This window comes from Glycine max, chromosome 14, assembly GCF_000004515.6.
Source record: "Glycine max cultivar Williams 82 chromosome 14, Glycine_max_v4.0, whole genome shotgun sequence".
Taxonomy (NCBI): domain Eukaryota; kingdom Viridiplantae; phylum Streptophyta; class Magnoliopsida; order Fabales; family Fabaceae; genus Glycine; species Glycine max.
In genome coordinates this window covers 41,789,449-41,861,537 of record NC_038250.2, presented here as the reverse complement: position 1 = coordinate 41,861,537, position 72,089 = coordinate 41,789,449, and the positions used below count along the sequence as shown (strand labels likewise).

The following is a 72,089-nucleotide window of genomic DNA, read 5'->3' as shown; positions in this document are numbered from 1 at the left end:
TTTTATCTTCTCCTTCATTCCTTCTCCCTCTTGCCAAAAGAATTCAAAGAACTAACCGTCTCAGAATTTTTTTGATTCCCAAAACAAAGAATTCAAAGAACTAACCGTCTGAAAATTCTGTGTAAGAAGCAGGTAGCTTCTTGGTTGTAAATAGTGAACACAAGGGAGGATACATCCTTTGTGGTTCGCTTCAAGTAGAGGATACATCTACTTGGTTGTTCAAAGAGAACAAGGGAGGTTACATCCTTTGTGGCTCTTTGCTTGTAAAGGAATTTTACAAGGAAAGGAAAATCTCAAGAGGTTGCTTGAGGACTGGATGTAGACACGGGTCGTTGCCGAACCAATATAAAACTTGTGTTTGCCTTCTTCTTCCTTACACTCTTTACTTTTTTGCTGTGCACTTTTTATTTCCGCTTTACTTTTGTCTAAGTTATTGTTTCTGTTCTTTACTTTCTCATAACTTAGTAGTAAAGCCTAATTGAATCTAGTAACATTAAGAAGGATAAATTTTAATTAGTCGAGACACATTCATAATTAATTCAACCCCCCCCCCCCTTTTAATTACTCTAAGGCCACTTGTTCCAAAAAATTTGTATAAAATAAGCAACTAAAGAAAAGATTATTTAGAGTACATTTCTCATTCTTAAATAAAGTGCAATTGATGTGTGTGGTGTCAAATATCAAAAGTGCATTGGTATAGGACATAAAAATTCACGTACGATTTCAGTTTGATTTGAAAGTTTATATTAATATAACATTACAATATCTTATTCAATCTACCACAATATGCAAAACAAACACAATTTTTTTTTCTTTTGACCATTTATTCTTTATCATGGTATGTTGGATTCAAATATAAACTTATAATGCAAATTAACTAGTAAATATATCATACTAATCATTTAGTTTCATCAATTCACATTAATTAGAAGAAAAAAAAACCAATTTTTAGGGTTCACAATCAACATAAGAACACAACAATTTCACAAAATTTTTGCATCGGGACATCAATTGCCTCATCAAACACATACAATTTGCAGTTATAATTGCAAAGATAGAATCAAAATTACAGAAACACCCAAAAATCTATCCCAATTGATCTTCTAAGGATCCCTACACATGTTTTCACTACTCCTTAATTATGAATAACTCATCCCTTACCTCTAAGCGAGTTCATGTGTGTAGTCTGACAGTGATAGTGGCATCTCTAACAGTTCCCTAAGATTCTTCAAGCTTCTCTTATGGTCACTCTGCTAGGATTTCCAAGCGTTAGAGAAAAGGAGAAGAGATTGGAGCCTCAAATTCACTATCTCTATGCGAGGGGAATATCTATCTCTACAAATATTATTTCACAAATCCCAACGATGGGAATGTGTAAAATTGATTTCTGAAAGTGGTGTTCAAATTTTAGGATGATCTAACGGTTAATGACTTCAAGATTGTAGTTTTACTAAGATATGTTTGAGTGTATGTGAGAAAAAGAAAGGATTTTGGAAGAGGAAGAAGAGAGAACGAATTTAGGAGAAAGATAGAGCGTAAAAACACATAAATGTAAAAACTGACCTAATATACTTCTATTTATAGTTAGGGTACTTTAAGCCTATGTTAACTCATTGGGAAGTGTACCAATTTTATCATAAGTAGTAAAGATTAAAATGGAATTCCAAGTGTCGAATCCACAGGGACTTTGGTTGTACTTAAGTGATGCAAGCCCAATTATTCAGCAATGAGAAGAAGTTGAGGAAGAAAAGATAAGGAATTAGAAGTGTGAAATTTGGAGTAAGGCAAAGAAAAAGATAACAAGAAAAATAAATAATAATTTAAATGCAAAAAGATGAAGTCAAAAAATGTTGGGCCTAACATGCCAAAACTACTAATAATGCAATGTAAAAGATTTTCTCTATCTAATGAAATCCTTATTTCCACTCGCATCTACTAAGATACTCTATCTTTGGTTTCCCACACAAAGAGTCTAGTTTATTTTTCATTTCCCCCCAAATTTCTTTGCAGAGATAAAAATAACAAATTGCATTAAGATAAAAGATGCAAAAATTATTGGGCAAAACAAATGTCAATCTATTTCTAGCAATGAATTTATTTAGATACCCTTCCCCAGTTCTTTAGAAAATAACCATTTTTTAATGCATTACACTCTAAACATTATATGGATGATCATGCCATCATAACATAAAAGCACATAGAAGAATAATAGAAATAGAATTACATTAAATTGATAATAGAAAAGAATTACATTACAAGAGTTTGGCCTCCAGGCTTTCAACAAAAGGGTTTTGCCACTGATAGCCATGCAAGACTTTACACTTCAGGGGCTAATATGGATGAAAGAAGGGGTTGGATGACTAAAATTAAGAAAGGGATGAATGGCTAAAGAAAGAGGGTTTTCCCTAAGGGAAAGGCTCATGCTTTGAATTTCTTCACTAGAGAGCTCTAAGACTCGGTGTGTCTTTTCCTTCTGCTTCCTGCTCCTTTTATAGGCCTAAGGTAGCTTACTTTTCATGCTAACTTCGCGCTTAGCACGAGTTTTCACACTAAGCGCGCCTTTGGGCTTCCTCGTGGGCCTTCTTTGTAACGAACCGCCTCGTCGCTACGATATCATCACTCTAAACCGCGAGAATTTCAATTTTTAAATGAAAACTCTGTTAATTTGCTTATGAAAAATGAAAGTAATTTTTTTCTTGATATACATTCACCAAACAACGCACGACTACTTAAGTAAATGAATATATATAGGTATAGTAACTTAGTACACATCATTCACATAATGGAAAATAAATTTGTTCATACATATAATTAAATTTGTGATTTACATCCTCAATTCAATAAAAAGAATTATGGAACCAACTATGGAGGAGCTGATTAACTAAATACAACTCTCTCCCAAAATAATCCCAACGTCATCACGTCGGATTGGTGGCTCCACAAAAGAGTCTCACTTCTCATACTCTACTGCTGTCATTCTGCTCCCACGAACAAAGGTTCACGATCATCACAGGTACCAACCACACAGTACAAAAATTGAGAGGGGTGGGTTTATTATAAAAGAAATTAATACAAAGATCAAATAACCACAATTATTAAGAAAACATTAACAAATATCATAAGCTTACACAAATATTCACTAGTCCAACACACACTCAACAAATAGTCATCATCAGTCCATAGTTCCAATCAATCATGCTCAGTATGATGCATGCACCTGACCTCAACTCTCAAATGCAATGTGGTACCATCCCCAAGTAAATAGCCTAAGCGTGTCCACACGACACTCTCACTTAGGAAAACTAGGCAGTAAGTGTCGAGGTCACCCTGTCGTACACAAGCAACCCCCTCCCCCACCGTGATCAGCCTGAGTCTCAAGGGAGTTCCAAACCGAGTGACATGCCCCCAACTACAAGTATTCCTCCTCATGAGAAACTTCAAGTACTTACTAACAAAGTTTATACTATTTCCATGTCATATGAAGTATGAAACATCGGCACCATCAATGCACTGACCGTGGATAATTAAATATTCTATGCCATCCCCCTCCAGAGATGCTTAAAACTCTTTAACCACTTTATTTCCCCCGCTAGGGATATCCAACAAAATCATTGTAGCCCCTATGTACATACACAACATAACATCATCACCGTGCATTTTCAACATCATCAACATTTCATCTCAATATCACTCTCAACAACAACATCATCTCATCTCAATGACATTATCGACAACGACAACATCATCTCATATTAACATAATCATCAATAACAACATCAACACATATTGACATAATCATCAATAACAACATCATCTCATATCAATATCATCATAAACATCAACATCACCTCGTATCAATTAATGTCATCAATAGAAATATCATCAATAAGTCACACTTCGCATATACATATACAATTCATGCCTGAGATTCACACTCCCCAGGTCTTCAGACAACACAAGTATAATAGATACAATAATGTTATTCATCAATAATAGACATATTATATCCCATTAGTCAAAAACATCATTTTCTTGAAAACCAGCATGCAATAGGGACAATTATACATCCTCATAGTTAGGTTCTCTGACCCCAACTGTGGTATTAAAAACTCTAAACAATAATAAACTCCCATCACCTATTGTGAGCTTTACGTCAATTTCTCTTTGCGTCGCTCAGAGACCTCTCTCGTTCATGTTCGTCAGCCCAAAAGCAAGGTTCTATATACCAAATTGAAGGAAATTTAGTATAGATTTCAGAAATAAAGTTAATGACAACATTCGTAGTCAAATACCCTTGTCAAAACATAGAGGGTTGATGGGTGTTTCGGATTCTACTAAAAAGAGACATCATTTTAAAATTCCAATCACGCCAATGTGACCGGGGCTCAGTGAAGCTCACGAAAATAACATCAATGTTATAAAAAGATAACTTTTACAATGTCTCATTCTCAAGGATTTTTCAAAGGAAGTGTAAAAAACCCTATTACAGTACCCAAAACACAAGAGACGCTAAGAGAAACTCAAACTAACTAAGAGAAAGACTTAGAAGTCAAGATTACCTCAGAGAAGCTTTGAAATAGAGGATTGGGGAATTTTCTCCACCGAATCCTTGAGGAGGATTCTGAGGATTTCGCTCCAATTAAAATGTTCCTCTTGGTGTGGGGGTTCGACAGCAAGCAATGGCAGCTCGTGGCGGCCACCAGTGGTCATGGGTGGTGGAGAAGGAGGTGTTAGGGTTTGGGTGGCATTTGGAGAGGAGGAGAGAGTGAAAATCGTGTTTTTTATGCTGAAGAACGTATTTATAATCTGCAGATCTCGCTTAGCAAGCTCATCTACTAGCTAAGTGAGCTCATCTCGCTAAGCGGAAGTCCACTTTTCACGCTTAGTGCAACTCCTTCTGCACTAAGTCTCACTCAACGCAATTCCCTCTAAGGTTGGAATTGCGCTTAGCGCGTCCTTCGCACTTAGCGAGACATCAAAAGTTATTGCTCTAAAAATCCCAATGGTCAGACTGTGGAAAAATGTCTTAGGAAGCTGCAGACACAATTTAAAGATAATCCAATGGTTAACGAAACCGGGATCGCGATTTCACTGAAATAGGTTTGGGTAAAATTTGAAATCTCATAATTTCAACTTAACTCAACAAAACTCCACATTACTCAACATCCACATCAAGAAATTCACATATGACTAATTCAAGCCATACCTCAACTCATTCAAGTCAAATAACATGATAAATACAATTAAACATTGATTTATAACTAGTAATATTTCATGGCGTTACATTCTTCGCGCTAAGCCTGGGTTACACGATGAATGAGACTGCACGCTAAGCCTGAACTTGACCACTAAGCGAGAGTGCGCGCTAAGCCTGGATTGCACACTGAGCGAGGTGTCCAATTCTTCCAACTCTTCTTCAAGGCTTTTTCTTCAATTTTTGCATCATTTTTCCTTTAAAGCACTTGAATTCTTCTTTTTTTGACTTTTGCTAATAAAAAATTGCAAATATGTTAATTTTTTCGCTATTTCATTAAAAACAATAATAAAATGAAGAAATTACAATTATTATTGGCCAAAATTGACTATGAAATTAACTCCGTAGTTATCAACTCCACCAAATTAAAATATTTGCTTGTCCTCAAGCAAAATACAAGTTCTAAGTGTACCAATACATGAGATAACTGCAAATCCTTTCAAACCTTTCAATGACTGATCCTGAGCTTGCATTTGTTTTGATCTTGTCATGGAAGCATGAAGGAATACACATGGAGATGAAAAAGGTTAGCAAATAAAACTTCATCAAGGAAGAATACAACACTTCATTCCTCACAAGGCTAGTGTTTCCCTCAGCGCACAAGTGTCTTGGCTAAAATTGTTTCTAAGTTTAACAACTAAACTAATGTTCCCAACTTTATACTTCTTCTCAGTTAAAGCAATCATACACACATATTGTGAATGACTAAGGGCTTTTTAAGCTTGTAATGTGTCTGGGCTAACAAAGAACTCATGGTTTTTCTTTGGGAAACAAAATTAAGTTCTACGAGAGCATGTACCTCATGTTTCTAATAACCCATACTTTCACAGCCCCCAACTTTTCCTACCTAACATCACACAAAATTTATTTAACACTTAGTTGCTATCAGCTCTTTATTTGAACACAAGTTTATTTTTTTAGAAACAAGATTGGTGTTGTAGCAACTTATCATACTTTACATTTGAGTGTGTGCTGTTAATGATGTTTTTGAAACACAATTTTTCACCCAAAACCAAAAATCCAACTCCCCCAAATTAAGGCCAAATTTGTCTTGGCCCGTGCTATCCTACAACCTAAGATAAGGTGGTCATTAATTTCATTCGACTCAGGTTTCAAAAACCAATTATGTTAGGCTCAACAGGGTGCAAGGGATTCATTTTAGTAACAGGTTGGCTATTTGGCTAAGTGGCTAAGAAAATCAACAAGACCTTGATCATTTCCACCTTATGTATGTACTCACAGTCTCATAATCATGCAAAATCAAGAAATTAAGAACAATCGTTCTCTCATAGTTACAAGTCCACACATCTCATTGGACACTTATGTATGTTAAGTTAATCATGGGACTTAGTGACTCAAAGGTCAAGGTGTTTGAAGTAAACCCCTGAACATCACATAATGTTGTGATCAAGGTAGCAAATCCGAGTTGGAAGGTGCTGGATTGGGCAATCTGCCTAATCTGTCCTAAAATCATGTTGCCCAAGTCCATATCCATTTGCGACACCAGCCCATAGATGAGGCGAGCTAGGTCCATGTTCAGATAAAAGGTGTGAGAGGTGGGAACGAGGTTGAAGTAGCTCAGGACGCTCCATGTTTGAGCCAATGTGGTGAGGTCCTTCCGGAGTTGCTTCCACGGGGCCCCGCCGGTGTTCAGAATAAACTGATCACCCGATGTGCATAGCTTGGCCATGATGGCCTCATGGTCTGGATAAGTGTACAGGTACTGGAAATATATGGGGTACTCCTCCCCTTCTGTGATGATGACGAGGGTCTCCAAAAAGTCATTCAATGTCTCTACATCAAATCGAATGACTTTCCCCCAGACTCGACAATACTTTAGTGAGCTGTCCTCTGGGTCATAGGCATTTGCATAGAATTTGCGCACCAGAGCAACATCAATCCTTTTCTTTGGAAGGCGTGTGAGCTGGCGGTGCCATTATCTCCTTTGGAGCTTCATGTAAAACTCGTCATACATGGCAGGGGCGAGCTCCACGTTCCTCTCTGGAAGGATGATCCGAAGGTGAATGTTGTCTTGATATCTGTGCCATATGATCTCTAATGTGAATCAGGAGGAGTCCCATGTAGGCTCCCTCTCCTGAAGCTGAGTGGGCACAACACGTCGTTTCTGTGAAGCCATCTGCAAAATAACAGAAACAAAGATAGAGCTTAGTAAAAATGAGGCTACAAAAAGTAAAGGACACAAAGTAACATGGGCGCTAAGCCACCAGTGGGCGCTTAGCGTCAGGGCATGGAGTCTGTGGGCTTAGCGTGAGGGTCTCGCTAAGCCTAGGTGCACTGGAGTGGAGGCTTAGCGCGAGATGGCACTAAGCCTGTCCACCAACACCTCAGGAGGTGCTGGGGCTTAGCACAAAGTGGTGTGCTAAGCCCAAATTCCTTCCTCTCAATTGTTGAATGTGCTAAGCGTGGCATGCCGGCTTAGCGCGTTCTTCAGCCTATAGCCTAGAAATCATGAACTTGCTAAGGGCGTAGTGGCGGGTTAGCGAGTTCATACCAAATCCTTCCAAAATCTTTTCTTCTCCCAGAATGTAACTTCTCACTAAGCCATAGGCACAGGCTTAGCGAGATTAAACCAACAGAAAACAAAACAATGCATGAGTATGACAAAGAAAACCAAGACAAATTCAAATACCTAATGTATGCTTTGTGTGCAAGCAAAAATGTGAGCTTTATAAGGGAATTGAGGTCTGTGTATGGTGAGAGGGATAGAGGATGTTGTAGAGATGTGTTTCTAACTATATATCAATGAACGAATGCACTGGAAGGTTGCTTTGGGTGAGGAAGAAAGAAAACTTGAGGGAGAGAAGTGCAAAGGTTTGCATAAAAAAATGAGGGAAGGGGAAAAGGTTTTTGTGCAGTTCTCGAACTGCCTGCAGTTATGGTTTTCGTGCTTAGTGAGCTTGGCTCGCTTAGCGTGTAGCCTAACACTTACTGTGCATTAATGATTCACGTGCTTAGCGAGCCAGGCCCACTTAGCGCACCTAGGACGGCGTCCTTTGGTTTTCCCTCCCAAATTTGAAATTTCTATCGTGCTTAGCAGGAGAATGCCCGTTGAGCGCGAGTCCCACAGTGAGCGCACTTAGCGTGTAGGTGCATGCTTAGTGCCTGAGTGACATCATTGTTCATATTTTCAATTATTCGTAGATGTCCTCCACCCCTTGGACTGTGGCAAATTCTCAACTATTTATCCTAAAAATATGTTAGGTTGTCTCCCAGTAAATGCTTCTTTAATGTTACTAGCTTGACGTGAGACCCCCTTCAAGGGTCTTGGAGATGGATGGCGGTGGTTAGCCTCTCGATATCATCACCATTATAGGTCTTCAACCTCTTACCATTGACGATCCACGTATTCTTAGGATCAGATGTGGCAGGATTTATCAGCTCCACTACTCCGAATGACTTCACTTCTTTGACCATGAATGACCCTGACCACTTGGACTTGAGCTTCACAGGAAAGAGCCTCAGCCTTGTATTATACAATAGCACTTGTTGTCCCAGCTAAAAGGTATTCTTTAGCAACTTTCGGTCATGATACATCTTCATCTTCTGCTTATAGAACCTGGAGGATTCATAGGCATTGAGCCTCATTTCCTCTAGCTCCAGTAGCTGCACTCTATGCTTTTCTCTAGATTATGAGTCTTCAAAATTTAAGAATTTGAGTGCCCAGTAAGGTCGTGCTCCAGCTCCACTGGCAAGTGAAACCCCTTCCCATAGACCATCTGGAATGGTGAAAGGCCTGTGAAAGTCTTGAATGTTGTCTTGTAGGCCCATAAAGTGTCATCCAGCTTTGCTACCCAGTCTTTCCTTGAAGATGTAACGGCTTTCTCCAGGATTCTCTTGAATTCTCTATTTGACACCTATGCATGGCCATTAGTTTGGGGATGATAAGATGAAGCCACCTTATGTCTGATATTATAATGCTCCAAAACCTTCTGCAGTTGTGCATTGTAGAGGTGCGCCCCTCCATCACTGATCAATACTCTGGGAACTCCAAAATGGAAGAAGATATTCTTCTTCAAAAATTTAATCACAATCTCAACATAATTCTTTGGGGTGGCTATGGCTTCCACCCACTTAGACACATAATCTACAACTAACATGATGTATGTATTCCCGTATGAGGATGGTAGAGGGCCTACAAAATCAATCCCCCAACAATCAAAAACCTCTACCTCAATGATATTCTACAATGACATCTCATTCCTCCTTGAAATTCCCCCTGTTCTCTAGCATTGGTCATAATGAAGTGTGTGGTCATGGGCATCCTTGAAAAGGAAGGGCCAGAAAAATCCAGCCTGAAGTATTCTAGCAGCTTCCCTATCTCCACAGTAATGACCTCCATAAGGTGAGCTTTGACAGTGCCATAGGATGCTCTGGGCTTCTTCCCTGGTTACACACCTTCTCAACAAGTTATCTGCTGCAATCTTGAATAGATGTGGATCATCCCAGACATAGAAGTGAATATCATGAAGAAATTTCTTCCGTTGATTCTAATTAAGATCATGTGGAATGACCCCAGTAACTTTGTAGTTGGTGATGTCTGTGAACCAGGGTCTTTCAGCTGCAAATAAGAGGAATTCATCTGGAAATTCACCCCTCACTTTTTTCTCTTTATGCGCCACTTCTTCTTTCATTAACATGGAGAGATGATCAAATACTACATTCTCAGACCCCTTCTTGTCCTTGATGACGATATCAAACTCTTGAATCAACGGGACCCATCTTATTAACCTTGGCTTTGAATCTTCCTTGGTGAGAAGATATTTAATTGCTGCATCATCTGTGAAGATGACGACCTTAGACCCCACCAAATAGGACCGAAACTTCTCTAAGGCATAGACGATGGCCAACATTTCCTTTTCAGTAGTTGATAATTCAACTGTGCATCATTCAAGACCTTGTTGGCATAGTATATGGCATGGAATATCTTGTCTTGCCGCTGTCCTAGAACTGCACCCACAACATAATCACTGGCATCACACATCAACTCAAACTCCTTGCTCTAGTCAGGTGCAACCATTATTGGGGATGATAAACGCTTCTCCTTCAAAGTCTGAAGACTTCTAGGCATTCCTCATCAAGCTTGAACACTGCATCCTTGTTCAATAGGTTGCTCAATGGTTTGGTAATTTTGGAGAAATCCTTGATGAACCTCCGATAAAAACCTGCATGTCCAACAAAACTCCTGATACCCTTAGCATTTACTGGTGGTGGTAACTTCTCTATGACATCGATTTTTGCTTTGTCCACCTCAATGCCTTGGGCTGAAATTTTGTGGCCCAACATTATCCCTTCTTGAATCATGAAGTGACACTTCTCCCAATTCAGCACCAGATTCGCTTCAACACATCTTTGCAGCTGTCATACCCTAATTTCGTCCGGGGACTATCGTTTGTTGATCTTTTGATCCTTGCTAGTCGACTTACGATGTTCAAACGCCAGTTACAGTGCAAAACAGATGATCATTCATTGTTTTGATCAAGAATACAAAATATGCCAAAAAGAAGGGCAAAAGGGTCTTTTATTGAGTTTCCTGGACCCTAGCTCGCCCAGGCTAGCCTCTGGCTCGCCTGGGCCCTCAAATGACTTCAGGCTGAAGGAACCAACTCACCTGGGTGAGCCAATTACTTCAGGAGTAAGTCTTAGGTCGCCTGGGCGAGCTGCCATGGTCCCATGTGCCTTTTTTTTCTATGAATAGGCGTGAAGGGGAGGCTGAGAAGGGGTTCCAGCATTGAGGAGTGAAGGAAATTGAGAGAAATAAGAGAGAATAAGAAGAAAAAAGAGGAAACGAAGTCGAGGCACTGCTAAATCACGACTGTTATCAATCCCTACATTATTCTTTGTTCGGTGTTCTTCGTGCAATCGTCGGTTAGTTTTGTTTTTAAGATTTGAATGTGATCTATGTACCTTTAGGGGTCCCCGTTGTTATTATGTGCACATTCATCATCTCCTTCTATCATCGGTAATCTCATTTTTTTTGTAAAGCTCAATCTTAACCGATCACTGGTGTTGTAAAGTTGTCTTTAAAGAGATTGAAAGTTAATAAACAAAACCAAGATAAAATCGACTCATAACTAAACTTCTTCTTTTTATCAAATATCACTTGAGATCGTTTCAAGGTCCAATGCCGTAACGATTCTTTCTGCTTTTCAAAATTTAAAACAGCATTTCAAGGTTCAACGCCTTAAACAACTTTTTGTTCGCAATTAAAATCAATCTTTCAAAAACATAAAATCAATTTAACACACAAAATTTCAGACTTAAAGAACTACATAGGTTTGAATTCCTCATCGCACCTGAGGATACGTAGGAGCAAGAGCAACAGCCTTGTCGACCCCAAGAAAATAAAAAATATATAAAGTGAAAATAAATAAGATTGAACTCACGTTTTTGCACACTCGATTAAAGGCTTTCGTCCCTTGTGACAAGCGCGTGGGGTGCTAATACCTTCCCTATGCGTAATCAACTTCTGAACCCTTCTTTTCAAAATTCCCAGACCTCTCTTTTTCGTTTTTTCTAGCGTTTTCCTCGAATAAACGTTGGTGACGACTCCCACGCATTTTCCTTTTTGGAAGACGCTCCTTTGGCTTTTCACATGCAGTCCCGTCGTAGGGTAGGTTGCGACAGTAGCACAAGCTTTAGATTCATCAAGCAACAATCAAAAGAAGGTCTCAAGACTGAGAAATCGTCCATGAAGACCTCTATGCACTTCTCTACCATGTCAGCAAAGATGGCTAGCGTGTACCTTTGGAAAGTGGCAAGTGCATTTCATAACCCAAATGGCATCCTTCTGTAGGAAAAGACACCAAAAGGACATGTAAAAGTCATCTTCTCCTGGTCCTTGGGATCCACTGCGATCTGATTATACCCTGAGTATCTGTCCAAGAAATAATAGAAGGACTGTCCTGCTAGCCGCTCCAACATTTGATCGATGAACAACAAAGGAAAATGATCTTTCCTTATAGCCTCATTGAGCTTCTGATAATCAATGCACATCCTCCATCTTGTGACAGTTCGAGTAGGAATAGGGTAGATGAGTCCAGTCCAGCCTTAAGTAACTTGAGGACTTGCTTTCTTACTTCTTCCTTCATGGATGGATTGAGTCTTCTCTGCAGTTGTCTCATTGGTTTGTACTCCTCCTCCATCATGATCATGTGCATGCAGTATGCAGGGCTGATTCCCTTGAGCTCTGAGATGTGCCACCCAATATCCTCCTTGTTCTTTTTGAGAACTTCCATTAACCGTGCTTCCTCTTCTAATGATAGGTCACTACTGATCACAACCGGCTTGACTTCATTCTCCTCTAGAAAGACATATTTCAGGTGCATAGGTAGGTTCTTCAACTCCACCTTTGGCTTTTCTGGAGGATTGTCTTTCTTCAGATGCATGAATCTCCTTTAATTGCTCCAAGTCCTCTAGATAGGCTTCCAGATCTTTCTCCTCCTCATTGTTCAGGCAATCAACTGCATTTATCAAAGCCTTTTCCAATGGTGAGTGAGTAGCCAGATGTTGCATAGCGTGGTCTGCCTCTTGCTTTATTACCTCCAACCTAAAGCATGGCTTGTTATTGTTGGGATGCTTAATTTCTTCAAATAGGTTGAAGGTTACCTTCTGATCATCCACGCTCAACTCTAAGTTTCTGAGCATGAATGGCCACCCCAGGATCAAGGGAATCTCTTCATCTTCTTCAATGTCCATGATTACAAAGTCACCAGAAAAGTGAAGTGGCAGACTTTGACCAGGACGTCTTCAACCACTTTGATAGAAACTTTGTGTACAACGATATTTGTTGTAGGGCCTCCCCAAAAGGGATAGTAATCTCCAACTTCTGGAATATATCAAGGAATCACTTGAAGTAGTGCTCCTTGTCCTTCTTTGATGGCACCAAAGGGTACAATGCTTCCTTTGGTGAGACTGGTGGTGTCTCTCTTCTAGCCTCCTGAGCTAATTGAATCTTGGTCTTAGGGATCAAGACCTCATCATTCTTCTCTTTCCCCTCATCATCTTATTCCCTCTTTGTATCATATTCTTCCTCTTTGCTCACATCCTACTATATCCTGTCAGCTTCAACGTCCTCCTTCTTCTGGCTTTGGATGAGGACTTCCGTGCATTCTTCCTTGGGTTTTTTCTCAGTGTTGGCCCTAAAAGTTCTAGTGGGCCTTTCAACCATTTGCTTAGCTAATTGGCCCATCTGTACCTCCAGATTCCTGATCGTTGAATCAGTACTCTTTTGGTGTGACAAGGTAGTTTGCATAAACTGCCCCAACATTTCTTCCAGCTTGGTGGTTTTCTCATATAGATTGGGCTCTTGGCTAGGATGCTGATGAGATGAACCTCCTTGGTTGAAGTTATTCCCTGTATGGGATCTCCAACCTTGGCCTTGAGAAAAATTACTTCTCTAATAGAATCCTGATGGTCCTCCTTGATGGAATCCTTGATGATTTTGACTTCCTATGTAGTTGACCTCGTTGGCCACATCGTCTTAGACCATGCTTGAACCTGACTTGTGAGCACCACCATAGATGTTGAATCCCCCATTATGCATGGTTGAAGAAGGATGAGGTTGCACTGCACGCAGCTGTTGAGGGAGATTACTCAGAGTTGCTGTGAGGGTCTCTAAGGTCTTGACTAGGAGCTTGTTTTGAACAACATAGCAGCTTGAGAAGTGAGCTCAAGAAGGCTTTTCTTTATAGGTGTGTAGGCTCAATGACGGAGGATGGCGTGATCACTGGCTGCCATATTCTCTATCAGCTCCATGGCTTCTTCTGGAGTCTTCAGCTTGATCTTCTCACTGGCGGAGGCATCGAGGAGCTGCTTGGAATGGGGTCGCAAGCCATCAATGAAGATGTTGAGTTGGATTGGCTTGTTGAATCTATCTGTAGGAGTCTTTCGGAGTAACCCATGGAAGCGATCTAGTGCTTCACTCAATGATTCGTCAGGGTGTTGGTGGAAGGATGAGATTTCCACCTTCCCTTCAACAGTCTTAGACTCCAGGAAATACTTCTTCAGTAACTTCTCCACCACCTCTTCCCATGTCCGCAGGTTATTCCCATTGAACGAGTGAAACCATCTTTTTGCTTCAGCGGCCAACGAGAAAGAAAATAGGTTGAGGCGGGTGGCGTCTTTTGGCACTCCTACTATCTTTCACCGTGTTGCATATCTCAATGTATGTGGCAAGGTGTGTGTACAAATCTTCACTCAGCAAGCCATGGAATAAATTCCCTTGGATCAGCTGCATAAAGGAATATGGGTACATGATGTTGGCCACCTAAACATCCGGTCTGGCTATGTTGGTGAAATATTGAGGTGTAGCAGAGCTAGAGTAGTTCTCTAGCGTCATCCTCTTGGACGGTCTCCTGCCATGATGCGATCTTTAGAGAAAGGATATGGACGGGTCACAGGAGAGGGATAGGATGATTCAAATGAGGGTCATCTCTCTTCTTGATTACTCTGCACCTCTTTTTGTTCTCTTATTATTCCTGTAGCATTGTTCCTTCTGCAAGTCGCTTCGATCTCTAGGTTCAAGGGAATAAGATTTTCCCTTGCAGATGTACCTCACATACAAGAAAAAGAAACACTACTGTGCAGATTATCAAGGTAAAAGAAATAAAACAAAAATTAAATAAAGAATAACAAAATAAAGAAAGATTGTCTGCAAATTGGGATTTGTAACAACCAAGTACAAAAACCAAAGTCTCCGGCAATGGCGCCAAAAACTTGTTAACTCGTTAGCAAGTGTACCAATTTTATCACAAGTAGTAAAGATTAAAATGAAAGTCCAAGTGTCGAATCCATAAGAACATTGGTTGTACTTAAGTGATGCAAACCCAATTATTAAGCAATGAGAAGAAGTAGAGGAAGAAAAGACAAGGAATTAGAAGTGTGAAATTTAGAGTAAGGTAAAGAAAAAGATAACAAGAAAAATAAAAAATAATATAAATGCAAAAAGATAAAGTCAAAATGTGATAATGTTGGGGCATAGCATGCCAAAACTATTTATAATGCAATGTAAAAGATTTTCTCTATCCAATGAAATCAATTTTTCCACACACATCTACTAAGGTACTCTATCTTTGGTTTCCCACATGAAGAGCGTAGTTTATTTATCCTTTTCCCCCAAATTTCTTTGTAGAGATAAAAATAACAAACCATATTAAGATAAGAGATGCAAAAATTATTGGCAAAACAAATATCCATCTATTTCTAACAATGAATTTATTTAGATACCCTTCCCCAATTCTTTAGAAAATAACCATTTTTCAATGCATTGCCCTCTAATATGGATGATCATGCCATAATAACAGAAAAACATAGAGAAGAATAATAGAAACAAAATTGCATTAAATAGATAATAGAAAAGAATTACATTACAAGAGTTTGGCATCCAGACTCCCAATAAAAGGGGTTTAGCCTCTCATAGCTATGTGAGACTTTACACTTCAGGGCTAATATGGATGGAAGAAGGGACTGGATGACTAAAAGCAAGAAAGGGAGAAATGACTAAAGAAAGAGGGTTTCCCCTAAGAGAAAGGCTTAGACTTTGAATTTCTTCACTAGAGAACTCTGAGACTCGATGTGTCATTTCCTTCTGCTTTCTACTCCTTTTATAAGCCTAAGACAACTTACTTTTCATGCGGATTATGCACTTAGGGCGAGTTTTCGCGCTGCGCGCTAAGCTTGAACTTATCTGCTAAGCGAGAGTACGCATTAAGCCTGAATTACACGTTGAGCGAGGTGTCCAATTCTTCCAACTCTTCCTCGAGACTTTTTCTTCAGTTTTTGCATCATTTTTCCTTTAAAGCACTTGAATTCTTCTTCTTTTAATTTCTGCTAATAAAAAATTACAGAAATGTTAATTTTTTCGTTATTTCATTAAAAAAAATAGTAAAATAAAGAAATTATAATCATTATTAGCCAAAATTGACTATCAAATTAACTCCGATTTCACAGTTTTCTGTCTATGATTTACTCTATTTTTCTTTATTTTATTATTTTATAAAAATACACTCTATTTTACTCTTTCATTAAATAAATAATCAATTAAAATATTCATTTATTTTCTAAAACATTATTTTACTCTATTAATTTTTTAATACTATAAAATCCTTGTTTTAATTAACATAAACTCTTTTCTCTCATTTATTTAATTTTTAAAAATTCTATATTTTTAAATATTTTTTATTTAAAAAAAACAAGATGTTACGGTCATTAGTACGTATGATGGCAAATGTGATCCATAGTTGGCAACGTCCAAGTCCTTCCAGCTTTGAAGCAATCTCTCAGCATGTGAAGGTCTGTTTATGGATGAAGTACACACCTGTTAAACAAAAACATCAACAGAAAGGTAACGCCAAACTCTAAAAGCATTAGTTGGTAGCTTCCCATGGCTAGTGAGCCATAGGGAAAACTTTATATTTTTTGGAATTTTTAGGAACCAGATCCACTGTGGGTATTAGGGAGGATGACTCAGAAGTAAGCCACTATTACGATGAGTTAGGGAAATAGTTTCATATTTGCTTAAACATAAAAAACAATTTTAAAATAAGCGTTCTTTTTAAAAAAATATGTTTTTTAATAAATAAATAAGATTTACTTTTTAAAATAAACAAAATTATTTTAATTTACAAAACTAAATACTTATTTTAACAAATAAATTGCCTCATTAATCCAAATAATCTCATCTTCCATCTCCTTAAGAAAAACAAGTTTCCAAAGGAACTTGCATAGCTAGGATATTCCAATGCCATGCACTATCAAAATAAATATCCTTCAGTATCATTTGTGTATCTCTGGATGTGAATATAATGGCTTTTTTTTTACACAAATGGGTAAATTTTTTATAAGGGTAAATTTTTAAAATATTATAGGTATATATAAGTCCTATTTTAAAATATGATTTTATTTAAAAAAATCTATTTCAAAATAAAACTTTAAAAAGTCTGATGAAAATGTTATTATTTCAATTATTATTATTTTTTAAATTATGAAGTCATAATTATAATTACAATTTTAGTTTTTCTTTTCTTTTCTTTTTTAAAAAATATTTTAAAAGATTTCAATATTTTTCTTGAAAAATTGACTAAAGTATAATTGTTATGACTTCTTAATTTTTTAAAAATAGGTTTAATTATTTATTTATTTCTTATATTTTTTAAATTTGTTCTTTTTAGTTCTTATAGATAATAAGTAAATTTTTTAGTTCTTAAATAAGTGAATTTTTTAGTTTTGGAAATTTATATTTTAATTTCTAAAATGTTTCCTGTTATTAAATTTTTTAACTCCGTTCGATAAAGAATTTTGACAACAAAAATCTTTTGGGAATTAAAATATAATCTTTATAAATTAAAAAAATTTACTTATTAACTATAGAGACTAAAATAATTAAGTTTAGAAATTATAAAAATTAAAGAATAACTAAACGTTTAAAATAATACTTGAAGTTATATTTTAAAACAATAATATTTTTAAAATCTACCTGTTTTTATATTTATTTTTAAATTTTTACCCATTTATGTAAAAAAAACCGAATATAATCTACCAACTCCCCTGAACAACTGTCCTCTAGCCATTTATCGAACCAAAGAGAAACTGCCAGCTCCAACCCAAATAATAAAACCATCTTTCAAATAAGAAATAACTATAAACTATGGATGCGTATCCAAATATTTACCAGTAAAAAACTGGACCCATAACTTTTTCTGGAGTGTCCAAATAAATAAGATTCCCCAATAAGGTAATGTTGGTATCTCTAGGTGATATTATAAAGCAAGAAACGAAACGAGTCGAGTTGCTTGTATTTTATCAATAGTATGTAAGGTAATATAATAATATAATATAGATCCGCAAACATAATTAAAATGCATAGTTAAGAGTAAACGGTAAACACAAGAAAAGATCAAATTAAATAGATAAATGATACTCCTTAAGTTGACATTATAAGTTATCTTATTTAAGAAAAATATAGAATATAATGATCTCAGACTTTTTTTTTTTTTATATCCAAGATCCTTATCGGTTTTTTGGTATTAAGCGAGTACTGGAAATCCTTACCAACCCTCACTCTTTGGGTCTTACAATGATCTTATTTTCCTCTAAGCACTAGCCTAACCAGAAAGGATTTTCATTGCTTTTCAAAAATAGATATCAAAGGCACACCTTTGCAGGCTCACAAATCCCAAGTTTTCAAAAAAAAAAAATCAACAGTAAAATAAACATTTGGGTTCTAAGTCATATTCACATTTTCTAAATGAAGATAACTAAGGCTCCTTAAGGGTGCCTTCGGAGAAATTAACTAGACATGGTAGATGTTATACTTCAGATTGATAGAAAAATCAAAAGGGGAAGAGGGGGAAGATCCGAAACGAAACTTACTATTATTACACAAAACATTATTACAAACTTTTTCCTCTCTGATTCTCTCACTTATCTTTCTAGTGTTCTCCGCTTTGTGCACAACTGAGCCCAAAGACCCTTTATATAAAAAAATGGAAAGGAAAAGACAAAGGTCCCTTCAGTCAAGAGCAGTAAAGTTACTGTTCATTTACTTTGTTGCAAAACCATTTTTACAAATAAATTTTGTAGATAGACTCAATGTGAAAGTCTTTGCAACAATAAAGATTCTCGTCTTAACTTTACAGCTGTATTTTGATAGGATACTTCTGCCTTTAGTTCTTTGTTGATTTTGTAACAATAATATCTTCTTCGTCTTAGATATTTCCATAACAGAAAATATCCACTGGCTTCGTAAATATCTTTATCTTTCTTTTCTTCTTGGAAGAATTGGACCAATTTGTTGTTGTGGTCAACCGGGAAAGGAATGAAGAACTTCCCATTGTATGATGGCTACAAAAGCTTTGTGTCATGAGTTTCTCTTATTAAATCAAACTCTCATTTATCTGATGCTGAGAAGAACCATTGGTACCCTTGTATTTGTGCCCTTATGAGGCTGTATTGGTACTATGTGTTGCCTTGTACATCCGAACTTTCATATTCGTCATTGTACAAACAGGGAAAGTTTCTATGATCCTCCGACAGGAGTTTCATGACATGGCAAGGGTAATTTTGAGCCGAAAAATTGCTCGGGCAGGTTGTTATTTTGATGGCAATATAATCCATCATTATTAGGTTTATAGTCTCATTAATTGAGGGGTTAAATCCTTCAAACCTATCCGATGGAGGAATCAGGACTAATTCCAAACATCCATAATCCAGTAGACTCTTTGTGGAGATTGCTAAGTCCTCATATCCAAAGGGCTCCAACTGGTCTAGGTCTAGTCTGACTTTTCTGAAAATGAATTTTATTTTGCAAGGACAATTGTTTTTGTATTCGCAAAATGAGGTTTTATTAGTGCATACAAATTTTTGGTTGAAATAAGCATGCACACTTATGTAGAGACCCGAAATTTGGGTTTGGTTATTGTGAACCTTAAACGATTCTATATTTTCTTGAAATTGTCTAAGTTCAAGCCATTTATTGGTTTGAGAATATTTGGACTAACTGAGTCTTTGTAGGTTTTGTGGGCCTTTTTTATTTTATTGATGTTTGTGATATTTAGTTCAAAGGCTTTTTCTACTTCTTCCCTCGAATAAAATCTTTGTAAATTGGGCTTTGAATATCCTCTTTTGCAAGGCAAAGGTCTTTGAAGTTGGTATAAACACCTTTATGGGGTTCTGTTAACAGGACAAAAGCAAAAGAGGTATAATCTTTCCCAGGGGAGGCTTTTGTAAGGAGAGAGACTCCTTGGTTATCTGTTATGCAAAAATTGTATAAGGCACAACTCCCTTTTCACTTAACACACAAATTGCTCATTATTGTTGATATGTTTTAAAATATTCCAAATATTATCAATAAGACAATTGAATTTGAATTTATCATTGACAGTTTCCCTACCAGGATAGTGAAACTCGTTTGTAAATATAGATAATTCTTAATTGTCAAACTTCATTTTTTGTTTTATATTTTGATACGAGACCTTATAAAACGTCATTGTGTTGTATTCTTACAACACAAAAAAGAATATCAACAAAACATTTTTAACTCCATCCAAATATTTACCTGTAAAAAACTAGACCCATAACTTTTTATGGAGTGTCCAAATAAGCTTCCCCAATAAGGTAATATTGGTATCTCTAGGTGATATTATAAAGCAAGAAATATGAATTATTCGATGAGTTTGTTTAAATTTTAAAAAATAATTTTTAAAAAACATAAAAGATTAGAATTTATAAAAATTATTTAGACATACACATTTAAAAAAATTATAAGTAACTTTATTTTATTTTAAAAAATATTGATTTTAAAAGATAAATTTAAACAATCTGCTCATTAGTAAAAACCTATCGAAGAGATTTGAGTATAGCTGGCGTCCACTGCAGAAGTGCAAATGCTGTGAATAATCTGACAATTGTCCTGACAGCATCTAAGGCGGCCGGACCAAGTGAGAAAAAACAATGTCAAAGAAAGTTTGAGAGTCGAAAAGCTAGTTCAGTTTGAGTTGGACAATCCAAGTCATGTGCTGGTGGTCCACGTGGCACCGCGTTTTCTGTCCACTTTTTACATGGGCGTTTACCCGCTCTTATCTCACGCTCACTTTTTTCCTTTTCTTCTTCATCCTCCCCTTTCCCTAACCTCCTTCTTCTTCACTACTAATCTTCACAACCATATCATCCCCAAAACAAAAAAAATCCACGTATTTGAAATCCGACGCTGTTTTTGATGGATTTAGCGTGCAACGATGAACCACCTACCGCGAATATTCGGCAATAGAAAGAAGCAAGCCTCCGACATGGACCCGACGAAGAAGAAGAAGAAGAGTAAGGGTAAGAAGCATCAGCAGCCGAAGCTCGAGCGCCGCAACGCCGCCAAGCACTTCGAATACGACGCCGGATCGTTGTGCTCGTCGCGCGATGAGTACGACGCCTCGACGTCGTCGTCGTCGTCGTTGCACTGCACGCGCTCGATGGAGCTCTTCGACCGCAAGAGCTTCCGAATCGAGGGCGTGGAGGGCGAGTTCGACCAGATTTGCCGCAGCCTCGGCCTCTCCGGTCCCGAGGACTTCTCCATTCCGGCCGCCGCCTGGGAGGCCATGAAGCTCCGTTGCTCCTCGGACCTACTTCCTCGCCGCCCGAAGCACGGCGGCGAGGAAGAGGAATTCGACGAAGAGCCGAAGGAGAAGGAGAAAGAGGAAGTGGAAATTGCAGTATTAGAGAGCGAGGATCGAGCTAGGGTTTTGGATGAATGTGTTGTTCCTGCTGAGAGCAGTGGTTGCTGTGGTGGAATTAAGGGTTTTCGGCCTCCGATGTTGAAGCCGCCGCCGGGGGTTAGGGTTTCGGTGGTGGACGACGCCACGTGTTCCACGTGGGATTTGATGCGGGATTTTGCGCCGAAAGGGGAAGGAGGAGGGAAGGATAGTTACGTGGAATTAAATTCTTCTGATGATGAAGATGATCATGAGCGAGAAGAGAAGGAAGAAGAAGAAGAAGAAGAAGAAGAAGAAGGGGAAGTTGGTGGAGTGAGAGTGGAGAGTGTAGAAGAGGAAAATGCGGCGGCGATTGCGGAGATTGTGGGTGATTTTTCAGGGTTTTCTACTTCGAATGAAGATGATTCTTCTAGCACTAGCACTGGACCAAGGTCTAATAATATATCTCCCAATGGGAGAATCAAGCGTGTTATTACCGCGGGTAACTGGCAGAAGGGTGAGCTTTTGGGGCGAGGTTCGTTTGGTTCTGTTTATGAAGGGATTTCTGAGTAAGTGATTTTTTCGTACCCTTCACTTCATTCACTTCTCCTTGGTCCTTTCTATCGCTAGAAAGTTTAAATAAATGAGCTTTATTGTTCATATAATGTTGTGTGGTATTGTTGTTTTAATGTTTTCCTTTAAGGGCTTTTAGAATTATTGGTTGTGCGGTGTTATTGTTTTCCTTTTAAGGGCTTTAGGATAGGGATTCGGATGCTGCGGTAACAATAACATTACAGTAGTGTTGTGTTAAGAGTGAGAGATCCGAAAACAATTAGTAGGACCCAAAACAATTTTAGGGATTCTAATCTATTTTATTCCTCTCTCTTTTTCTCTTAACAACGTACTTAAATAAGAGATCCTAGTAGGATACGATGGTATGGAATTGTTAGTTTTGGGATTTGGAGATAGGGAAGGTTAGTTTAAGAATCCTGCTGGGTGGGATTGGATATGACAATATGTCGGAAAAGTTTCTGCACTTTTATGAGTGTCGCGAATCAGTCTAATGAAAGAGGGTAGAGAAATGTTCTTTTCAACATAAACAGAAGCTACTTGTTATGGCGAGTGAAAGTAGGAAATGAAATGATCCTGTTGAATTCAGTAGGCCAATGTTTGTTGAATTAATAACATTGAAGCTTTCAGTTTGTCTACCGAAGCATGGCTGTGGTTGTTGGGAAAATGTTGTGCTTGATAAATGTTAAGGTCAATTCTTTCTTTTATTAACAGTGCTTTTGAACCATTTTGTACTTTTGGTCAACAACCTACTGTAGAAAAGTGTGATTCGTGCATCCCTTTGTTGCATGTGTTGGCTCATACCTTTGCGCCCTGGGCTGTTGCATCTAATATAGGGCCTTTTTTTAAACAGTTACAAGTCATTGAGTGCTTAAAATATATTTGTTCTGTTGCTCATCCTGATATGGAAATGCATGTGAGTATATTACGAGTAGTCTTTTGTTTCCCCTTATTGAATGGTGAAATTAAGTTCATTTGGCTACTTGGTTAAACTACCGTCTTCTATATATCTTTTATTCAAAATGCCTTCATCAAAATACCATCTTCTACAAAGCCCTTGGAGCAAAGCTCTGAACAAATTGAAGTTTATAGGGTTTGGGTTTGATATTGGAACCTATTATTATTTTTTTATTATTTAAGTTACTTAAGTGCTAAACTGCTAGTGTTTTTCGTTTGTTAATTTTTTATATGTTCTGATTTCCCATGTAGAGATGGATTCTTTTTTGCTGTAAAAGAAGTTTCACTACTTGATCAGGGGAATCAGGGAAGGCAAAGTGTATATCAACTGGAACAGGTGAGATGGAATTTTACTCTTTTTATTGCTTTGTATTTTCTTCATACTTTAGGGGATGCTTGGTTTGAGAATAATGTTTCTTATTTTCATTTTCGGCTTTAACTTTTAATTACAAAATTAACACCTTGTTTCCATCTTGTTTCTTATTTTCAAAAGTTTGTATAGGAAAGTGGAAACAACTTTTATTGTTATCTGTACACATTTTGAAAACAGGAAACAGTGAAAACATAAAACATTTTCTGGAACCAAACAGCCCCAAAACTTTTCCATTAATGAGAATCCTTTGATGAAAAGAAAAAGGTTCTCTTACCCAAATACTTATGCTATCTTTTGCAGTTTCTTTCAATTTTTTTGAAAGTTGATTAACTGTATCAGTCTATTTATTTTATCCTTAATATTTTTCCCTTTATATTTCTTTCTCTCACTGTGCTTTTTCCACCCTCTCAGGAGATTGCACTTTTGAGTCAATTTGAACATGAGAATATAGTTCAATACATTGGCACCGAAATGGTACTTTTCTTGTCTTCTCCTTTACCCTTTGTGTTCAGTTTGATATTTTCTTGTCATGTATAATCGTTGAATCTATGCTGATAGTTTCCATCACATCTTGTATTAAATGTCATTGGTCTTAAGATTCTTCACACATCTGAAATGTTTTACTGGGTTCTTTCTGTATAGTAGACAAGTTGTAGCTTGAGCCAGGATTAGAATTATATGCTTGACAGTGCATACCCTCTGAATGAAAAATGAGAGTATTTGTGTGACATTTTAGATTTAAATGATGCCATCGTAAGGCATGAAATGCCTGATATTTATATCAAGGAGGATGCACAAAACTTTAATAACTAAGAATGTAAAAAATAAGACCACCTGGAAGTCAGGAAGTAAATCATTTTTGTAATATTGTGGGTTTTTCCAATGATAAAATGAAGATCATTCTAAACTTTTTTTTCTGGGTGAGTGAGGTTTGTTATCTATATTTTTTCATCCAACGGAGTAGAGCATATAATTCAATCTGGGATCACTTTTCCTGCATTTGGTTCAACTGCCTGGGTGTTGTGGGCCTGAGTGCAATACAAAGGGTCAAATAAGTGAACATTATGTTGAGTTTGGGGTACGAACTGGTTTTCAAATTATTTATTTTATAAAAAATTAGGAACCAACATTAGATTTTATGTTGCAAGTCAAAACTTTGGATACTGTGGGATCCCATCAATTATTCTCTTTAGTTATACTGCAATATTCTGGCTATGTTCATATTTTGTCAGATATAAAAAAGTTAGCTTCCATCAATCTTTTTGTTTTGTAAGGCTTGTAATTTCATAGAATAACTGGTGCCTTGTGAGAAACTGTATTTTATAATTTACATTCTGTATGTTGTTTATTGCAGGATGCATCAAATCTGTATATCTTTATTGAGCTTGTAACCAAAGGTTCCCTTCGAAACCTCTACCAGAGATATAATCTTCGAGATTCTCAAGTATCTGCCTATACAAGACAGATTTTGCATGGTTTAAAGTATCTTCATGACCGAAATATTGTTCACAGGTGACCAATTTATTTATTTATTTAATCTAGCTTTTGTCTGTGATATAGACCACTTCTGGTTTTTTTTATAATCTCAGACAAGTCACAACAGTGATGTTTATGGTTCTTGTTTGCCTTGCATACAAGAAACTTCCATTTGCTGTCTTACAATTGCTATTTAAATATGCTTGGAAAGTGACTTTTGTTGTATGTATTTCTTTTTCTTGTTATTAGACTCTGTTGTTTTGGGCATACATTGCTTCATTTTCATTTAGTGGAATGCATTTTACGTATTTTTGTGGACAGGATACTCTGGAGTTTTTTCATGACCTTGCTTTTGTGAAATTGTCATGTCTCACTTGATTGACATTAAATAGGTGAAGCCTTTTCAAAATATTTAAATAATTAAGAGAAAGAGATAGAACAAATTTTTCACCTGACAAGGTAGTTTGGAAATTTCACATGATTCGTTCCCTATGAGGAGTTTGAATGGGTCCATATATTGGCCACTAGAATAGACTAGAGAGTAGATAGGAGTGAAAAGAAGAAAAGTATACAAGGGAGTAACAGATTTCTCACCCAATTATTGTCCTTGCTATCCTTATCTTGGCTCTAATAAACACTGTTTAATGCCAGTGTGTATCGTGGTATTTCTATTGTGGAGGGCTTTTAATGTTTTTTCATTTATCTAACACTTCAGAATTGTTGGATGTAAATTTTCTCAAGAAGGAAAATAGTTTTCTTTGATATTTAGACCAGGTTAAGGTTGGGAGGTTGAATGATTCACTAAATCCAAAAGTAAAGTTAAGAATTACCCCAAGAAAAAAAGTACAAAAGTTCTAGATGTAGAGTATAAGGAGCATTCCTTTTGTCTTTGGAACTTGATCTGCATAAACCATACATGTCCCATGAGGATTAAGTGCTGGATATTTTAATGGCTAGTGTTTTTTTTTAGGGTTGTGCAGTAAGCTCATAATTTCTGTAACATATTGTTTTATGTATTTTTGTTTCATTTATGCAATGTCATGAAACAATCTTTGTATATGTTACCTAATTATTTCCTCTCAATTATAGGGATATTAAATGTGCAAATATATTGGTGGATGCAAACGGATCTGTTAAGCTTGCAGATTTTGGATTGGCAAAGGTAGCCTCTTTTAGTTTATATGTCTTTCTATTGTTTTAGTCAAACTTTTATTTCTGAACAATCTTCAATTCTTGATCTTTCCATTTTCTAATATTTTATTATTCCTATTGTTTTTCAGGCAACCAAATTCAATGATGTTAAGTCCTGCAAGGGAACAGCATTTTGGATGGCCCCTGAGGTTTGCCTTCAATCTCCTCCTCTAAAGAAAGTTATTGAAAAATGGGCCAACATATGTATTAATTGAGTAGACATAGTTTGTAATTAACAGTTAATAATTAAGTTTGTTGTTGGATCCATGGTTCTAGGTTGAGTTTATGCTTTTCTTCAGCCATGGACCTGACAGGCTGACACCTAATAAATGAAATTAATTTGTCATACATCTATCAAAAGCATTCTGGATATAAAATCCTACTGGTGACAGGTCTAAAATGTTTGCTTGCTCATTTCTGAAGTTATTTGGTGTTCCACCTAGAATTGAAGGTTATTATTAGTTCATATGGAAATCCTACCATACAAAATGAAACATTGGGTTATGTTGTATTTTTTTTAATAGGGTTATTTGAAAAGCGGGAAACATTGAAACTTTTGAGTGTTACGTGGATATCAAGATGTAATATAATAGGATAGGGTACAACCTGGAGATCAGAGAAATAGACCCAAAGTCTGGAGATCAGAGAAATAGACCTGGTGGGGTTGGTTTTCGTTATTCCCTCAACTTGGCTCTAGATACCATGTAAAATGAGAGAAAATATAGAGGGATATTTTGACTAAATCGCATGTCACAGTACACAGTGGATGCTTCTTTATATAGATTAATCACAATTAATACAATTAGTTATAGGAGATATTGTTCCTATAATTCTGATATGATAATAAAGGCATAATCTGAAATTGATCCTATATTCTCGACGATTGTTATTACAGTAAATTACAATGACGCTCCCTGAGGTTTCATGAGATTGCACAAACTCCTTCTGGCTTTTTAACCCTTACAGCAACCTCCCTTATAGGGGACATGATGTAATGTTTTTCAAATAATTAAAGGAGGTTAGTGTAGGGGTAGAAAAAATAGGAGGGATTTATGCAATCTCATGAAACCTTGGGGTATTAACGTAGTTGATGCTTGTTATTGTGGAAAAGGGTGGTAGTTATAGAGGGGAGGTGTGGAAGGAGAGTAGACCTCTTGGTATTCTCGTTGCTTTTCTCTTTTGGCTTAGGCTTCAGGCTGAGAGTTTCTTCTCTATGGAACACTTGCTCTGTGAGGGGAGGCTATAGACTTTCTATAATTCTCTCTTATTTCTCTTTGTTCAATAATACAAGTTAAACATTTCTGTTCCATGGTTTCCATTATTGTTCCTATTTACCAATGTCTGCAACTTCTTCCCCAAGGACTAATTGTACATTTGACTACAATGTCTGCAATTTCATCATCGAGGACAGGGCTGCCTTTATAGGGAATGGCTATGATAAGGCCCAACTTGTGGATTTGGGAAGTGGGCCTAAGGTTTGGAGAGTCTACTCTAGGAGAAATATGATAGTTAATTAAGCTGGAAGGGGGCACATGACTTCTTATTCTGTTATGTTTTCCTTTTTTATGCATGATTATTACAAAAAGCGTGGGAGTTATAAGAGGTATGGAAGAAGAGTACACCTCTTGGCATTCTCATTGTTTTTATCTTTTGGCTTAGGATGGGCAGAGAGTACCTTCTCTGCAGCATTTTGTCTGTGAGGGGAGCATAGTAGTCAATAGCGTCGTCGCAGAGCGGAGTGGCCAACCCCTTAAGCGGGTTAGCAGATAGCGGGATGACTGCTATTCTAATGTTTTTTTTATAGATGTTCAATAACTAATATATATATATATATATATATATATAAGCACTCAAAAACAGAAATATAACTCACAATTCATGCACTAATCATCATTAATAATGAAAACTCATTGTACTTAAAACCAAACATAGTACTTAAACATAAAGTAGACAAATGCAAGTTTCTAAATACTAATAAGAATTTAAAAATTCAGAATCTTCAAGATTCTCATCTTCTTGGAATTCTTCTTCACTCTCACTAGCATTAGAAATGTACGTTGGAGATCAAAGCACGCCGGAGAGGGAACATAAAGGTGCAACTTTTTCCACTTTTCCAAGGGTTCTCACTTCTTTCTCTCGAGTCTCTACTTTTCAATTTCAGAAGGTCGATCCAAACAAAATAAATCATAAAACCAAACTAATAGTGAGGGCATTATTGGAATTTCCATTGATGTTGAAATCGTGGACCCAAAACTGCTACAAAGCCCGTGATAGTACCTTCACGCTCTGGCACAATAGCAGACACGACGGTTGCTACTTCAATCGAAGTAGCACTGCAACAGAGGTCCGCAGTGTGGCAAGGGTCTGCGCCGGTGTGATAGCGGCTGCTATTGACTACATAGGAGGGGAGGTTATAGTCTTATAGTAATTCTCTCTTATTTCTCTATTTTCAGTAATACAAGCTACATGATTCTGTTCCTTGATTTCCATTATAATACAATGTTCTACGCATAATAGCAAAGCAGAAATTTATAATCATCAAGTTTCAGGGTTTTTTTAAATGGCTTGATTGTTGGGCCATCTTCTGGGTCAGCCTAAATTGTTGGTACTGAAACACCTTTCGTCCTTTTCATAATCCCATTTATTCAGCATTAATCTTGATCAATGTAATTTACATGAGCAAATTGTTCAAATATATACAGAGAACAGAATCAAATCCCTTTAGTTTTGGGATTGAAATCAGTGACAGCCTAAACTGTTTAAAGAAACTATGGAAACATGTGAAAGAATAACAAGTAATTACAATTAACACAACTAACAGTAGTTAGTTATGCTTATTTTCAAGAATTCATTACTGCTTCATGAATGGAAAGAAAAATCTCTTTGCCTTTGAAACTAGAAACCTTGTACTTATGGTACCCAATAAATAGAAAGATCTGGAACTTTGCAGTCACAAAAAAAAAGGCATTTTTTGGGATGAATCTTCTGATTTCTTAATGGCATAGCTAGTGGTTATTAAGCTGAATTGCTCTAACATGCAGGTTGTAAAAGGGAAAAACACAGGTTATGGGCTTCCTGCTGATATATGGAGTCTGGGATGTACTGTGTTGGAGATGTTAACGGGCCAAATTCCATACTCTCACTTAGAATGTGTATGTATTGTATTATTACTACTTTGTTTGTGTTCCCTCTTTTGTCTCAAGTTTTCATCAGTTTTCACAATTTTTTGTTCAGATTTTAATTCCAATCTCTCTCTAAATGAGAGAACCGTTTTTTATGAGAATGTGAAATACTGAATGGTCAAGATTAAAATATATAGTAATGTGACTTTTTTTTTTTTTTTTTTTATAAAAGTTATGATTTTTTTAAGTAATCATTATTTTTTTATCGGTTTTTTAAGTAATCATATAACTTTTGAAACTTTTAATCTTGACCATCCATGTATGGTTGCATGGTTTAAATTAGTTTCTCTCAGTCTTATATCAACATTACTGTTGGAAAAGCCCGCCTTAATTGTGGACACACCACTTAGCCTGCCTTAGTTGCAGCCTCTTAGGGGGTTGCCTCAAGTGCAACCTCGGAGGGTGGTGGTTTAGTCCCACATCAGCTGGTGATATGGCCAAATTAAAGTACGTAAGTGGGAGGCAACTCTCACCTTACAAGCGGGTTTTGTAGGGTTGAGTTAGGCCCATAACCCATATTGTAAGAATTATTACTTTCTCATTAAATACATCCCCTACATATACGTGTGTGTGTGTCATTGCATTTCTGCTGGTTTTGACTTTTGAATTTTGATGAATCTCTGCGGACAACAGATGCAGGCATTGTTTAGAATTGGAAGAGGTGAGCCTCCTCATGTGCCTGATTCTCTTTCAAGAGATGCACGGGATTTTATTCTGCAGTGTCTAAAAGTTGATCCAGATGAACGCCCCAGTGCTGCTCAACTCTTAAACCATACCTTTGTCCAAAGGCCACTGCATTCCCAGTCTTCTGGTTCTGCATCTCCTTATATTAGAAGGGGTTAAACTTGTCACCTCCAACTGTGAAAGATAATGAAGGTACATATTGTTACATAACATACTATCTTCTGCCATGTTTATCTCCTTTTATCATGATATCTGAAATCATATTGCAAACTATGGTCATGGCTGTCCATCCTTTCAATAAAGTTTCATTCATAACTAATGATGTATTTGGGATGGAGACATTTTAAAATGCTTGAAATGTTTGTTTCAGTCAAATTGGATCCACATATCATACACAAGGCTTCAGTTGAGTCGAGGGTGGGGTTCAAATATAGTGTCATTCTTATTTAGGGGCGAATGTTCATGCAAATTCTGAAATAACAGGGGGGGAAAGCAGCAAAACCTTTCTTACCGGTCTCTGGTGGTGGATCTTTTGTTTTGTTTTTTTTTTTTACTTTTTTTTATATATGAGGGCGAGCCCTGGTGCAGCGGTAAAGTTGTGCCTTGGTGACTTGTTGGTCATGGGTTCGAATCCGGAAACAGCCTCTTTGCATATGCAAGGGTAAGGCTGCGTACAATATCCCTCCCCCATACCTTCGCATAGCGAAGTGCCTCTGAGCAATGGGGTACAAAGTTTTTTTTTATTTTTTATATATATATATCTTTTATAATGAGAAGAGCAGCCAAAGTCTTACATTTAGTGGTTTGCACAAAGTCCCAACAAAATCTGTCCAAATAAATTGGTTACTTTGTTCAGAGGTGGGTCCCTGGTGGAACTTTGAAATGGAAAATTACATTTATGCAAATCATTGCAGAATGGGTTGATTTTATCTTCACTGGCTTACTTGATTCTTTTCTTTTGATAACAGATCTGACATTCATTGGATATAAAAGTATCTCCAATGTTCAATCTTCAAGTTGCTAGAGTTGGTCTCGGGTGTATTGTTGTAACAATAGTTCATTGTGTTGTGCCTTCAGAATTCAGAGTTTGCTTGCTTGTAACTTTACTCAATTTTTTAAGCACTGCTTTGGATCTAGCAATGGATAGGCAATCCAGAGAGATAACTCACCCTTTGGCTTTAACGCCATATTTGAGAATTATGGTCCACGTGTTATCTAATTAATGTGATAATTTGTCTGTTGTAGCAGTGTAAAATATCAACGTCAAGCTGTAATAGGTTGTTCGAGGCTTCCCCTTTTGTTTGTTTAGTTAGCATATGAAAGAATTCTTAGGCTAAACCTTTGGGAGCGGTAGTAACAAGGATTAGATACCATGCTATATGTACATATCACCTTTATTAGTAAGCAATTGTTTGTTTATATCTTTATTTTGTTCCCGAACTTGTTCCCAGTTTCATCTGTTTCCATTTCACGCTTACCGTTCTGTTGCGTTTTTAAATTTTAGACAAGTGATGTAACAAATGGGGTGTTTTATGTTTTCTATCGTCGGTGGCATAAATTGAGAAGCGGTTAGTGTGGAATATTACAAGGACAGGTGTATTCTTCTCTGGGACAATTTGTCTGTAAACCCAATCTATATTGGATATCTTCTTTTTGCTCATAACATAGTGTTTGCGTTTAAAGCTTTTTATACTCAATAAATGAGTTATAAATCTGAACTGTGAAAAACCTGCCTAATGCCTTGGTTAAAAGGGACAGATTTGTTATGTAGTTGCAGCATGAAAGGGATGCAATAAAATACCTTAGTTGCCGCATGAATGGGATGACATTGATGAGTGATCCAACAATCTTGAGTGGTAGTTCTCAAAGGACAAGGGATCTGACGTACTAAGTAGCCATGGAATGAAGCAGGCCAAGATTTTATCCCGCCATATACTAGACATTTTGTGTTTTGCACTTTCCATTTTGTTTCTTACACCTCCCAATCGAAATAGAATCCTATTCCAGAATATGATTTTTCATATTCAGAAATAACTATTCTAGAATAGGATAAGTATTTTAAAAACCTATTTTGGAATTGGTATTTCAGAATATGGAAAATCATATTAAAAAATAAAATACTATTTTAGGATTGTCATTCCGAAATAGCACAGTAGAGTGTTGACCACACCCCTTGTTCGCCTGCATTCTTCTTAACTTTCCCTTCTTTTCTTTTGTATCTTTACAAATTACATACCCAAATATCTTTGTACAATCTCCAACTATGCAAGAAAATCAATCATCTTCGGTGGCTTCATTATTGTCACCCATGATATCACCCTGCTTTTGATTCCTCCCCATCATGGTCACTAAGTTGAGTTTCTTCATCAAATATTGATCCACCCTTTGCGTCAGTTATGTTGTCAATGCTATGTTGTTGCAAGTCTTGGTATATGAGTCAGATGAGTCACCATGATCTTCTCTTTCTTAGTCACAATCATATGCAGAGCCTCCAAATTGCTCCTCAAATCAGGAGCAACAATGCCATTCATCTCACTTTGTGTTTGTCATTCATTCTATTTGGCAACTGCAACATCAAAAGTTGTGTTTGGACTCTCAAATCGCATCCTCGACGAGTGTGGTCATGTCGTTGCAGTTGAGGTTGTGGGCAGGTCGTCCATGGTGGGCATGCACAAATAAAAGGGGTGAAAGAGGCGTTAGGATTAAGGAAGGGAGGTGTTGAAACACTTTAGTCATTAAGGGACATTTTGTCCCTACAAAATTGTTGGGGAGGTAGGTCACAAGATGGGAAGTGTAGGAAACAAATGTCCATTTTCAAGCAGCATCCCGATCAACGTTTGGCTAACTAGCGATGGGATAACTCAAAATAGGTTGAGATAATCTGCTTGTCATCCTTAATGAAAACAAACAAATAAGATAATTCAAATAAAAAAGGCTTTGAGTAAAATCATTATATTATAACTTATTATAAACTTTTTTTTTTTACCAAACATGATGTATAATATGATCATTTTATTTATATATTTAACTCTTTTTATTTATTATTTAATACATTATGTAATATTAAAATAATCTTTAATTTTTTTTATCAAATTAATTTAATTTTGAGGAGTGCAAGGAACACTCTAACAAACTCCTTCAAACACACTCTAAAAGATAATGTGTTCAAAAGAGTGTGCTAGAAATATGTTTCTAACATTTTTCTTTAATTTTTTTATCAATATTGTTAATATTTATTTTTAATAATAGTTGATAAAAAAATAATCCAGGATTGCAACAAAGCCTTTATTTTTTTTACTGTAAATTGGAACAAAACCTTGATTAAACTAAAAATGAAAAGAACAAAATAATAAAATACACATCTCAAATGTTAGTGAATGCAACACATTGATTGATATTTAAAACAATGAATGACAACAACATTTCAAAAAATGGTCTACAATTGCAGCCGTAACACCATGGTTTTTTAGGCCCTTGAAATTACCTTGTGACTACAATTGTGGCCTATCAACTGCAATTGTATGCAACTTCCCATAATATCAACAATTGTGATGAAACTGAAGCGCAACTATAGTTTAAAACTTTACTACTACAATTTAAAACATCCAATAACATTGGAGGATTTAAAGTTGAACTTTGTACCAATTGAATGACAAACATGGCAATCTCATCTGTGATGAGAAACATAACATTGAAAAATAAAAAAGAGAATTCAGAAATGCTTTTTGACCAACCATTGTGTACCCGAAAATTTGAGAAAAGAAAAGGAAATACAAACATCGAAGGAAACACGTTTTCAAATCTACCACTAATTTAAATTAAAAAATGATAACAAAGAAGAAAAAACTATTTAAAATATTAATATTTACAAAAAGGAAAATGACTGGGACGGTTTCCTAATTTGCAAATGGTATATGAAAAAAACTATTTAAAATCTAAATATTTACTAACACCTTCATTTGCGGATGGTATTTGGAAATGGTGGGACAGTTTCCTAATCTACTTCAAAATTCAATTTACCACAAAGGTTAGAAGCAAGATATGGATAAAATGATAACAATAAGTCATATCCTCGAGATTCAAGAAAGACTTGGTTGATAAAAACAGGTAATGAAAGTAATTTTAAAGCATCTCAATTTTGACATACATAATGCAAAGGTTTGCTTGTGGGGATGATTAAATGGAATGATACAGAGGCGAAAGTAAAGCATGCATTTATAGAAAACATAATTGAAGCTTAAAAGCTTGTGAGGATTATTGGCTTGAATCCACAGAATTGCTTTTACAGTATGTTGCATGCCTTCGGCAGCATCATTCATGGCTTCAACTGAAACATGGAGCATAAACGGAACCAAGCATGAACCAACATTCTCCTAAAACATCAGTTAACCAACTGAAACTTAGAAATTACTGACCCCAATGGGACCCAACCTACTGAATTGCAAGTTAAATCCAGTCAACCTCAATGAACATCGTGAGTTCTTTGCATATCCACATTGTTCACAAGCTAAGGCACACCTTTGGATAAACACTCATTCTAAATACTAAATTCATTAAAACAACCATCTCCAAGTATGCATAGCAAAAAGTGTCTAAAAAGTGATCACTACCTAGCTATCCCTATACAAAACAGAACTACTAACTGCAACCATTCAACATCGTCCTTAGCATCACTCATCTTCACCGGCAGTGAAGATATAATGCTGGATGGTGGCAAAGAAACATACTCGTAGTAGTGTCAACATTGTCTCACCTCCTTTCATGATCTTCAAGTTGTTCCAAATTCTTTGTCCCCACAGAGAATGGATGCTGTGAAGGCGGCTGCAATAGGAGTGAACAACATGATGATGGGCTATTGTCAGTTCTCTAACCTAAGTTGCATTATAAAGGGATAACTTAACAGTTACATAGTCACCATAAAATTAAAGTCCTTTTTATTGGCGGCTAGCTGTCGATATCACTGGTTATATAAGACCACAACATATTTCTAATTTTTTTTTATATGATTTCTTATCTATTGAATCCCAAAACTCTGCCTAAATACATTTTTTTCCTCACATTCAATACATCACCTAAACATTTTCTATGCCCTAATGTGGCACAACAAAATGTGATCCATGGACCTCTTGTCCTAGTTGAAAAGGTTCCGAAAGTAGGGGCACACAGTCCAAAAAGTTGTCGTTCCCTGGACAGTTGGACCTCGCGGTCGTAAAGACCAGAGTTCAAGCTGAGAGAGCACATGTCAGGGCAGAGTTGGATCTTTTCAGTAGATCCATTTGCATATGTTTTGTGGCAACGTGAGAGTAACGGTTACAGTCAAGACAATTCAAATGCCAAGGCGGAAGATATAGGCAGAGAAGGGTGCTTTGGCCAATTTAAACTAATTTCTATTTTCCTCCCTTGGTCTTGGACTGCAATTTTTCTTTTTTCTGTGATTTTCTTTCTGTTCTTAGTTTGTTATCAGTCATTATCAAGTACTAGTGGTCAAGTTGACCAGGTTAACAACAACCTCGGAACCGGGATGTCAGAAGTTGGGATTGCACATAGTAGTTTTTTGGCTTTTGAATTCAAATATATATTTTTAATGTTATTACTTGATATGAACCCACATGGCACAAGGGCTGACTTAGGATCGTCTAGGATTAAACCTTGATGGAAAATGCGGAAATTGATTAAGGAAAGGATGGAAAATAAGGTGGCTAATTTCGTGGGTCTTAATAAGGTGGTTCTTGGCATAAAATGGATGAATGGGATGGTAAAACGTAGGTTAAGTGGTGGCTGGACAGAAATATAGAAATGGCAATAACTGAAGCTACAGGGCTCCAAATGAGGTGATTCCAAAACGAGGTGAAAGGTCTCGTTTTGAAATTCAATTTAGGCTCAAGAATCACTTAATTTGAGTGCGTAAAATGGGAGTTATGGCCACGAGATAATTCTGGGCAGAGGTGGATTTTCTGGAATTGTGGTTTGAAAGAACAAGGGTGATGATGAAAGGAAGGAAAGAATCACCCTTTCCAGCGAGGGCAACACACAAAGGTTGTGAAAGTCCTTTGATACAGCCAAGGTGTTCTTGAATCACTCAAGAATTTAGGAGAATCACTCTCACTAAGATAAAAGAGATAAACTCTAATTTTCTGAATAAAACTCAACTTGTGTTTATTGATAAAATGGTTCAGCTTATATAGAAGCTTTACAGCTGATTTTAGTAATGACCCACTAACCTAGAATTAAAATAACTTAATGCCATTAACCTAGGGAATTAAAAAAAACTTAATGGCTGAGTGTAATTGAAATTGTGGCAACCAAAAGTCACCCCCAACAGCCAACAAGTCAGCCACCATTTGGTCTCCCAAAAGGTTGATGCCTAGGTTGCCAATTGGGCCCTTATTACAACTTGAACTAAACCTAACTAAAGCCCTTTTAGTTGATTAACCCAAAACATATTTTTGGTCAGCCAACTTTACAAGGATTGGGCCATTATTTAGACAAACTAAACACTCTAAAATTGAGACAAAGTGATGTCATTTAGTCCTCCTCCATTTGGGCCATGATACAACTCACAACCTTGGACTTTTCTCCTTGAAACTTGGGCTTGTATTCAAATAGTATGGACAACACTTGTTGAAGAGCTTCCTTGGCTTTCCTTGCTCTAGCCCTTGTCATAGGTCCTCCAAGTCCTTCAAGTGGATCCTTGCCCTTGCTCTTGAACATGTCCTCATCATTCTCTCCCTCTTGAGAAGGATTTGTCCTCAAATCGGATTCTCCATCTGCATCAAAAAGAGATAAATCAGAGACATTGAAGGTGGAACTAACATTATACTCACCGGGCAGCTCAACTTTGTAAGCATTGTCATTGATTCTTTCAAGCACTTGAAATGGTCCATCTCCCCTTAGTTGAAGCTTTGATTTCCTTTGTTCCGGAAACCTTTCTTTTCTCATGTGCACCCAAACCCAATCTCCGGGTTCGAAGACAACCTTCTTTCTCCCTTTGTTGGCTTGTTTAGCATAACTTTTATTTTTCCTCTCAATTTGATCTTTGACTCTCTCATGAAGCTTCTTCACATAGTCCGCCTTTGCTTGACCTTCTTTATGATTAAAAACAGAAACATTAGGCATAGGCAAAAGATCAAGAGGAGTTAGTGGATTAAAACCATAAAATACTTCAAAAGGAGAACAATTAGTGGTGCCATGAATAGCTCTATTGTAAGCAAATTCAACATGGGGTAAACAAGCTTCCCAAGTTTTTAAGTTATTCCTCAAAACTGTCCTAAACAAAGTTCCCAAAGTCCTATTAACAACTTCCGTTTGCCCATCGGTTTGTGGGTGACAAGTGGTTGAAAATAACAATTTAGTGCCCAACTTGCTCCACAAAGTCCTCCAAAAATGCAAATCATCAAGCCTAGGTATAGGATGCCTATATTTAATGGTGATGTTATTAAGGGCTCTACAATCAGAACACATGCGCCATGTCCCATCCTTTTTAGGGACCAAAATCACTGGGACAGCACAAGGACTCATACTATCTCTTACCCAACCTTTGCTAATGAGTTCATCCACTTGTCTTTGAATCTCTTTGGTTTCTTGTGAATTACTTCTATAGGCTGGCCTATTGGGCAAAGAAGCTCCCGGAATGAGATCAATTTGATGCTCAATTCCCCTCAAAGGTGGTAGTCCACTTGGCACATTTGGATCCTGCAAAAGAGTTTTAACACTAGAAGGCACTTCAAAATCATCAAAAGTGTTAGTGGTCAAAATCTGATTTTTGCAAAACAAGATATATAGTGACTGTTTAGCACGAAACAACCTCTTGACCTCACTTTTTGTGGCTAAATAGCTCTCCCTCACTTCAAGTGTTTCACTCTTCTTTTGTTCACTCTTTTTCCTCTCAAGTGTTTCCCTCTTTTTCTCACTCTCAAGTGTTTTGCTCACTTTTTCTTTTTCTCTTTTCTCTTGAAGAAGTTTTTCTCTCATTTTCTTTTGATCCTCACACACTTCTTGTGGACTCAATGGCTTGAGCACAATCTTTTTGTCTTGGTGCATGAAAGAGATCTTGTTGGTGTAACCGTCATGATTGGCTCTATTATCAAATTGCCATGGTCTCCCCAAAAGTATGTGACTGGCCTCCATAGGAACAACATCACAAAGTACCTTATCATTGTATTTCCCAATGGAAACGTCCACTTCAACTTGCTGCCTCACTTGCACCTCCCCATCCTTACTAAGCCATTGAAGTTTGTATGGCCTAGGATGTGGTTTAGTAGCTAAATTTAGCTTTGACACTAATCTAGCACTAGCCACATTGGTGCAACTACCTCCATCAATGATCACCATGCACACCTTGCCATTGATTAAACATCTAGTGTGAAAGATGTTTTCTCTTTGGCTCTCCTCCTCATGCTTCAATTGACCACCAAGTAACCGCCTAATCATCAACAAATCTCCCTCCGGAGTCTCCTCTTCCTCTACGTACTCACTCTCCTCTTCCTCTTCAACATCAGATTCACTTATATATTCTCCATCTCTAAGAACCATGGACCTTTTGTTAGGGCACTCATAAGCATAGTGTCCTAGGCCTTGGCACTTGAAACACTTCACATCTCTACTCCTTTTAGAGGGTTCCTCTTGGGACTTTGAGCGAGTTTTTGATGGGATAGGTGTGGAACTACTAGAAGTAGCAGCCCCATCTTTCTTACCTTTGTCTTTCCAACTAGAAGAACCAAAGTTGGTAAAACTCCTCTTAGCCACTCCTTTCCTTTTTAATTGTTGCTCTACTTGGTTTGCTTTGTGAAGCAAATCATCCATTTCAACAAACTCCTGCAGCTCAACAATATCACGGATATCATTAGTCAAACCATTAAGAAATCGAGCCATAGTTACCTCCTCATCTTCTTCAATATTTGCTTGAATCATGAGCACATCCATTTCCTTGAAATACTCCTCAACCCCCTTGTTGCCTTGGGTTAGTTTTTGGAGCTTGAATTTCAAGTCCCTTGAGTAACTAGCCGGCACATATCGCTTCCTCATGATCTTTTTCATCTCCGTCCATGTATCAACCATTGGCTCTTCATTTCTTGCTCTCTCCTTTTGTAGCTTGTTCCACCACACAAGAGCATAGTCGGAAAACTCCGTGGCGGCAAGCTTCACCTTCTGGTCCTCCTCATAGTTGTGGCATGAGAAAACATGCTCTATTTTCATCTCCCACTCCAAGTAGGCCTCCGGATCATTCTTTCCTTTAAATGGAGGAATGTTGAGTTTAATACCATCAATTCGGTTTTGTCTAGGAACACCATCATTCCCTCTTCTCCTCCTTTCTTCTTCATTATGATCTCTATTCTCCATTTGATCCAACCTCTCATGGAGCGCATCATCTCGTTGTTTCATTAACCTCTCCATATGTTGCATCAAAGCTTGCATTTGGAATTGCGAAAGCCCCACTCCATCATTAGGATTAGTACCTGACATCTCAAACAAACAAATCAAACGTAACAAGACAATTATAGTTGTTTGAATACCTCACCCACTCAAGTGTATCACACAATTATGGCTTTTCTCTAATGAAACACTCTTGCCTTTTACCACTCTAATTCCCCTTGAGTTCTTAGGCAATTCAAGAGATTATGGCCACAACAAAGAACAATTCACCAATATGTGTAAGGTAAGGCTAGAGAGACAAGGAAAAGGTTAACCAAGAAAAAGGCTAACAATGTTTTTAGGCACAAATGAAGGAAATAAAATTCAGAATTTAGGAATTCAAGTAACAATCCTTCATGCAACCAATATATTACCTTAAAGAGATTTTTTTTTTTAAAAAAGTTCTTCAAGCATGAACCATTCAGCCCAATTTTTTTTTTGTTAATTTTGCTTATACGAAATTCTGCTTCTTTTTTTTTTTTTTTTATAACAAAGAGATCAAAAGGCTTAACTTTTGCAATGGTTCAGCCTAAAAAAATATATATGAATAAGAAGGTAATATAAATGGCAAAGAGAATAAAGAAGGATGTTACCCAATATTTCCAGCAAAGGAAGTGTTGATCCTAGAACCAGAGCTCTGATACCAAATGATATGAACCCACATGGCACAAGGGCTGACTTAAGATCGTCTAGGATTAAACCTTGATGGAAAATGCGGAAATTGATTAAGGAAAGGATGGAAAATAAGGTGGCTAATTTCGTGGGTCTTAATAAGGTGGTTCTTGGCATAAAATGGATGAATGGGATGGTAAAACGTAGGTTAAGTGGTGGCTGGACAGAAATATAGAAATGGCAATAACTGAAGCTACAGGGCTCCAAATGAGGTGATTCCAAAACGAGGTGAAAGGTCTCGTTTTGAAATTCAATTTAGGCTCAAGAATCACTTAATTTGAGTGCGTAAAATGGGAGTTATGGCCACGAGATAATTCTGGGCAGAGGTGGATTTTCTGGAATTGTGGTTTGAAAGAAAAAGGGTGATGATGAAAGGAAGGAAAGAATCACCCTTTCCAGCGAGGTCAACACACAAAGGTTGTGAAAGTCCTTTGATACAGCCAAGGTGTTCTTGAATCACTCAAGAATTTAGGAGAATCACTCTCACTAAGATAAAAGAGATAAACTCTAATTTTCTGAATAAAACTCAACTTGTGTTTATTGATAAAATGGTTCAGCTTATATAGAAGCTTTACAGCAGATTTTAGTAATGACCCACTAACCTAGAATTAAAATAACTTAATGCCATTAACCTAGGGAATTAAAAAAAACTTAATGGCTGAGGGTAACTGAAATTGTGGCAACCAAAAGTCACCCCCAACAGCCAACAAGTCAGCCACCATTTGGTCTCCCAAAAGGCTGATGCCTAGGTTGCCAATTGGGCCCTTATTACAACTTGAACTAAACCTAACTAAAGCCTTTTTAGTTGATTAACCCAAAACATATTTTTGGTCAACCAACTTTACAAGGATTGGGCCATTATTTAGACAAACTAAACACTCTAAAATTGAGACAAAGTGGTGTCATTTAGTCCTCCTCCATTTGGGCCATGATACAACTCACAACCTTGGACTTTTCTCCTTGAAACTTGGGCTTGTATTCAAATAGTATGGACAACACTTGTTGAAGAGCTTCCTTGGCTTTCCTTGCTCTAGCCCTTGTCATAGGTCCTCCAAGTCCTTCAAGTGGATCCTTGCCCTTGCTCTTGAACATGTCCTCATCATTACTTATGCCTTAATTTTTTTTTATTCATGCTATTAGTATTAGTATCAACAATATATCAAAACTTTTTTTAAAAAACAATATATCAAAACTAACATTTTTTTAAAAAAATATAGAGAAAAATACTTAACATTTAATCAATATAAATTAAAATATAGTTAATGATAATTGCTATGAAGTGGAGACAACACATTCTGGTATTTCTACTCTTAGTTATGTTTTACTTTTATGTTTTTTAGTCCTTAAGGTGTGCCTAGGGACTTAGATGTAGATGCAAAAGCTGCGGAGAAAAATTGAACCACCTTGATCTTCTATTTGGGGTGAAATATATATGCAAGGACGACAAAGGTTTATGAGATTTCACTACAAATTCCTTTAAATGATGTGACAAATGTATTTGAGATATTCTGTTCATATATGATGCTTGGATTAATAATTCTTTTTTTTATGTATTATTATTTGATTAAAACTTGTCTCATTTTTAATCTCTTTTTCTTTCTCTTGGATCAATCTCAGGTTAAATTAAAATGTATTTTGCTTGATGTGGTGCATGTCACACATGGTTGTGATAGCAACCCGAACCCACCCAATGATGCAAACACTATAGAGGCCCAGTGTGGCAAAGAAAACAGGCCCATAAGGAAGGCTAGCAAACCAGCGTATCTCGAAGACTATGTGCAATAGCACATAGCATTTTCAGCACTACGGGTGGTTGTTTAGCAATGTAACAGAGTTGGTTAATTAATGGGGTAGTTTGTTATCGTGGGTAGTTTGTTATCGTGCAACAATGGATTTTGTTAGTAGTGGAGCACGTAGTCTGTTAGTAGAGTTTTGGTGCATGTATTGTTGACCATATTGAACCTAGCCTATATAAGCGTGGAAAGCACTAGTAATAAAACAAAGAAAATTTACAAAAACTCATTAGTATAGGAGGTTACCTTGATCTCCTATTACGGTCGAATTACTCCTCGACCGTAGTAGGAGGTCAAGGTATCCCGATTAGCACTAGTAATAAAACAGATAAAATTTACAGAAACTCATTAGCCTATATAAGCATGAAAAACACCAGTAATATCCTTCGCTGCTCAACACTCTGACCTGGCCACTAAGGTCGAATTACTCCTCGACCGCCTCAACCACCCCTCCCCTGTGCCTACGCCTCCACCACCACTATTGACACCCTCACGCCCCTATATCAAGTTAGAAGTACCCCGATTTGATGGTCACGATCCCATGGGATGAATTTTTAAGATCTTCCAATTTTTCGAATATCAAGCCACACCAGAGGAGGAGCGCATCACCTTGGCATCTTTCTATATAGACGGACCAACCCTCAGTTGGTTCCAATGGTCCTACCGCAACGACTTCATCACCCCATGGCCGAGATTTCTGCAGGCACTAGAATCCTGCTTTGCCCTGACCTATTACGACGATCCAAAAGGCACCCTGTTCAAGCTGACGGAATGAGGCTTTATCAATGATTACTTGATAAAGTTCGAAAGATTGGCTAATTGGATAATAGGCTTACCACCTCCATTTCTTCTTAGTTGCTTCATCTCTGGTCTCTCACCAGACATTCGCCGAGAGGTATTAGCCATGCAACCCATATCGTTGCCCCATGCCACAACACTTGCCAAATTATAGGTAGACAAAATCCAGGATTGGCGCCGGCCCTTCAAATCAACACAACCCACTCTCCCCAATCCTTTTTCCCAAAACCCCCCACCACCTTCACCATCCCCTTCCAATAACCGACAACCCTTCATTCATCGCACCCCAGAGGAAATGGCTAGTTGTCGTGAAAAGGGGCTATGCTATAATTGCGATGAAAAATGGAATGCATCACATAAATGCCCCGGTCTGATATTCCTCCTCATCGCAGAACCTGAAGACACACCAATTGACCCTCACCCAAACCCTGACCATTTCCCACAGAAAACCTTGACCTTGAACTCGATATCCCACCCCCTCAATCAACACCACACATTAGTCTCCATGCTCTCTTCAGCTTAGTTGTGCCAGTCACCTTCCAGATTTACGACTTCATTCATCAGACTCGCGTCATTGTACTTATCAACAGTGGAAGCACCCATAGTTTCATTCAACCACGGGTTGCTAAGTTCTTGTCACTAGCCTTACACGACACGTCCCTACTATGGGTTATGGTGGGAAATGGCTCTATTTTGGAATGCCAACAACGTTGTGCTGACATTCCCTTGATCCTTCATGGCCATTCATTTACAGTCACCCTCCACCTCTTACCCATTAGCGACGCTGACATAGTCTTGGGTATAGACTAGCTTCAACAGTTAGGGCCAGTGGTTACTGATTACACCACGTTATCCATGAAGTTTCACCACTTAGGCTCACCCGTGGAGCTTCGCATTACTGTCCAAACTGGGCCGTTGCAATCCTTTGCCAAACAATTCAAAAGAATGATCCAAATCGGATCTACATCATCCTTATTTCATCGGGCCCTTCAACCCGTTACCACTCACCACCCTGAACTTGACACACCACACCCCATCCCCGAAATACAATTCCTCCTTACCAAGTATACCCCCATCTTCCTTATCCCTTCATCCCTTCCCCTACCCTGTCTAATAGCCCACTGTATATCACTTCACCCTTCAACCAGCCTAGTAAACGTTCGACCCTACCATTACCCATTTTTCCAAAATGCTAAAATAGAAAAGTAGGTCTCTGAGTTACTCAACTCCGGCATGATATGCCTTAGCCACATTACCTTCTCCTCACCGGTCCTATTGGTGAAGAAGAAGGATGGTTGTTGGCGGATGTGCATGGACTACCGCGCGTTAAATGCCTTTACTGTTCGCGATCACTTCTCAATGCCAACCATAGATGAACTCTTGGATGATCTTAGCCAAGGATCATGGTTCACCAAGCTCAACCTTCGTCAAGGTTTTCATCAAATTCTCATGGCAGAGGAAGACATCTTTAACGACTTTCCGAACGCACCACGACCACTATGAATACTGTGTCATGTCGTTTGGATTGTGCAACACACCCTCTACTTTCCAAGCCACTATGAGCTATGTCCTTTAATCGTTTCTACACAAATTCACGGCAGTATTCTTCGACGATATCCTCGTCTACAATGAATCACTACCGGAGCATATCAAACACCTGGACTTAGTGCTCAGTGCTTTGTTGCAGGGCAAGTTTTATCTCAAGTGCTCCAAATGTTTCTTCGCTCAACAACAATTAGAATACCTCAGCCATATCATTTCCGGTAAGGGTATTGAACCAGAGTAGGCCAAAATTGCCGCCATGTTGTGTTGGCCAATACCGACAACTCAGAAAGATTTTTGAGCTTTCTTGGGCCTCACTGGCTTTTGTCCCTGATTCATTAGGAACTATGCCACCCTTTCTGCTCCACTCACGGTGTTATTTTGTAGGGACAAACTTCACCGGCCCTCAGAAACTCAACAAGCTTTTGATTTGTTGAAGCACACCATGACCCAAGCTTTGATCCTCATACCCCTTGATGTTTCACATCCTTTTATAGTTGAGACGGATGCCTCTGGCACGACCATGAGTGCCGTTCTAATGCAACAGGGTAAACCCGTTGCGTTCTTCAACAAGCAATTTACACCTAAACTTCAACGTGCTTCGAAGTATGTGCAAGAATTGCACGCCATGACTACCGCCATCCGCAAATGGCGACAATACCTCCTCGGACACAAATTCACCATTTTAACGGATTATCGCAACTTGAAGGAGTTGATGACACAAATTATTCTAACACTAGAGCAGCAATATTATTTGGCCAAGCTTTTGGGGTACAATTATACGATCCAGTTTAAAAGTGGCCACTCTAACGTCATTGCAGACTCACTTTCTCACATCGAAGTACCCTTTGAGCCAACATTTCTTGTTCTCTTGGTCCCACAATTTGAATTCATGGACCAGCTTTAGGCAACCCTGCAAGCAAGTCCGATTTTCCAACATAATTTGTCTTCAATTTCCTCTAATCCTGAGCTTTTCCGGATTTCCAGATGCAAAGTGGTATGCTTTTACACAAGGGCAACATATGGCTCAATGATGACAATCCATTTTGCCCTGTATTGTTAATGGAATATCATGCCACCCCACTAGGCGGACACCTTGGAGTTTCCAAAACTATCCACCACCTTTAAGCTAATTTCACCTGGGACCATCCCCGGCGGGATGTCAAGGAATTCATTAAGAATTGCCAAACCTATCAATAAACCAAACACGACACCCGCAAATCGACAGGATTATTACAACCCCTCCCAATACCATCGGGCATTTGGGAAGATCTCTCGATGGATTTCATTACCAATCTGTCCAACTCCCACGGTTATACGGTGATTATGGTGGTTGTTGACCATTTTTCTAAAGGGGTACATTTTGGAGCATTGGCTTCGCAATTTACAATATTCAAGGTGGCTACTTTATTCCTTCATACAGTCTGCAAACTCCATGGATTTCCCAGGATCTTAGTGCCAGACCGTGATCCTTTATGCAAGTCATTAAATGCATCTTGAAGTTCATCAAAGGAAATAGATAGGTTATTGTTAGAAGATGTTACCTCTTCTTCGCTATAATAGTTTTTGGCCATGAGACTCAGATTAACGACTTCATTTTCTGAATCTCTTGATGAATTTATATCGTTATCTTCCCAAGTGATGTAAGCTTTCTTTGCTATCTTGTCTTTGAAATTTTTCTTGTCAGACTTCTCCATTCTTTTCTTGAAACTGAGGCAATCAACTCTTAAATGTCCAGGTTGATTACATTCATAACACTTTGGAACAGAAGGAAAATCTTCTCCTTTTTTCTTTGGATTGAAATTTGTTCTTCTTTGATTTCCTTTGTTCCTTATAAACTTGTTGAATCTATTTACTAAGAAACTAAAATCATCATCTTCTTCTATTTCATTCAAGTCTTCTCTGTCACTTTCTTCTTGAATAGAAGATGAGGCTTTAAGTGCAATTCCTTTCTTTTTCTTGTCATTTTCTTCATGTTGATTTAGTCTCATAAGTTCCATTTTGTGTTCTTGAAGATTTCCAAAAAGAGTTGCAAGAGACATGTTAATGAGATCTCTTGATTCTGCAATTGCAGTTACCTTTGGTTGTCGTTCCCTGCTTAAACATCTTAGAACTTTGTTAATGAGATCCTCATTAGGAAATATCTTTCCTAATGATGTAAGATGATTAACTATATGTGTAAATCTCTTTCGCATATCTTGTATGGTCTCATTTTGATTCATTCTGAAAAGTTAATATTCATTTGTTAGGGTGTTTCTTCTAAATCTCTTAACATCTTTTGTTCCTTCATGGGTTACTTGTAATGTATCCTACATTTCTTTTGCATTCTTACAATTTGATACTCTAAAGTATTCATCCATTCCTAATGTAGAGGTAATTATATTTTTATCCTTTAAGTTATATTGTAGCCTTCTTCTTTCCTCTTCATCCCATTGTTCCCAAGGTTTTTCTGTAGTTGCATTTCCTATTACCATTGTAGGGATGTAAGGACCGATTTCAATGGCTTCGCAGATGTTTAAATCTATAGCATATGAAGATTTGCATGCGAATTTTCCAGTAATAATAACCCACACCATTAAATATAGGAGGAGGCCTATTAATGGAGTTTCCTTCAAAAAATAGGAAGTTTGATGAAGCCATAATTATTCTTGAAGTTTCTAAACTTTATACAAGAATCAAGCTCTGATACCATTTGTTGGACAAGTGGCCTCAATAACTTAAGAGAGAGGGGGGGGGGGGGAGGGTAATTAAGTTAAAAAATTTCTCATTTAGTTGACTTCTAAATCCCCTTTTAAATCTATATGATAAGAATATTGTAGATGAAGATGAAAATTATATCAACAGAGTACTTCAAGTGTGCAAGATAAATAAAATATGCAAGATAAAGTAATCAAGATAGGGAAGAGAGAAATGCAAACTCAATTTATCCTGGTGCGGCCACTTCCCGTGCCTACATCCAGTCCTCAAGCAACCCACTTGAGATTTTCACTAACTTTGTAAAATATCCTTTTTACAACTTCTGAACACCCGAGAAATCCCTTTCCCTTGTGTTCAGGAAACTTACAATTCAAGAGACAAATAGCCTCTTGTTCTTAATAGTCTTTAAAGAAAGTACAAATGTTTTTCTCTCTTTTAGAGAAGAAGATACAAGATGAAGTTCTTAGAAGAATCCTTAATTGATTTGCAAGTGTTTGATCAATGATTTATTTTTGAAAGGATAAGACAATAAGATTTTGAAAAAAACTCTCTAAAAACTTTCATAGATAAGTCACATATTTATAGGTCCTTGGTGGTTTTTCAAAAGCTTATGAAGGGATGTGACCTTTTAGAGTAATTTTTAAAATTTTTCCACTGGTAATCGATTACAACGCTTTGGTAAGTGGTATTCGATTACAACTTTTAAATTTCAAATTTCAAATTTTCTGGAAAAACTTTTTTAAAATAATTTTGCTTCTGGTAATCAATTACAATGTCTGATAATCGATTATAATGCCTGGTAGTTGATTACTAGTGGAAAAATGCCTTTTTCAGAAAATGTTAAAAATATTTTAAAAACTATGTTGTGAGGCCAAACCTTTGCAATCACTAAGAGACTCTTTTAACAAAGATAGACTAAGAGTTAGCTTTCTTCTTGATCTTTGTTTTCTTGGTCTTGATTTTGACTTGAAATAAAACTTGTATTGCTTTTATCTTGGAATCATCAAAACCTTCATACACATACATTCACACTTCGGTGGTGAGAGAGTCAAAGATAGAACCGAAGAGGCAAGTGTTGCGGTTAGCATCAGTGTCTTCACAGAATCCATAAGCCTTGGTTTTCTTAGGGGTGGAGAGAGAGAAAGTGAAGGCGATGGTTATGGGTTCCACAGAAGAGCAGAAGTTACAACAATGTTTTGAGTGAGAGGCTAAATAGTCGAGAATGTGAGGGGTTTCCTCCAAGTGGTTGTTGACTTTTTTTTTCAATTTTTTTCTTAATTAAAACACAATAAGAATGACATGACAAGACCCAGAGTTGTGATTAGTTGTCTGTCTAAGGGTTCTTTTTACACTGATAATATATGAGTATTTTTATTTATTTTAATTGTAACAATGAATTGTACTACAGTACTTCCTATGTTTTCATTTTTAAGTAAAAAGAAACTGATTTCACCCTTAAAGAGGTGTAGAAATTTTGAATCTTGGGTTGAAAATTTTAATTTTTTTATGTTTAATATTCATTTTAAGAAAATAGCATTCCTAGGAAATAATATTTTTTGGGAATATTTTTTAATAAATTTTTTGTAAATTTTTTTATGAGATGATATGAATCTTACTTTTTCGAGTTTAATTCTTTTTATCATGATAAAAATATTATATTACTTTTATTAATATGATAAATAATTAAAATAAATAATAAAAAATATGTAACTCTTTAAATTTTGGAAAATTTATCTAAATGTTTAGGATAACTAATCAAATAGATAGATTTTAATTTGTTCGTCCTAAAAAAACATAATTACCAAGATTCATAATTCTCACGAATAATGATTTCCAGACAAAAATAAAAAACTTTCTTCCTTACCAAACACTTTCTTATTAAAAAATTATTTAATTTCATTTAATTATATAAATCTCAATTAAAAATATTTTTTTTTTCTAAACTATCCTCTCAAAAACTTATATAAAGTAAAGATAGTTTCATCAAATGAGACAAAAATAATTGATATTTTCTTATATTCAAGAAAAAAGTTTAACTTTTTCTACTTATAAAAGATAACATATTAATAACAAATTAGTAGTATTAACTAATAATTAAAATATTGTTAGAAAGTAAACCTGCACCATGGTAGAGTGTCAAAGCATTTTTACTCATCGTCTTTGCAAGTGGAAGGCTTCAAATTTATCTTTGGCGGGTAGAGTCACCTTGACAGAAGCCGTGGTGCAAGATGGTAAGTAATTACATATTAGAATATATAATGAGGGACAACCCTCACCCCTTGAGCTAGCTTTTAGGGTTGAGTTAAATTTTTCACATTATTCATTCTAAGATGGTATCAGAGTCATTTCTGATCATAGGACCACGCTTCCGTTAGTCTTCGTGTTGTGGTTTTGGATTTGAGAATTTGATCCTGGAATCTGACTGCCTTGATGCCATGAAGCTGATTGATGATTATTGGTTCTAGTGGTGTCCAGTTTGTGGAGATTTGGAGAATGGAGAGTGCTTTTCAGAATTGACGTTTTGGCTGATAGTTTTGCCAAGCATGGCCTTTCGCTTTCTCTTGAGTCAGCATCTTGACGACTTTTCATATCAGAGTGAGTGACCGATTAATAGCAACAAACCCAAGTCAATGCTCTATCTCTCTCAGTTACGTACAACTGTTAATTCACATGCTATAATCGTACCTGTTTGTTTTACTACTGATCATGTAATTAAGGAAGGGGCATCACATGCATGGATCTGAGGAACCTCTTGCGCCGCAATGCGGCAAAACTCTTCGAGTCGTCGTCTTCGTCCTCCTCGTCAACCGGCTCCTCCCGGTCGTTAGTCTACACGCGCGCGATGGAGTTTTACGACCAAGCGGACATCCGATTCGAGGGAGTGGAGGCCGAGTTAAACCAGCTTTGCCAGAGCCTGGGGCTCTCCAGCATTGAGGATTTCTCCATTCCGGCCGCGGACTGGGAGGCCATTAAGCTCCGCTCCTCGTTGGACCTCCTGCCTCCGCCGCGGAGGCCGAATCGAGGCGGCGGTGGGGAGTTCGATGACGAGGTGAACGAGAAACAGAAAGAGGAAATTGGAGTATTGGAGAGCGAGGATCGAGCTAGAGTTTTGGATGAATGTGTTGTTCCTGCTGAGAGCAGTGGTTGCTGTGGTGGAAGTTGTAGAATTAAGGGTTTTCAGCCTCTGATGCTGACGCCGCCGCCGACGCCGGGGGTTTGGGTTTCGGTGGTGGACGACGCCACGTGTTCCACGTGGGATTTGATGCGGGATTTTGCGCCGAAAGGGGAAGGAGGAGGGAAGGATAGTTACGTGGAATTAAATTCTTCTGATGATGAAGATGATCATGAGAGAGAAGAAGAAGAAGAAGAAGAAGAAGAAGAAGAAGAAGTTGGTGGAGTGAGAGTGGAGAGTGTAGAAGAGGAAAATGCGGCGACGTTTGCGGAGATTGTGGGTGATTTTTCAGGGTTTTCTACTTCGAATGAAGATGATTCTTCTGGCACTACCACTGGACCTAGGTCTAATAATATATCTCCCAATGGGAGAATCAAGCGTGTTATTACCGCGGGTAACTGGCAGAAGGGTGAGCTTTTGGGGCGAGGTTCGTTTGGTTCTGTTTATGAAGGGATTTCTGAGTAAGTGATACCCTTCACTTCATTCCCTTCTCCTTGTTTTAATGTTTTCCTTTAAGGGCTTTTAGAATTATTGGTTGTGTGGTGTTATTGTTTTCCTTTTAAGGGCTTTAGGATAGGGATTCGGATGCTGCGGTAACAATAACATTACATTAGTGTTGTGTTAAGAGTGAGAGATCCGAAACCAATTTTAGGGATACTAATCTATTTTATTCCTCTCTCTCTTTCTCTTAACAACTTACTTAAATATGAGATCTAGTAGGATACGATGGCATGGAATGGTTAGTTTTTGGGATTTGGATATTGGGAAGGATAGTTTAAGAATCCTGTTGGGTGGGATTGCATATGAAAATATGTCGGAAAAGTCTCTGCACTTTTATGAGTGCCGTGAATCTGTCTAATGAAAGAGGGTAGAGAAATGTTCTTTTCAACATAAAACAGAAGCTACTTGTTATGGTGAGTGAAAGTAGGAAATGAAATGATCCTGTTTAATTCAATAGGCCAATGTTTGTTGAATTAATAACATTGAAGCTTTCAGTTTGTCTACGGAAGCATGGCTGTGGTTGTTGGGAAAATGCTGTGCTTGATAAATGTTAAGGTCAATTCTTTCTTTTCTTAACAGTGCTTTTGAACCATTTTGTACTTTTGGTCAACAACCTACTGTAGAAAAGTGTGATTCGTGCATCCCTTTGTTGCATGTGTTGGCTCATACCTTTGCACCCTGGGTTGTTGATTTTTATGCAATATAAAAAATCATAGTTTTGAAGGGCATTGTCATTGGTATTCACTCTTTTCTTCACCGAATATTCTGGATTCTTTTATCTTTGGTGGTTCTTTATGGTTTAAGTTTTCATCTAATATAGGGCCTTTTTTTAAACAGTTACAAGTCATTGAGTGCTTAAAATATATTTATTCTGTTGCTCATCCTGATATGGAAATGCATGTGAGCATTCTACGAGTAATCTTTTGTTCCCCCTTATTGAATGGTGAAATTAAGTTCATTTGGCCACTTAATTAAACTACCATCTTCTATATATCTTTTATTCAAAATGCCTTCATCAAAATACCATCTTCTACAAAGCCCTTGGAGCAAAGCTCTGAACAAATTGAAGTTTATAGGGTTTGGGTTTGATATTGGAACCTGTTATTTTTTTATTTATTATTTAAGTTACTTAAGTGCTAAACTGCTAGTGTTTTCCGTTTGTTAATTTTTTATATGTTCTGATTTCCCATGTAGAGATGGATTCTTTTTTGCTGTAAAAGAAGTTTCACTACTTGATCAGGGGAATCAGGGAAGGCAAAGTGTATATCAACTGGAACAGGTGAGATGGGATTTTACTCTTTTTATTGCTTTGTATTTTCTTCATACTTTAGGGGATGCTTGGTTTGAGAATAATGTTTCTTATTTTCATTTTCGGCTTTCACTTTTAATTACAAAATTAACACCTTGTTTCCATCGTGTTTCTTATTTTCAAAAGTTTGTATAGGAAAGTGGAAACAACTTTTATTGTTATCTGTACACATTTTGAAAACAGGAAACAGTGAAAACATAAAACATTTTCTCGAACCAAACAGCCCCAAAACTTTTCCATTAATGAAAATCCTTTGATGAAAAGAAAAAGGTTCTCTTACCCAAATACTTATGTTATCTTTTGCAGTATCTTTCAATTTTTTTGAAAGTTGATTAACTGTATCAGTCTATTTATTTTATCCTTAATATTTTTCCCTTTATATTTCTTTCTCTCACTGTGCTTCTTCCACCCTCTCAGGAGATTGCACTTTTGAGTCAATTTGAACATGAGAATATAGTTCAATACATTGGCACCGAAATGGTACTTTTCTTGTCTTCTCCTTTACCCTTTGTGTTCAGTTTGATATTTTCTTGTCATGTATCATCGTTGAATCTATGCTGATAGTTTCCATCACATCTTGTATTAAATGTCATTGGTCTTAAGACTCTTCACACATCTGAAATGTTTTACTGGGTTCTTTCTGTATAGTAGACAAATTGTAGCTTGAGCCAGGATTAGAATTATATGCTTGACAGTGCATACCCTCTGAATGAAAAATGAGAGTATTTGTGTGACATTTTAGATTTAAATGATGCCATCGTAAGGCATGAAATGCCTGATATTTATATCAAGGAGGATCCACAAAACTTTAATAACTAAGAATGTAAAAAATAAGACCACCTGGAAGTCAGGAAGTATATCATTTTTGTAATATTGTGGGTTTTTCCAATGATAAAATGAAGATCATTCTAAACTTTTTTTTCTGGGTGAGTGAGGTTTGTTATCTATATTTTTTCATCCAACGGAGTAGAGCATATAATTCAATCTGGGATCACTTTTCCTGCATTTGGTTCAACTGCCTGGGTGTTGTGGGCCTGAGTGCAATACAAAGGGTCAAATAAGTGAACATTATGTTGAGTTTGGGGAACGAACTGGTTTTCAAATTATTTATTTTATAAAAAATTAGGAACCAACATTAGATTTTATGTTGCAAGTCAAAACTTTGGATACTGTGGGATCCCATCAATTATTCTCTTTAGTTATACTACAATATTCTGGCTATGTTCATATTTTGTCAGATATAAAAAGTTAGCTTCCGTCAATGTTTTTGTTTTGTAAGGCTTGTAATTTCATAGAATAACTGGTGCCTTGTGAGAAACTGTATTTTATAATTTACATTCTGCATGTTGTTCATTGCAGGATGCATCAAATCTGTATATCTTTATTGAGCTTGTAACCAAAGGTTCCCTTCGAAACCTCTACCAGAGATATAATCTTCGAGATTCTCAAGTATCTGCCTATACAAGACAGATTTTGCATGGTTTAAAGTATCTTCATGACCGAAATATTGTTCACAGGTGACCAATTTATTTATTTATTTAATCTAGCTTTTGTCTGTGATATAGACCACTTCTGGTTTTTTTATAATCTCAGACAAGTCACAACAGTGATGTTTATGGTTCTTGTTTGCCTTGCATACAAGAAACTTCCATTTGCTGTCTTACAATTGCTATTTAAATATGCTTTGAAAGTGACTTTTGTTGTATGCATTTCTTATTCTTGTTATTAGACTCTGTTGTTTTGGGCATACATTGCTTCATTTTCATTTAGTGGAATGCATTTTACGTATTTTTGTGGACAGGATACTCTGGAGTTTTTTCATGACCTTGCTTTTGTGAAATTGTGTCATGTATCTCTTGATTGACATTAAATAGGTGAAGCCTTTTCAAAATATTTAAATAATTAAGAGAAAGAGATAGAACAAATTTTTCACCTGACAAGGTAGTTCGGAAATTTCACATGATTCGTTCCCTTTGAGGAGTTTGAATGGGTCCATATATTGGCCACTAGAATAGACTGGAGAGTAGATAGGAGTGAAAAGAAGAAAAGTATACAAGGGAGTAACAGATTTCTCACCCAATTATTGTCCTTGCTATCCTTATCTTGGCTCTAATAAACACTGTTTAATGCCAGTGTGTATCGTGGTATTTCTATTGTGGAGGGCTTTTAATGTTTTTTCATTTATCTAACACTTCAGAATTGTTGGATGTAAATTTTCTCAAGAAGGAAAATAGTTTTCTTTGATATTTAGACCAGTTTAAGGTTGGGAGGTTGAATGATTCACTAAATCCAAAAGTAAAGTTAAGAATTACCCCAAGAAAAAAAGTACAAAAGTTCTAGATGTAGAGTATAAGGAGCATTCCTTTTGTCTTTGGAACTTGATCTGCATAAACCATACATGTCCCATGAGGATTAAGTGCTGGATATTTTAATGGCTAGTGTTTTTTTTGAGGGTTGTGCAGTAAGCTCATAATTTCTGTAACATATTGTTTTATGTATTTTTGTTTCATTTTCGTTTCTCGGAATGCCCCACTTATGCATGCACCCCCAGTATGGGGTATAAATTATGTTATTTTAAGAGGGCGAGCCCTGGTGCAGTGGTAAAGTTGTGCCTTGGTGACTTGTTGGTCATGGGTTCGAATCCGGAAACAGCCTCTTTGCATATGCAAGGGTAAGGCTGCGTACAACATCCCTCCCCCATACCTTCGCATAGCGAAGAGCCTCTGGGCAATGGGGTACGAAGTTTTATGCAATGTCATGAAACAATCTTTGTATATGTTACCTAATTATTTCCTCTCAATTATAGGGATATTAGATGTGCAAATATATTGGTGGATGCAAACGGATCTGTTAAGTTTGCAGATTTTGGATTGGCAAAGGTAGCCTCTTTTAGTTTATATGTCTTTCTATTGTTTTAGTCAAACTTTTATTTCTGAACAATCTTCAATTCTCGATCTTTCCATTTTCTAATATTTTATTATTCCTATTGTTTTTCAGGAACCCAAATTCAATGATGTTAAGTCCTGGAAGGGAACAGCATTCTTCTGGATGGCCCCTGAGGTTTGCCTTCAATCTCCTCCTCTAAAGAAAGTTATTGAAAAATGGGCCAACATATGTATTAATTGAGTAGACATAGTTTGTAATTAACAGTTAATAATTAAGTTTGTTGTTGGATCCATGGTTCTAGGTTGAGTTTATGCTTTTCTTCAGCCATGGACCTGACAGGCTGACACCTAATAAATGAAATTAATTTGTCATACATCTATCAAAAGCATTCTGGATATAAAATCCTACTGGTGACAGGTCTAAAATGTTTGCTTGCTCATTTCTGAAGTTATTTGGTGTTCCACCTAGAATTGAAGGTTATTATTAGTTCATATGGAAATCCTACCATACAAAATGAAACATTGGGTTATGTTGTATTTTTTTTAATAGGGTTATTTGAAAAGCGGGAAACATTGAAACTTTTGTGTGTTACATGGATATCAAGATGTAATATAATAGGATAGGGTACAACCTGGAGATCAGAGAAATAGACCCAAAGTTTGGAGTCTACAGTAGGGGAAATAATAAAAATGAATTTGGAAGGGAACACATGACTTTTTATTTTGTTATTTTTTCTGTTTTTCTGCATGATTGTTGTAAAATGAGAGAAACCATAGAGGGATATTTGGACTGAAAACCATATGTCAGAGTACACAGTGGATGCTTCTTTATATAGATTAATCACAATTAATTATAGGAGATATTGTTCCTGTAATTTTGATAAGATAATAAAGACATAATCTGAAATTGATCCTATTTTGATTCTCAACACTCCCCTTCAAGCTGAAGCTTCAGCTTGTTACAAGAAAATTTATTCCCAACAAAAAGCATAAAAGTTGAGCTCCACTAAAAAAGGCAATAGTTAGAATGATAACTCAGGATGTTGGTGAAGTCGGGGATTATTGCTAGAAAGATAGAGTTTGAATATTCATCAGCCTAAGAAAAGCAAGTTCTTCTTAAAACCATCATTTGGAAGCTTCAAACCAATATTTTGAAGACGACTCATGGATCTTGGTGAAATCGGGAAATATTGCTAGGAAGAGAGCTGGAATACCCATCAGCCTAAAAAATTGAAAGCAAGTTCCGATCTTCTTAAAACCAAGATTTTGGAAGCTTCAAACAAATTTTAGTGAATACCCGAAATTATTTAAAACTTGAAAATGAGAATCTTCACCAATAGCAAGATTTACCCAAGTGTCATAGCGGGCTAAAACAAGACAAACAAAGCACGTGCTACAACAAAGGTGCTAGGGTTTTGAAGCCATCAAGGGAAAGAAACTGTACTCGAGCAAACCGCAACTGCAATACGCAAAACCTAGGCTAAAGAGGAGAGCACACAAAAGAACTTTGATGAAGGCGAAACTGCACAATTAGGGTTGTCCAAGGTGGTTGTCACAAAGGGGGCAACACCAAACCAACATGAAATGGCCCCTAACCTCGGGTAAGGGCACAATGAAGGGGTGACCAAGCTGATGAAGTCGCTGCCTGAGCAGAGCAGCCACGTGCCGTCATGCGCTGGCAGAAATGTGCGTGCAGAACCTGTTTGGCACGGAGAAATAGGGCATGTGCGGATGCGGGAGCGTGGCTCATTGTTTTGGCGACGCTGTGACCACCAATGTGTAGATCGGTGAACAGTGAGCCCGACGGTGTAGTCACCGGTCAGAAAGGTTGCTGGAGGATGGCGGCAGTTGCTGAAAAATGAGTTAGAAAAGCTAAAAATGTTGCTAGAAATCAAGCAGCTAGTAGAAGGGTCCACTGGAATGTGGAAAGCCAAGGAAAGAAGTTTGCCGGAAAAGGTGCGGCAAGTATAAAGGTCCACCGGTAGATTCCCGGTGGGGTTGGTTTTCGTTATTCCCTCAACCTGGCTCTAGATACCATGTAAAATGAGAGAAAACATAGAGGGATATTTTGACTAAAAATTGCATGTCACAGTACACAGTGGATGCTTCTTTATATAGATTAATCACAATTAATACAATTAGTTATAGGAGATATTGTTCCTATAATTCTGATATGATAATAATGGCATAATCTGAAATTGATCCTATATTCTCGACAATTGTTATTACAGTAAATTACAATGACGCCCCCTGAGGTTTCATGAGATTGCACAAACTCCTTCTGGCTTTTTAACCCTTACAGCAACCTACCTTATAGGGGACATGATGTAATGTTTTTCAAATAATTAAAGGAGGTTAGTGTAGGGGTAGAAAAAATAGGAGGGATTTATGCAATCTCATGAAACCTTGGGGTATTAACGTAGTTGATGCTTGTTATTGTGGAAAAGGGTGGTAGTTATAGAGGGGAGGTGTGGAAGGAGAGTAGACCTCTTGGTATTCTCATTGCTTTTCTCTTTTGGCTTAGGCTTCAGGCTGAGAGTTTCTTCTCTATGGAACACTTGCTCTGTGAGGGGAGGCTATAGACTTTCTATAATTCTCTCTTATTTCTCTTTGTTCAATAATACAAGTTAAACATTTCTGTTCCATGGTTTCCATTATTGTTCCTATTTACCAATGTCTGCAACTTCTTCCCCAAGGACTAATTGTACATTTGACTACAATGTCCGCAATTTCATCATCGAGGACAGGGCTGCCTTTATAGGGAATGGCTATGATAAGGCCCAACTTGTCGATTTGGGAAGTGGGCCTAAGGTTTGGAGAGTCTACTCTTGGAGAAATATGATAGTTAATTAAGCTGGAAGGGGGCACATGACTTTCTGTTATGTTTTCCTTTTTTCTGCATGATTATTACAAAAAGTGTGGGAGTTATAAGAGGTATGGAAGAAGAGTACACCTCTTGGCATTCTCATTGTTTTTATCTTTTGGCTTAGATTGGGCAGAGAGTACCTTCTCTGCAGCATTTTGTCTGTGAGGGGAGCATAGTAGTCAATAGCGTCGTCGCGGAGCGGAGCGGCCAACCCCTAAAGCGGGTTAGCAAATAGCGGGATGACTGCTATTCTAATGTGTTTTTTATAGATGTTCAATAACTAATATATATATATATATATAAGCACTCAAAAACAGAAATATCACTCACAATTCATGCACTAATCATCATTAATAATGAAAACTCATTGTACTTCAAACCAAACATAGTACTTAAACATAAAGTAGAAAAATGCAAGTTTCTAATTACTAATAAGAATTTAAAAATTCAGAATCTTCAATCTTCAAGATTCTCATCTTCTTGGATTTCTTCTTCACTCTCACTAGCATTAGAAATGTACGTTGGAGATCAAAGCACGCCGGAGAGGGAACATAAAGGTGCAACTTTTTCCACTTTTCCAAGGGTTCTCACTTCTTTCTCTCGAGTCTCTACTTTTCAATTTCAGAAGGTTGATCCAAACAAAATAAATCATAAAACCAAACTAATAGTGAGGGCATTATTGGAATTTCCATTGATGTTGAAATCGTGGACCCAAAACTGCTACAAAGCCCGTGATAGTACCGTCTCGCTCTGGCGCAATAGCAGACATGACGGTTGCTACTTCAATCGAAGTAGCACTGCAACAGAGGTCCGCAGTGTGGCAAGGGTCTGCGCCGGTGTAATAGCGGCTGCTATTGACTACATAGGAGGGGAGGTTATAGTCTTATAGTAATTCTCTCTTATTTCTCTATTTTCAGTAATACAAGCTGCATGATTCTGTTCCTTGATTTCCATTATAATACAATGTTCTACGCATAATAGCAAAGCAGAAATTTATAATCATCAAGTTTCTGGGTTTTTTTAAATGGCTTGATTGTTGGGCCATCTTCTGGGTCAGCCTAAATTGTTGGTACTGAAACACCTTTCATCCTTTTCATAATCCCATTTATTCACTATTAATCTTGATCAATGTAATTTACATGAGCAAATTGTTCAAATATATACAGAGAACGGAATCAAATCCCTTTAGTTTTGGGATTGAAATCAGTGACAGCCAAAACTGTTTAAAGAAACTATGGAAACATGTGAAGGAATAACAAGTAATTACAATTAACACAACTAACAGTAGTTAGTTATGCTTATTTTCAAGAATTCATTACTGCTTCATGAATGGAAAGAAAAATCTCTTTGCCTTTGAAACTAGAAACCTTGTACCTTATGGTACCCAATAAATAGAAAGATCTGGAACTTTGCAGTCACAAAAAAAAAGGCATTTTTTGGGATGAATCTTCTGATTTCTTAATGGCATAGCTAGTGGTTATTAAGCTGAATTGCTCTAACATGCAGGTTGTAAAAAGGATAAACACAGGTTATGGGCTTCCTGCTGATATATGGAGTCTGGGATGTACTGTGTTGGAGATGTTAACGGGCCAAATTCCATACTCTCCCTTAGAATGTGTATGTATTGTATTATTACTACTTTGTTTGTGTTCCCTCTTTTGTCTCAAGTTTTCATCAGTTTTCACAATTTTTTGTTCAGATTTTAATTCCAATCTCTCTCTAAACGAGAGAACCGTTTTTTATGAGAATGTGAAATACTGAATGGTCAAGATTAAAATATATAGTAATGCGACTTTTTTTTTTTTATAAAAGTTATGATTTTTTTAAGTAATCATTATTTTTTTATCGGTTTTTTAAGTAATCATATAACTTTTGAAACTTTTAATCTTGACCATCCATGTATGGTTGCATGGTTTAAATTAGTTTCTCTCAGTCTTATAAACATTACTGTTGGAAAAGCCCGCCTTAATTGTGGACACACCACTTAGCCTGCCTTAGTTGCAGCCTCTTAGGGGGTTGCCTCAAGTGCAACCTCGGAGGGTGGTGGTTTAGTCCCACATCAGCTGGTGATATGGCCAAATTAAAGTACATAAGTGGGAGGCAACTCTCACCTTACAAGCGGGTTTTGTAGGGTTGAGTTAGGCCCATAACCCATATTGTAAGAATTATTACTTTCTCATTAAATACATCCCCTACATATACGTGTGTGTGTGTCATTGCATTTCTGCTGGTTTTGACTTTTGAATTTTGATGAATCTCTGCGGACAACAGATGCAGGCATTGTTTAGAATTGGAAGAGGTGAGCCTCCTCATGTGCCTGATTCTCTTTCAAGAGATGCACGGGATTTTATTCTGCAGTGTCTAAAAGTTGATCCAGATGAACGCCCCAGTGCTGCTCAACTCTTAAACCATACCTTTGTCCAAAGGCCACTGCATTCCCAGTCTTCTGGTTCTGCATCTCCTTATATTAGAAGGGGTTAAACTTGTCACCTCCAACTGTGAAAGATAATGAAGGTACATATTGTTACATAACATACTATCTTCTGCCATGTTTATCTCCTTTTATCATGATATCTGAAATCATATTGCAAACTATGGTCATGGCTGTCCATCCTTTCAATAAAGTTTCATTCATAACTAATGATGTATTTGGGATGGAGACATTTTAAAATGCTTGAAATGTTTGTTTCAGTCAAATTGGATGCACGTATCATACACAAGGCTTCAGTTGAGTCGAGGGTGGGGTTCAAATATAGTGTCATTCTTATTTAGGGGCGAATGTTCATGCAAATTCTGAAATAACAGGGGGGGAAAGCAGCAAAACCTTTCTTACCGGTCTCTGGTGGTGGATCTTTTGTTTTTTGTTTTTTTTTTTTTTTACTTTTTTTTATATATATATCTTTTATAATGAGAAGAGCAGCCAAAGCCTTACATTTAGTGGTTTGCACAAAGTCCCAACAAAATCTGTCCAAATAAATTGGTTACTTTGTTCAAAGGTGGGTCTCTGGTGGAACTTTGAAATGGAAAATTACATTTATGCAAATCATTGCAGAATGGGTTGATTTTATCTTCACTGGCTTACTTGATTCTTTTCTTTTGATAAAAGATCTGACATTCATTGGATATAAAAGTATCTCCAATGTTCAATCTTCAAGTTGCTAGAGTTAGTCTCGGGTGCATTGTTGTAACAATAGTTCATTGTGTTGTGCCTTCAGAATTCAGAGTTTGCTTGCTTGTAACTTTACTCAATTTTTTAAGCACTGCTTTGGATCTAGCAATGGATAGGAAATCCAGAGAGATAACTCACCCTTTGGCTTGAATGCCATATTTGAGAATTATGGTCCACGTGTTATCTAATTAATGTGATAATTTGTCTGTTGTAGCAGTGTAAAATATCAACGTCAAGCTGTAATAGGTTGTTCGAGTCCCCTTTTGTTTGTTTAGATAGCATATGAAAGAATTCTTAGGCTAAACCTTTGGGAGCGGTAGTAACAAGGATTAGATACCATGCTATATGTACATATCACCTTTATTAGTAAGCAATTGTTTGTTTATATCTTTATTTTGTTCCCGAACTTGTTCCCAGTTTCATCTGTTTCCATTTCACGCTTACCGTTCTGTTGCGTTTTTAAATTTTAGACAAGTGATGTAACAAATGGGGTGTTTTATGTTTTCTATCGTCGGTGGCATAAACTGAGAAGCGGTTAGTGTGGAAGGACAGGTGTATTCTTCTCTGGGACAATTTGTCTGTAAACCCAATCTATATTGGATATCTTCTTTTTGCTCATAACATAGTGTTTGTGTTTAAAGCTTTTTATACTCAATAAATGAGTTATAAATCTGAACTGTGAAAAACCTGCCTAATGCCTTGGTTAAAAGGGACAGATTTGTTATGCAGTTGCAGCATGAATGGGATGCAATAAGATACCTTAGTTGCCGCTTGAATGGGATGACATTGATGAGTGATCCAACAGTCTTGAGTGGTAGTTCTCAAAGGACAAGGGATCTGACGTACTAAGTAGCTATGGAATGAAGCAGGCCAAGATTTTATCCCGCCATTTACTAGACATTTTGTGTTTTGCACTTTCCATTTTGTTAATATGATTTTTCATATTCCGAAATAATTATTCTAGAATAGGATAAGTATTTTAAAAGCCTATTTTGGAATTGGTATTTCATAATATGAAAAATCATATTCGGAAATAAAATACTATTTTAGGATTGTCATTCCGAAATAGCACAGTAGAGTGTTGGCCATACCCCTCGTTCGCCTTCATTCTTCTTAACTTTCCCTTCATTTCTTCTGTATCTTTACAAATTACATACCCAAATATCTTTGTACAATCTCCAACTATGCAAGAAAATCAATCGTCTTCGGTGGCTTCATTATTGTCACCCATGATATCACCCTGCTTTTGATTCCTCCCCATCATGGTCACTAAGTTGAGTTTCTTCATCAAATATTGATCCACCCTTTGCATCAGCTATGTTGTCAATGGTATGTTGTTGCAAGTCTTGGTATATGAGTCAGATGAGCCACCATGATCTTCTCTTTCTTGGTCACAATCATATGCAGAACCTCCAAATTGCTCCCTCAAATCTGGAGCAACAATGCCATTCACTTCACTTTGTATTTGCCATTCATTCTATTTGGCAACTGCAACATCAAAAGTTGTGTTCGGACTCTCAAATCACATCCTCGACGAGTGTGGCCATGTCGTTGCAGTTGAGGTCGTGGCCAGGTCATCCATGGTGGGTATGCACAAATAAAAGGGGTGAAAGAGGCGTTAGGGTTAAGGAAGGGAGGTGCTGAAACGCTTTTGTCATTAAGGGACATTTTGTCCCTACAAAATTGCTTGGGAGGTGTAGGTCACAAGATAGGAAGTGTAGGAAACAAATGTCATTTTCAAGTAGCATCCCGATCAATGTTTGGCTAACTAGCAATGGGATAACTCAAAATAGGTTGAGATAATCTGCTTTGTCATCCTTAATGAAAACAAATAAATAAGATAATTCAAATAAAAAAGGCTTTGAGTAAAATCATTATATTATAAACTTTTTTTTTTACCAAACATGATGTATAACATGATCATTTTATTTATATATTTAGCTCTTTTTATTTATTATTTAATACATTATGTAATATTGAAATAATCTTTAATTTTTTTATCAAATTAATTAATATTTAATTTTGAGGAGTGCAAGGAACACTTTAACAAACTCTTTCAAACACACTCTAAAAGATAGTGTGTTCAAAAGAGTGTGTTAGAAATATGTTTCTAGCATTTTTCTTTAATTTTTTTTTATCAATATTGTAAATATTTATTTTTAATAATAGTTGATAAAAAAAAATAATCAAGGATTACAACAAAGCCTTTATTTTTTTTTACTGTAAATTGCAACAAAACCTTGATTAAACTAAAAATGAAAAGAACAAAATGATAAAATACACATCTCAAATGTTAGTGAATGCAACACATTGATTGATATTTAAAATAAAGAATGACAACAAAATTTCAAAAAATGGTCTACAATTGCAGCCGTAACACCATGGTTTTTTAGGTTCTTGCAATTGCCTTGTGACTACAATTGTGGCCTATCAACTGCAATTGTATGCAACTTCCCATAATATCAACAATTGTGATGAAACTGAAAGCGCAACTATAGTTTAAAACTTTACTACTACAATTTAAAACGTCCAATAACATTGGAGGATTTAAAGTTGAACTTTGTACCAATTGAATGACAAACATGGCAATCTGATATGTGATGAGAAACATAACATTGAAAAATAAAAAAGAGAATTCAGAAAAGCTTTTTGACCAACCATTGTGTACCAGAAAATTTGAGAAAAGAAAAGAAAATACAAACATCGAAGGAAACACGTTTTCAAATCTACCACTAATTTAAATGAAAACATGATAACAAAGAAACATCGTCCTTAGCATCACTCATCTTCACCGGCAGTGAAGATATAATGCTGGATGGTGGCAAAGAAACATACTCGTAGTAGTGTCAACATTGTCTCACCTCCTTTCATGATCTTCAAGTTGTACCAAATTCTTTGTCCCCACAGAGAATGGATGCTGTGAAGGCGGCTGTTAATAGGAGTGAACAACAGGATGATGGGCTATTGTCAGTTCTCTAACCTAAGTTGCATTATAAAGGGATAACTTAACAGTTAGATAGTCACCATAAAATTAAAGTCCTTTTTATTGGCGGCTAGCCGTCGATATCACTGGTTATATAAGACCACAACATTTTTCTAATTTTTTTATATGATTTCTTATCTATTGAATCCCAAAACTCTGCCTAAATACATTTTCCCTCACATTCAATACATCACCTAAACATTTTCTTTGCCCTAATGTGGCACAGCAAAATGTGATCCATGGACCTCTTGTCCTAGTTGAAAAGGTTCGACAGTAGGGGACACAGTCCAAAAATTTGTCGTTCCCTGGACAGTTGGACCTCATGGTCGTAAAGACCAGAGTTCAAGCTGAGAGAGCACATGTCAAGGCAGAGTTGGATCTTTTCGGTAGATCCATTTGCATATGTTTTGTGGCAACGTGAGAGTAACGGTTACGGTCAAGACAATTCAAATGCCAGGCGGAAGATATAGGCAGAGAAGGGTGCTTTGGTCAATTTAAACTAATTTCCATTTTCCTCCCTTGGTCTTGGACTGCAATTTTTCTTTTTGCTTTGATTTTCTTTCTGTTCTTAGTTTGTTATCAGTCATTATCAAGTACTAGTGGTCAAGTTGACCCGGTTAACAACAACCTCAGAACGGGGATGTCAGAAGTTGGGATTGTACATAGTAGTTTTTTTGGCTTTTGAATTCAAATATATATTTTTAATGTTATTACTTATGCCTTAATTTTTTTTATTCATGCTATTAGTATTAGTATCAGCAATATATCAAAACTTTCTTTAAAAAACAATATATCAAAACTAACTTTTTTTTAAATATAGAAAAAAATACTTAACATTTAATTAATATAAATTAAAATATAGTTAATGATAATTGCTATGAAGTGGAGACAACACATTCTGGTATTTCTACTCTTATTTATGTTTTACTTTTACGGTTTTTAGTCCTTAAGGTGTGCCTAGGTACTTAGATGTAGATGCAAAAGCTGTAGAGAAAAATTGAACCACCTTGATCTTCCATTTGGGGTGAAAAATATATGACAAGGACGACAAGGTTTTATGAGATTTCACTACTAATTCCTTTAAATGATGTGACAAATGTATTTGAGACATTCTGTTCATATATGATGATTGATAATTCTTTTTTTTTTTTATGTATTATTATTTGATTAAAACTTGTCTCATTTTTTAATCTCTTTTTCTTTCTCTTGGATCAATCTCAGGTTTAGTTAAAATGTATTTTGCTTGATGTGGTGCATGTCACACATGGTTGTGATAGCAACCCAAACCCACCCAATGATGCAGACACTATAGAGGCCCAGTGTGGCAAAGAAAACAGGCCCATAAGGAAGGCTAGCAAACCAGCGTATCTCGAAGACTATGTGCAATAGCACAAAGCATTTTCAACACTACGGGTGGTTGTTTAGCAATGTAACAGAGTTGGTTAATTAGTGGGGTAGTTTGTTATCGTGCAACAATGGATTTTGTTAGTAGTGGAGCACGTAGTCTGTTAGTAGAGTTTTGGTGCATGTATTGCTGACCTTATTGAACGTAGCCTATATAAGCATGGAAAACACCAGTAATAAAATAGAGAAAATTTACAAAAACTCATTAGCATAGGAGATTACCTTAATCTCTTACTACGGTCGAATTACTCCTCGACCGTAGTAGGAGGTCAAGGTATCCCAATTAGCACCAGTAATAAAACAGAGAAAATTTACAGAAACTCACTAGCCTATATAAGCATGAAAAGCACCAGTAATATCCTTCGCTTCTCAGCACTCTGACCTGGTCACTAAGGTCGAATTACTCCTCGACCACCTCAACCACCCCTCCCCTATGCCTACGCCTCCACCACCACTATTGACACCCTCGCGCCCCCTATATCAAGTTAGAAGTACCTCGATTTGATGGTCACGATCCCATGGGATGAATTTTTAAGATCTTCCAATTTTTTGAATATCAAGCCACACCAGAGGAGGAGTGCATTACCTTAGCATCTTTCTATTTAGACGGATCAACCCTTAGTTGGTTCCAATGGTCCTACCGCAACGACTCCATCACCTCATGGCCGGGATTTCTGCAGGCACTAGAATCCCGCTTTGCCCTGACCTATTACGACGATCCAAAAGGTTCGCTGTTCAAGCTGACGGAATGAGGCTTTATCAATGATTACTTGATAGAGTTCGAAAGATTGGCTAATCGAATAATAGGCTTACCACCTCCATTTCTTCTTAGTTGCTTTATCTCTGGTCTCTCACCGGACATTCGCCGAGAGGTATTAGCCATGCAACCCATATCGTTGCCCCATGCCACAACACTTGCCAAATTACAGGTAGACAAAATCCAGGATTGGCGCCGGCCCTTCAAATCAACACAACCCACTCTCCCCAATCCTTTTTCCCAAAACCCCCCACCACCTTCACCATCCCTTTCCAATAACCGACAACCCTTCATTCATCGCACCCCAGAGGAAATGGCTAGTTGTCGTGAAAAAGGACTATGCTATAATTGCGATGAAAAATGGAATGCATCACATAAATGCCCCAGTCGGATATTCCTGCTCATCACAGAACCTGAAGACACACCAATTGACCCTCACCCAAACCCTGACCATTTCCCACAGAAAACCCTGACCATTTCCCACAGAAAACCCTGACCTTGAACTCGATATCCCACCCCCTCACTCAACACCACACATTAGTCTCCATGCTCTCTCCAGCTTAGCTGTGCTAGTCACCTTCCAGATTTACGACTTCATTCATTAGACTCACGTCACTGTACCTATCGACAGTGGAAGCACCCATAGTTTCATTCAACCACGGGTTGCTAAGTTCTTGTCACTAGCCTTACACGACACGTCCCTACTACGAGTTATGGTGGACAATGGCTCTATTTTGGAATGCCAACAACGTTGTGCTGACATTCCCTTGATCCTTCAGGGCCATTCGTTTACAGTCACCCTCCACCTCTTACCCATTAGCGACACTGACATAGTCTTGGGTATAGACTGGCTTCAACAGTTAGGGCCAGTGGTTACTAATTACACCATGTTATCCATGAAGTTTCACCACTTTGGCTCACTCGTGGAGCTTCGCGTTGATGTCCAAAATGGGCCGTTGCAATCCTTTGCCAAACAATTCAAAAGAATGATCCAAACCGGATCTACATCATCCTTATTTCATCTGGCCCTTCAACCCGTTACCACTCACCACCCTGAACTTGACACACCACACCCCATCCCCGAAATAAAATTCCTCCTTACCAAGTATACCCCCATCTTCCTTATCCCTTCACCCTTTCCCCCACCCCGTCTAATAGCCCATCGTATATCACTTCACCCTTCAACCAGCCCAGTAAACGTTCAACCCTACCATTACCCATTTTTCCAAAAAGCCGAAATAGAAAAGTAGGTCTCTGAGTTACTCAACTCCGGCATGATATGCCTTAGCCATATTCCATTCTCCTCACCGGTCCTATTGGTGAAAAAGAGGGATGGTTGTTGGCGGATATGCATGGACTACTGCGCGTTAAATGCGGTGACTGTTCGCGATCACTTCTCAATGTCAACCATAGATGAACTCCTGGATGATCTTAGAAAAGCATCATGGTTCACCAAGCTCAACCTTTGTCAAGGTTTTCACCAAATTCTCATGGCAGAGGAAGACATCTTTAACGGCTTTCCGAACGCACCACGACCACTATGAATACCGTGTCATGTCGTTTGGATTGTGCAACACACCCTTTACTTTCCAAGCCACTATGAGCTCTGTCCTTTAATCGTTTCTATGCAAATTTGCGGCAATATTCTTCGACGACATCCTCGTCTATAGTGAATCATTACCAGAGCATATCAAACACCTGGACTTAGTGCTCGGTGCTTTGTTACAGGGCAAGTTTTATCTCAAGCGCTCCAAATGTTTCTTCGCTCAACAACAATTAGAATACCTCAACCATATAATTTCCAGTAAGGGTATTGAACCAGACTAGGCCAAAATTTCCGCCATGGTGCGTTGGCCAATACCGACAACTCAGAAAGATTTTCGAGCTTTCTTGGGCCTCGCTGGCTTTGTTGATTCATTAGGATCTATGCCACCCTTGCTGTTCCACTCACGGCGTTACTCTGTAGGGACAAATTTCACCGGTCTGCAAAAACTCAACAAGCTTTTTGTTTGTTGAAGCACACCATGACCTAAGCTTTGATCCTCATACCCCTTGATTTTTCACATCCTTTTATAGTTGAGACAGATGCCTCTGGCACGACCATGGGTGTCGTTCTAATGCAACATGGTAGACTAGTTACATTCTTCAACAAGCAATTTACACCCAAACTTCAACATGCTTCGAAGTATGTGCGAGAATTGCACGCCATGACTACCGCCATCCGCAAATGGCGGCAATACCTCCTCGGACACAAATTCACCATTTTAATGGATCATCGTAGCTTGAAGGAGTTGATGACACAAATTATTCAAACACCAGAGCAGCAATATTATTTGGCAAAGCTTTTGGGGTACAATTATACGATCCAGTTTAAAAGTGGCCACTCTAACGTCATTGCAGACTCACTTTCTCGCATCGAAGTACCCTTTGAGCCAACATTTCTTGTTCTCTCGGTCCCACAAATTGAATTCATGGACCAGCTTCGGGCAACACTGCAAGCAAGTCCAATTTTCCAACAGAATTTGTCTTCAATTTCCTCTAATCCTAAAGCTTTTCCGGTTTTCCAGATGCACAGTGGTATGCTTTTACACAAGGGCAACATATGGCTCAATGATGACAATCCATTTTGCCCTGTATTGTTAATAGAATATCATGCCACCCCACTAGGTAGACACCTTGGAGTTGCCAAAACTATCCACCGCCTGTAAGCTAATTTCACCTGGGACCATCTCCGGTGGGACGTCAAGGAATTCATTAAGAGTTGCCAAACCTATCAATAAACCAAACACGACACCCGCAAATCGACAGGATTATTACAACCCCTCCCAATACCATCGGGCATTTGGGAAGATCTCTCGATGGATTTCATTACCAATCTGTCCAACTCCCACGGTTATACAGTGATTATGGTGGTTGTTGACCATTTTTCTAAAGGGGTACATTTTGGAGCATTGGCTTCGCAATTTACAACATTCACGGTGGCTAGTTTATTCCTTGATACAGTCTGCAAACTCCATGGATTTCCCAGGATCTTAGTGCCAGACCGTGATCCTTTATGCAAGTCATTACATGCATCTTGAAGTTCATCAAAGGAAATAGATTGGTTATTGTTAGAAGGTGTTACCTCTTCTTCGCTAGAATAGTTTTTGGCCATGAGACTCAAATTAACAAATTCATTTTCTGAATCTCTTGATGAATTTATATCGTTATCTTCCCAAGTGATGTAAGCTTTCTTTGCTATCTTGTCTTTGAAATTTTTCTTGTCAAACTTTTCCATTCTTTTCTTGAAACTGGGGAAATCAACTCTTAGATGTCCAGGTTGATTACATTCATAGCACTTTGGAACAGAAGGAAAGTCTTCTCCTTTTTTCTTTGGATTGAAATTTGTTCTTCTTTGATTTCCTTTGTTCCTTATAAACTTGTTGAATCTATTTACTAAGAAACGAAAATCATCATCTTCTTCTATTTCATTCCAGTATTCTCTGTCACTTTCTTCTTGAATAGAAGATGAGGCTTTAAGTGCAATTCCTTTCTTTTTCTTGTCATTTTCTTCATGTTGATTTAGTCTCATAAGTTCCATTTTGTATTCCTGAAGATTTCCAAAAAGAGTTGCAAGAGACATGTTAGTGAGATCTCTTGATTCTGCAATTGCAGTTACCTTTGGTTGTCGTTCCCTGCTTAAACATCTTAGAACTTTGTTAATGAGATCCTCATTAGGAAATATCTTTCCTAATGATGTAAGATGATTAACTATATGTGTAAATCTCTTTTGCATATCTTGTATGGTCTCATTTTGATTCATTCTGAAAAGTTAATATTCATTTGTTAGGGAAGAGAGAAATGCAAACTCAATTTATCTTGGTTCGACCACTTCCCGTGCCTATGTCCAGTCCTCAAGTAACTCACTTGAGATTTCCACTAACTTTGTAAAATATCCTTTTTACAACTTCTGAACACCCGATGGATCTCTTTCCCTTGTGTTCAGGAAACTCACAATTCAAGAGACAAATAGCCTCTTGATCTTAATAGTCTTTAAAGAAAGTGCAAATGCTTTTCTCTCTTTTAGAGAAGAAGATACAAGATGAAGTTCTTAGAAGAATCCTTAATTGATTTGCAAGTGTTTGATCAATGATTTGTTTTTGAGAGGATAACACAATAAGGTTTTGAAAAAAACTCTTTAAAAACTTCCGTAGATAAGTCACATATTTATAGGTCCTTGGTGGTTTATCAAAAGCTTATGAATGGATGTAACTTTTTAGAGTATTTTTTAAAATTTTCCCCCGATTACAACTCTTTGGTAAGTGGTAATCGATTACAGCTTTTAAATTTAAAATTTCAAATTTTCTGAAAAAGCTTTTTTAAAATTGATTCTCCTTCAAGAGATGCACGGGATTTTATTTTGTGGTGTCCTCATGTGCCTCCTTCAAGCTTTTTTAAAATCGATTACAAAGCTTTTTTAGAATTGGAAGAGGTGAGCCTCCTCATGTGCCTGATTCTCCTTCAAGAGATGCACGGGATTTTATTCTATAGTGTCTAAAAGTTGATCCAGATGAACGCCCCAGTGCTGCTCAACTCTTAAACCATACCTTTGTCCAAAGGCCACTGCATTCCCAGTCTTCTGGTTCTGCATCTCCTTATATTAGAAGGGGTTAAACTTGTCACCTCCAACTGTGAAAGATAATGAAGGTACATATTGTTACATAACATACTATCTTCTGCCATGTTTATCTCCGTTTATCATGATGTCTGAAATCATATTGCAAACTATGGTCATGGCTGTCCATCCTTTCAATAAAGTTTCATTCATAAATAATGATGTATTTGGGATGGAGACATTTTAAAATGCTTGAAATGTTTGTTTCAGTCAAATTAGATGCACATATCATACACAAGGCTTCAGTTGAGTCGAGGGTGGGGTTCAAATATAGTGTCATTCTTATTTAGGGGCGAATGATCATGCGAATTCTGATAAAACAGGGGGGGGGGGAGAGCAGCAAAACCTTTCTTATCGGTCTCTGGTGGATCTTTTGTTTTTGTTTTGTTTTTCTTTTTTTTTATATCTTTTATAATGAGAAGAGCAGCCAAAGCCTTACATTTAGCGGTTTGCACAAAGTCCCAACAAAATCTGTCCAAATAAATTGGTTACTTTATTCAGAGGTGGGTCTCTGGTGGAACTTTGAAATGGAAAATTACATTTATGCAAATCATTGCAGAATGGGTTGATTTTATCTTCACTGGCTTACTTGATTCTTTTCTTTTGATACCAGATCTGACATTCATTGGATATAAAAGTATCTCCTATGTTCAATCTTTAAGTTGCTAGAGTTGGTCTCAGGTGCATTGTTGTAACAATAGTTCATTGTGTTGTGCCTTTAGAATTCAGAGTTTGCTTGCTTGTAACTTTACTCAATTTTTTATGCACTTCTTTGGATCTAGCAGGGGATAGGCAATCCAAAGAGATAACTCACCCTTTGGCTTGAATGCCATATTTGAGAATTATGGTCCACGTGTTATCTAATTAATGTGATAATTTGTCTGTTGTAGCAGTGTAAAATATCAACGTCACGTTGTAATAGGTTGTCCGAGTCTTCCCCTTTTGTTTGTTTAGTTAGCATATGAAAGAATTCTTAGGCTAAACCTTTGGGAGCGGTAGTAACAAGGATTAGATACCATGCTATATGTACATATCACCTTTATTAGTAAGCAATTGTTTGTTTATATCTTTATTTTGTTCCCGAACTTGTTCCGAGTTTCATCAGTTTCCATTTCACGCTTACCGTTCTGTTGCGTTTTTAAATTTTAAACAAGTGATGTAACAAATGGGGTGTTTAATGTTTTCTATCGTCGGTGGTATACACTGAGTAGCGGTTAGTGTGGAATATTACAAGGACAGGTGTATTCTTCTCTGGGACAATTTGTCTGTAAACCCAATCTATATTGGATATCTTCTTTTTGCTCATAACATAGTGTTTGTGTTTAAAGCTTTTTATACTCAATAAATGAGTTATAAATCTGAACTGTGAAAAACCTGCCTAATGCCTTGGTTAAAAGGGACAGATTTGTTATGTAGTTGGAGCATGAATGGGATGCAATAAGATACCTTAGTTGCCGCTTGAATGGGATGACATTGTTGAGTGATCCAACAGTCTTGAGTGGTAGTTCTCAAAGGACAAGGATCTGACGTACTAAGTAGCTATGGAATGAAGCAGGCCAAGATTTTATCCCGCCATTTACTAGACATTTTGTT

At 37.2% G+C, this 72,089-nt stretch overlaps 2 protein-coding genes and 1 long non-coding RNA gene across 6 annotated transcripts; all 3 read left to right on the top strand.

The window, feature by feature from the left end:
- Positions 1 to 20,638: 20,638 nt before the first annotated feature.
- LOC100819177 (mitogen-activated protein kinase kinase kinase 1) lies at positions 20,639 to 31,310 on the top strand. 2 transcript variants are annotated; one of them, XR_005888505.1, is made up of 10 exons: positions 20,639 to 22,019; positions 23,230 to 23,314; positions 23,762 to 23,824; positions 24,705 to 24,862; positions 25,916 to 25,988; positions 26,107 to 26,166; positions 29,059 to 29,169; positions 29,833 to 30,075; positions 30,254 to 30,741; positions 30,852 to 31,310. XR_005888505.1 is itself a non-coding variant. In XM_003544724.5 (9 exons), the coding sequence occupies exons 1-8, from the start codon at positions 21,007 to 21,009 to the stop codon at positions 30,040 to 30,042; spliced, it is 1,773 nt and encodes a 590-aa protein (XP_003544772.1). In that variant the 5' UTR covers positions 20,639 to 21,006; the 3' UTR covers positions 30,043 to 30,075; positions 30,852 to 31,310. The 2 variants fall into 2 exon arrangements, 1 of the variants encoding a protein (XP_003544772.1); XM_003544724.5 differs by lacking the exon at positions 30,254 to 30,741.
- A 17,772-nt stretch (positions 31,311 to 49,082) lies between these two features.
- LOC100798028 (mitogen-activated protein kinase kinase kinase 1) lies at positions 49,083 to 62,579 on the top strand. Of its 3 annotated transcripts, none has more exons than XM_041009348.1 (9): positions 49,083 to 50,429; positions 51,664 to 51,748; positions 52,196 to 52,258; positions 53,138 to 53,295; positions 54,585 to 54,657; positions 54,776 to 54,838; positions 59,036 to 59,146; positions 59,801 to 60,043; positions 61,428 to 62,579. In XM_041009348.1, exons 1-8 carry the CDS (start codon positions 49,531 to 49,533, stop codon positions 60,008 to 60,010), a joined length of 1,662 nt encoding a protein of 553 aa, XP_040865282.1. In that variant the 5' UTR covers positions 49,083 to 49,530; the 3' UTR covers positions 60,011 to 60,043; positions 61,428 to 62,579. The 3 variants fall into 3 exon arrangements, with proteins under 3 accessions (XP_040865282.1, XP_040865280.1, XP_040865281.1); XM_041009346.1 differs by lacking the exon at positions 61,428 to 62,579 and adding an exon at positions 60,636 to 61,091; XM_041009347.1 differs by lacking the exon at positions 61,428 to 62,579 and adding an exon at positions 60,222 to 61,091.
- A 7,744-nt stretch (positions 62,580 to 70,323) lies between these two features.
- LOC106795731 (uncharacterized) lies at positions 70,324 to 71,568 on the top strand. Its single transcript, XR_001384491.2, has 2 exons — positions 70,324 to 70,528; positions 71,110 to 71,568. It is a non-coding gene; the product is annotated as an uncharacterized lncRNA (long non-coding RNA).
- The last annotated feature ends 521 nt before the right edge of the window (positions 71,569 to 72,089 follow it).

Coding starts and splice junctions, on each gene's coding strand:
- LOC100819177 (XM_003544724.5), top strand. CDS start 21,007: ATGAACCACCTACCGCGAATATTCGGCAATAGAAAGAAGCAAGCCTCC. Junction 23,825..24,704: donor AATACATTGGCACCGAAATG/GTACTTTTCTTG, acceptor TGTTTATTGCAG/GATGCATCAAATCTGTATAT. Junction 26,167..29,058: donor CATTTTGGATGGCCCCTGAG/GTTTGCCTTCAA, acceptor TCTAACATGCAG/GTTGTAAAAGGGAAAAACAC.
- LOC100798028 (XM_041009348.1), top strand. CDS start 49,531: ATGGATCTGAGGAACCTCTTGCGCCGCAATGCGGCAAAACTCTTCGAG. Junction 50,430..51,663: donor GTTTATGAAGGGATTTCTGA/GTAAGTGATACC, acceptor TTTCCCATGTAG/AGATGGATTCTTTTTTGCTG. Junction 54,839..59,035: donor TCTTCTGGATGGCCCCTGAG/GTTTGCCTTCAA, acceptor TCTAACATGCAG/GTTGTAAAAAGGATAAACAC.